The 70,174-nt window shown below is 46.9% G+C and overlaps 3 protein-coding genes across 9 annotated transcripts in view; all 3 read left to right on the top strand.

Annotated features, from left to right (window-relative positions):
- LOC108923800 (SH3 domain-containing kinase-binding protein 1-like) overlaps positions 1-7,298 on the top strand; it is a 19,948-nt gene extending 12,650 nt beyond the window's left edge. For 2 of the 4 annotated variants that reach the window (XM_018734768.2, XM_018734767.2), the window contains exons 8-18: positions 359-453; positions 580-681; positions 766-817; positions 935-1,006; positions 1,106-1,274; positions 3,792-3,850; positions 4,447-4,553; positions 5,439-5,558; positions 5,729-5,892; positions 6,013-6,076; positions 6,451-7,298. In XM_018734768.2, the coding sequence (XP_018590284.2) occupies positions 359-453; positions 580-681; positions 766-817; positions 935-1,006; positions 1,106-1,274; positions 3,792-3,850; positions 4,447-4,553; positions 5,439-5,558; positions 5,729-5,892; positions 6,013-6,076; positions 6,451-6,489 (1,043 nt within the window). In that variant the 3' untranslated portion in view covers positions 6,490-7,298. The remainder of the gene's footprint in view (positions 1-358; positions 454-579; positions 682-765; positions 818-934; positions 1,007-1,105; positions 1,275-3,791; positions 3,851-4,446; positions 4,554-5,438; positions 5,559-5,728; positions 5,893-6,012; positions 6,077-6,450) is intronic. The other 2 variants (XM_018734769.2, XM_018734770.2) reach the window with 2 other exon arrangements.
- A 6,722-nt stretch (positions 7,299-14,020) lies between these two features.
- On the top strand, positions 14,021-52,070 carry LOC108923798 (connector enhancer of kinase suppressor of ras 2-like). 4 transcript variants are annotated; one of them, XM_029250572.1, is made up of 22 exons: positions 14,021-14,390; positions 26,712-26,875; positions 27,352-27,554; positions 29,766-29,853; positions 30,046-30,087; positions 30,203-30,322; positions 30,552-30,611; positions 31,204-31,272; positions 31,377-31,523; positions 33,254-33,387; positions 33,504-33,712; positions 34,393-34,482; positions 35,263-35,465; positions 38,880-38,928; positions 39,063-39,238; positions 39,936-40,009; positions 40,216-40,287; positions 41,026-41,093; positions 41,998-42,098; positions 42,915-43,431; positions 43,540-43,730; positions 50,902-52,070. In XM_029250572.1, exons 1-22 carry the CDS (start codon positions 14,327-14,329, stop codon positions 50,941-50,943), a joined length of 2,883 nt encoding a protein of 960 aa, XP_029106405.1. In that variant the 5' UTR covers positions 14,021-14,326; the 3' UTR covers positions 50,944-52,070. The 4 variants fall into 4 exon arrangements, with proteins under 4 accessions (XP_029106405.1, XP_018590276.1, XP_018590275.1 ...); XM_018734760.2 differs by having other exon boundaries at positions 29,748-29,853; XM_018734759.2 differs by lacking the exon at positions 50,902-52,070 and adding an exon at positions 46,264-47,328.
- A 2,661-nt stretch (positions 52,071-54,731) lies between these two features.
- The window catches only part of LOC108923797 (uncharacterized threonine-rich GPI-anchored glycoprotein PJ4664.02-like), a 20,304-nt gene continuing 4,861 nt past the window's right edge, over positions 54,732-70,174 (top strand). Inside the window, exons 1-24 of the mRNA XM_018734757.2 lie at positions 54,732-54,766; positions 55,330-55,627; positions 59,285-59,388; positions 60,804-61,382; positions 61,654-61,677; positions 62,111-63,544; positions 63,638-63,673; positions 64,388-64,435; positions 64,565-64,635; positions 64,749-64,906; positions 65,011-65,062; positions 65,155-65,192; positions 65,296-65,420; positions 65,588-65,705; positions 66,153-66,229; positions 66,395-66,442; positions 66,742-66,806; positions 66,972-67,030; positions 67,138-67,180; positions 67,289-67,320; positions 67,786-67,907; positions 68,054-68,180; positions 69,281-69,549; positions 69,833-70,055. Coding sequence (XP_018590273.2) covers positions 55,554-55,627; positions 59,285-59,388; positions 60,804-61,382; positions 61,654-61,677; positions 62,111-63,544; positions 63,638-63,673; positions 64,388-64,435; positions 64,565-64,635; positions 64,749-64,906; positions 65,011-65,062; positions 65,155-65,192; positions 65,296-65,420; positions 65,588-65,705; positions 66,153-66,229; positions 66,395-66,442; positions 66,742-66,806; positions 66,972-67,030; positions 67,138-67,180; positions 67,289-67,320; positions 67,786-67,907; positions 68,054-68,180; positions 69,281-69,549; positions 69,833-70,055 — 3,926 coding nt within the window. The 5' untranslated portion in view covers positions 54,732-54,766; positions 55,330-55,553. The remainder of the gene's footprint in view (positions 54,767-55,329; positions 55,628-59,284; positions 59,389-60,803; positions 61,383-61,653; positions 61,678-62,110; positions 63,545-63,637; positions 63,674-64,387; positions 64,436-64,564; positions 64,636-64,748; positions 64,907-65,010; positions 65,063-65,154; positions 65,193-65,295; positions 65,421-65,587; positions 65,706-66,152; positions 66,230-66,394; positions 66,443-66,741; positions 66,807-66,971; positions 67,031-67,137; positions 67,181-67,288; positions 67,321-67,785; positions 67,908-68,053; positions 68,181-69,280; positions 69,550-69,832; positions 70,056-70,174) is intronic.

Below are 70,174 nucleotides of genomic sequence, written 5' to 3'. Positions count from 1 at the left end.
CTTGTATCTTGAACTAACCTGAGGTCAGCATGGCGGCAAAGTGGGTGGCACTCTGGTTTCTTACTGCAGTCCGGCGGATTTGTACAAGATACCTGTCTCACGCCCGATGCTTCTGGGATAGGCTCTAGACCACCATGGCCCTGAACTGCACTAGCCGTTACTGATAATAGATTTAATTCGCAAAGCATGCCTGAAGATCTAGATAAACCCTTGTTTGTGCTCCTCTTCAGTCCCGAATTCTTAGCGATGGTACAGAGCTAGAGCTGGTTTACGGCATGTTGCCGTGGAGACGTGGCGTCGGGTGGGAGAGCTTTGCTGGGGAGGGGTGCGTTGACACGATGACCTCTCTGTCTTTCAGCCAATGAATTCTGCAAAGTCCTGTTTCCATATGAAGCACAAAATGAGGATGAGCTATCGATCAGGGAGGGCGACATCGTCGCTGTCATCAGCAAGGTCAGTGTTTATTCGTAGAGTGTGTGTGTGTGTGTGTGTGTGTGTGTAACTGGTGCTGTACACGTGTGCCCGTGTGTTTGTGCATTTGCCCGGTGGGTTTGTGACCCCCCTCGCACGGTCCTGTAGGAATGCGCGGACACCGGCTGGTGGCTCGGCGAGCTGGATGGTAGGCGGGGGGTCTTCCCTGACAATTTTGTTAAGTTGCTGGTGGCGGAAGGCGAGAAGGAGGTGAGCACCCCCTGCTGGTGGTGATGCGTTTACATGTGGCCGTTTGCTCAAAGTTGAGGTGCTGAAGTTGTGTCGTCTCTGCAGAGGCCTAAGAAGCCACCGCCACCGGGCTCATCAGCTACAAAACCCCTCACAGGTAACTCCGCATTGCCCTGCCTTCTGGTCACACGCTCAGGTATCTTCCGCTGATGCCCCGAGGAGCCAGGTGAACTGCTCCTGTTGACCTACAGCCTGTTCCTGTTCCTGTTCCCAGACTCCAAGGCTGAGGACAAGAAGGTGCCACCAGAGCGGCCAGAGTCACTGCCTCAAAGGGGAGAGGAGAAAGGTGTGTGTGTGTGTGTGTGTGTGTGTGTGTGTGTGTGTGTGTGTGTGTGTGGATAGTCTGCACCTACCCATGATGTCACAGCCATGCTTGTGTCTGTAGTTGCGGGAGACGAGACAAAGACTCGAGGGGACATCCTGAAGCCAGGACCCCCTGCCATTCCTCCGAAGAAACCACTCCCCCCGAAAACAAACAACTCGCATGGCCGGCCATCCTTCCTGCCCACAAAGCCCCCCCAAAGACCTGAGCGCCCCCCCGTCCCCAGAATCCAGTAAGTCCACCCAGCGACTAGTCCACAAAATCTGAACTTGTCTGGACCCACGGTGAGGTTTGTCCTTTAAGTACAAGTGTGATTTCTGTGTTTAAACGTCTAGTGTGTTTTATATTGCCAATAAACATCCAGTGTGTTCTGTGTTGACCATAAACATCGACTCAGTTTTGCATGTTCTCTATAACCAGTATATATGTAGAGACATTTATACACAGTGCCGTGAAAAAGTATTTGCCCCCTCCGTTTTGTTTTTTTTTTTTTTTTTTTTTTTTTTTTTTGCATATTTGTCACAGTTAAATGACTGAGATCATCAAACAAATTTTAATATTATACAAAGATAACCCGAGTAAATACAAGATGCAGTTTTTAAATGATGATTTCATTTATTAAGGGAAAAAAGCTGTCCTAACCTACCTGGCCCCATGTGAAAAAGTATTCCCCCCCCCCCCCCTTTTTTTTTTTTTTTTTTTTTTTTTTTTGTTAAATTATGCATGAACTGTGATTAACCACATTTTTGGGAAAGCTGAGTTAAATTTCACTTGCCACACCCAGGCCTGATTACTGCCAGACCTGTTGAATCAAGAAATCACTTAAACAGAACCTGTCTAAAAAATCTAAAAAGATCTCAAAAAGCAACACATCATACCACGATCTAAAGATATTCAAGAACAGATAAGAAACAAAGTAATTGACATGTATCAGTCTGGAAAGGGTTATAAAGCCATTTCTAAGGCTTTGGAACTCCAGCGAACCACGGTGAGAGCCGTTATCCAAAAATGGAGAAAATTTGGAACAGTGGTGAACCTTCCCAGGAGTGGCCGGCCTACCAAAATTACTCCAAGAGCGCAACAACAACTCATCCAGGAGCTCATAAAAGAACCCAGAACAACATCTAAAGAACTGCAGGCCTCACTTGCCTCAGTTAAGGTCAGTGTTCGTGATTCAACAATAAGAAAGAGACTAGGCAAAAATGGCATCCATGGGAGAGTTCCAAGGCGAAAGCCACTGCTGACCAAAAAGAACACAAAGGCTTGTCTCACATTTGCCAAAAAACATCTTGATTATCCCCAAGGCTTTTGGGCAAATATTCTGTGGACTGATGAGACAAAAGTTGAACTTTTTGGAAGGTGTGTGTCCCGTTACATCTGGCGTAAAACTAACACAGCATTTCATAAAAAGAACATTATACTAACAGTCAAACATGGTGGTGGTAGTGTGATGGTCTGGGGCTGCTTTGCACCTTCAGGACCTGGACGACTTGACTGATAGAACCATGAATTCTGCGCTCTACCAGAAAATCTTTAAGGAGAATGTCCGGCCATCAGGTCATGACCTCAAGCTCAAGCGCACTTGGGTTATGCAGCAGGACAATGATCCGAAACACACCAGCAAGTCCACCTCTGAATGGCTCAAAAAAAGTCAAAATTAAGGTTTTGGAGTGGCCTAGTCTGGACTTAAATCTGATTGAGATGCTGTGGCATGACCTTAAACAGGCCGTTCATGCTCAAAAATCCTCCAATGTGGCTGGATTAAAACAATTCTGCAAAGAAGAGTGGGCCAAAATTCCTCCACAGCGATGTGAAAGACTCATTGCCAGTTATCGCAAACGCTTGATTGCAGTTGTTGACGCCAAGGGTGGCACAACCAGTTTTAGATTTAGGGGGCAAATACTTTTTCACATTCGGCCAGGTAGGTTTGGACAGCTTTTTTCCCTTAATAAATGAAATCATCATTTAAAACCTGCATTTTGTATTTACTCGGGTTATCTTTGTGTAATATTAAAATTAGTTTGATGATCTCAATCATTTAACTGTGACAAATATGCAAAAAAATTTAAAAAAAAATCAGGAAGGGGCAAATACTTTTTCACGGCACTATATTGCTAATAGCAGTCCAGTGAATTCTGTGTTGTATATAGACATCCAGTGAGTTTTACAGTATATGTCCTTAATAAAAATGCAACATCTTTTATATTTTAATTAAAATTCAGATAAACATTCATTGGATGTTTTTTCTGTGTTGTTTCTCAACACCCAAACGCTTTTGTGTCATTTGTCAACACCTGTAACTGAGAACACGGATGTTGGTAATGTGACTGCGTGACACACCGACCCTAACGTTCGTAGCAGCGGTTGCAGCGAATGAAGACGCGTCTCCTGCGATTGGCTGGAGGACCGGCCCGTATAAGGATGGGGACAAAAGGGGGCCGGGTCTGCAGGGGAAAATGACCGGAATTGTCCAGCAGAAATGGGTGGAGCAGCTGGTTGAGCAGTACCAGGCGAGCGGGAGGATAGAGACAGACAGTAATGTCAGCAAACGGAGGGACAGACAGGACTGCAGGGCTGGGGCATAGATAGATGGGCATTCTGTACTGACATGGACGCGTTGACAGCAGTAGACAAACTGAAAAGAACACGGAGGTCGAGCTCCAAATGTTTGCCGTAGTGGTCAGACAAGGACGTGCGGCGTCCCCTCTTCTTCCTCTGACCTCCGCTCTCTGCCCTCTGTCCCCTGCAGGTTGGAAGGTGGCTGTCCCTTGCCAGAACAGGGCGGTGCCGATCGACCCGGTGACATTGGTGAGCCGGGCTGCCCCTCCCCCGGGCCTCGTGCCCACCCTTTGCCTGCGGTGTTGGGTTTCCTGGCTCTGAGTCACGGCTGAGAGCGGAAAATGGGAAACCGGCACGGAGGCGCAAAACCCGTGTCCTTCAGGCGTCCGATGGCGCTGACCGTCTCCTCTCTACTTCTTTTCAGACCTTCCTTTCTTTTCGTGCCTTTCTGCTCGCTTTCGCACCTCGTGACTCCGCGTGGCTCCTAACGTTCTGTCGCTATGGGCAACTACAGCTCCGCCCTCACCGCGGGTACTGTGGCTCCTCCCTCTTGACGTCGCTGCCACGCCCACGTTTCACCCGTATTGTTTGTCATTTTTTGTGTGCGTGTGTTTTGTGTCGGTGTGTTTATGCTTATTGTTGAGGTGTGTGTGTGTGTGTGTGTGTGTGTGTGGGCGCAGTAGAGCCCTTCCTGTAGTTGGTGCCAAAAAATATAAATGCATATTCATGTCATAATTGCCGATCAGTACTGTTTAACACATGGAGGATGTGTTGCAGCTGAAGTCTCCTGGAGGATGGTCCAGGCTGGATTTTTCACTTCTCCGTGTTTCCTGTGGATTCACCAGAGGTAGAAGACTTTGACTCCATCGTGAGCTGTAGCGAGAAGCTGAACCACCCGACTGCTTCGCGGCCACGTGTGACAGATCGCCGACCCCGCTCGCAAACCTCCTCTGTGAGTAGCCTTGACACGGAGCTTGGGCTGGGCCCCAAGCAGGGTCATGTGGCACGGTAGCTTGGGGTGACCATGGGAAGGGGACTGTTCCCCACCAGGCAGGGCCTTGAGATTGTCCTGGTCGCTGCCATCCTCAGCCTGCCTACTGGATAAATTTAACTCCCACCTGGTCTTTGGAAGCCTGGGAATGTTGGCTAAGGGGCTTTGTGTGTGGGGGGGTGAGAAAGAAACGCATTCCTCGGACACAAACGTACACTCACTGGCTCCTCAGGTTATGAACACAGTTGAGATTGAAGGTCTGTTAATAATTGGTTTTGTCCATAACTCCAAAGTCACTTTTACCACCGAGTCACAGTCAAAAAGCAAGAAAAACAATTCACTGGTTAGGTTCTGTAAACATCTCCTTTGTACCTGTGACGGATAAAAGTACTTTGTCAAACTTTAATGTCATGCTCAAAACTAATTTTATAAGACTAAAATAAAAACAATCCTGCGTCTCGACCATCTCCTGTTCGTTGCGGATTGTTGACCCATTCTTCCCATAAGCAATTGCAACATTCCTCATTGTGTTATTGATCGCGGACGCTCGGAAACACCAGACGGGAACTGTGAACACTGTGGAAGTGAGTTGAATTAAGGTGGTTGCGCTCCTGTTTCGTTTGGGTGTTCTTTACTGACATCTGTTGGCTTGGAGGCTAAACGCAGGTCCTGTGTGCTGCTCTGCAGTCCGAAATTTAAAAAGTAGGTGAGGAAAAAGCAAAGATTAATCCGTAAAGTAAATGATATTTGTATCTTCAGAAGTTTGTAGTTTGCATGTTATACGGAGAGCCGCTACGCAGTTTTCACTCATGCCTCCTCCTCTGTAATCCCTGTTGCTTCCTGCAGTCTTCTCTCTCCAACCTGGAAGTCCTGGATTCTGTTGCTTGCGAGGGAGACAAACATGACGCAGAGAGGAGGAATGAGGAACAGGACTCGGTCCCCAAAATCAGTGACGCCGATAAAAAGGTTCACATGGTTTTCCCTGCGCTTCCCTGCAATTCTTCCTCCCGCCTGCAGGGGGAGCCGCAGAAGTTGAAGCTCTGTTGTAGGGAAAAGGCCAGGCTGCTGAAGCTCAGTGTGTGAGGCCTGTGTTACAATAAGGCTGATCGTCCTTAACAGCTGCTTCTTCCTCTTAGACCAGCGAGAGCAAGCTGCCCGTACCTCCCAAACCTGCAGTGCCACCATCCCCCTGGGGTCCCTCGGAACCCCGGTCCCGGAGCGAGCCACCCACGCTGGAGGAACTTAGGACTCAGTTGAGGGACCTGAGGGCCACGCTGGAGCAAATGAAGATGCAGCACAAGTACGATGGCAGGGGTGGGCGGAGATAGTGAACCACACTGTGTTTGTGTGTGTGTGTGTGTGTGTGTGTGTGTTTTGTTTGCATCTCTCCACCAGGGTAACCTCCTTCTGTTTCTTATAGAAAGGAGATAAAGCAGCTCATGAACGAACTGGATGAGGAGAAGAAGATCCGTCTGTCGCTACAGGTACAGCAGTGCGCACAGGATGCCGGTTGGTGCCCCGGTAATCTGTCTTGGAGACCGCCGGCGTAATGCGAGTCTCTCTTAGAGACCTGTGCTGTGTGCGAGTCTCTCTTAGAACCGGTGCTGTGAGTGAATCTCTCATACGTCAAAATGAGAAGCCAAGTTGTTCGGTTTTGTTGCCCCTATGATGGAATGAGCGTCCTCTGTACCTCAGAGCTGCTGAATCCCTCCTATTTAGGAGAAACTTTTGTTTTTGTTTTATAAGGCTACTGCCTGACTTTACTACAAAAACTGGGAAATGTACTCGCAGTATTCTGAAGGGGCATTTTAAACCATTCCGTTCTCTCCCTGATCCTGTCTTTGTGCCTCATGTTCAGGTGGAGGTGGAGCACATAAAGAAGGTCCTGTCTAAGTGAAAGCCTTCCTGTGTACGGAAATACCTCGAACCCGGGCCTCGAACCTGTGCCTCGAACCATACGCCCTCAGAAGTCGATAGGAGTTGTCAGAAGCAGCAGTCACCATCCTCTCATTCTTAAAAATTGTTTTAAAACTCTTTTTTTAAGCGATGCGTGTTGATGTAGCACAAACCAGAATTAAGTAGAAAATAGAGACCAGTCTCTATCTGTTATATTACGACGGTACAACTTTTTTTTTTTTTTTTTTTTTTATTATTATATTTTCCAAAAAAACAAACATAGAAAATGGTTATATTTGACTGAAATATAGTTCACTTGCTACAAATTTTCTTTAGTGGACCTACATGGCTTTTAAGTGTGTGTAGGTGTATGTATGTGTTTTAGTGTGTGTGTGTGTGTGTGTGTGTATAGGTGTGTGTGATAAATGGAAGGTTTGGGTTCGCAGGGAGATTCTGAAAGGACTTGGACAACAAGACACCCACTCTGTCCCCACTCTACTTCAGGAAGCACTGTGCTCTTTTCGGCTGGGGCTTTGAAAAGAGCTCCATGAGCTACTCCTGCAGCTTTTTTGTGTGTCCTGGTTCAGTTCATACAGCTACCAGGTCAACTGAGCTGTTTCGGTGTGTTGATCCCCATGTCATCATCAAATAAGACCGAGAACCAACATCCAGAGCTCTGCCAGGGCCACACCCTCTCTGCTCTCCGAATAACAAGGAAGCTGCGTGGGCTCCTGCACAAACCAAATGTATACATTTTTACTGTAATGTACTGAAGAATGGAGTTATGTATGAACATTAAAGAAAGATGAACACCAGCTGACTTGTTGCAGTTTCAACCTGAAACGTTGGGATGATGCAGCAGAGGATTGTGGGAAAATTACCGTATTTAAACACCATTATTGGTTGTTCGTGAGTGTGCAGTGTGCCATGTTGACCAGCAGGTGGAGTGTTACCACATGTCCTCGGAGAAGATGTTTGTTTATTTTATCCGCTGAAGGGGAAAGTGAACTTGGGGATGCCCTGCAGTCAGAGGTGCAGCGGATCCTTAAATCGCCTAAAACAGCATAGGATGAAGGAGGTGCAGGGTTCACATGGCCTTGTTCGAAAACAGCCACTTAAATTCTGGTTGTCCAGAAAAGCCCATATTTTACATTTAATCATTCAGCTGATGCTTTTCACGAAAGCAATTTACAGTTTTAAGCTACCTCCAATTAGTTACACATTTATGGGTAGATGGAAGTGCTATTGCATCAAGCAACCAAGAGAGGTTTCCAAGGCAACGGATGTGCTGTTTGATCAATCTTTTTTTCTATAGTGACTTTTAAGAAGTCGCAATTGACAGATTCCGTCGTGTCCGTTCCGCGAACAATAAAAAAGCTAAATGAAGGCACGGCGGAGGAGAAATCGGCTCGGAGCAGGTAACCCAGAGGAGTTGCACTGAAAGAAGAAATTGGTGACCTCGCCTCCCGTTCTGTTTCCGAAGCCCAGCTCACAAAGCCGGATGACCTTGATATAAGCGCAGAACTTAGGAAACTTTTGTCCTCCTTTGCAGCTATTGAAACAAAACTTGCCGGTTTAACTGATCGTCGAGGCTGAACACGGGATCTTTGAGGATCTAGACGGATCGCTATCTCAATCAATAGCCGCTCTGAAGTGAAAAGCTGTCCTAAATGATCACGGGTGGACTGTGAATGAGAATTGGCACAATAATTTGAAAATTGTGGGCTTGCCTGAAAATACTGAATGAAATATTCCACCCCAAAGGTTTCTGCCACCCTGGGAAGGTCTGTTGATGATCCATCAATCCATTGTCAGCAACCGCTTGTCCTGAGCGGGGTCACGGCGAGCCGGAGCCTACCCGACGACACGCCACAGGGCCGAGGGGAAACACCCAGGACAGGACGCCAGTCCATTGCAAGGGACCCCAGACCCACCATGCCACCACACCCTCCTCTGTTAGCAATTTCACTCCCAATTGCAATCCATTTTGTTGACCAATACTTTGTCCGCCCACTAGACCCAACCCCCTGCCCAAGGAGGATACTGATTCGCTTTCAGAAACGAAACAGAAAATGAACAGACTTCTGATGAAAATGAATCAGAAATGAAACAGAAAAGCAATATGACTTCTTAAGGCTGTCGTTTCAAAACGTACCGTGGTACATGCTGATGTCTGGGAAAAACGGTGCAAATTCGGCAAAAGTTCAAAAGTTTTTAGCGAGTAAAATATTTACTGAGGCTTTGCTCAACCTGCCTAACAGACGTTTTCGTGAAGGGAGGATTCACCTGTTTGATTGCCTGGTATCAGTGACTGCTTTTCTGGCAACTTTGAAAAACTGAGAATGCTTGATAAAAGTATTTGAAAGAGCTCATTTCTGAAAAATTCTGTATTCTGTTAATTTATTATGGGGCTTTTACACTTTTCTATTTTACTTACAGTGGGTTCTGGGGCAGTTTTGTGGATGGATATGATAATAGGCGCTAATGGGAGTTTGGAATAATCCCTACCCAGTGACTGTAAATAATGCAGTAAATCAACAGGCACTTTGGAGATGGCTATTAGGGTGATACTTGCATTCCTTTCTTTTATTTTTCTTTTTTCTTTCCATTGTTCTGTTTTTAATTTCACTGGGTTTTAATCACTTGTTCCTGTTTATTACGTGTACATTTAAATTTATTCATTCAGCAGATGCTTTTCTCCAAAGAGAGAGAACAATACAAAGAGTGCATCACATCAGGAGGGGGCACAGTGGGTTTGGCCTGTCCCTGCTTTCTGGTGGGTCTGGGGTTCAAGTCCCGCTTGGGATGCCTTGTGATGGACTGGCATCCCGTCCTGGGTGTGTCCCCTCCCCCTCCAACCTTACGTCCTGCGTTGCCAGGTTAGGCTCCGGCTTGCAGCGACCCTGCTTGGAACAAACGGTTTCAGACAGTGTGTGTGTGCCTCACATCAGCAGAAGGAGAGATTTGGATACCGACACATGATTATGGAGTAGAGTCAATTTGTTTCGTTCCACCATATGAACCAGAATACATCACACGAGTGGCTGCGTAAAGGCTGTCCATTATTAAACAAATTATTAAAAATTAACAAAAACACACATTTGTCATGGACTTATGAGATCAGGAGAGAAGCGAATACAGAAGAGGTGAGTTTTGAGACCCTTCTTTAATGTATAGAGATTCAGCAGTTCTGAGTGCCAGGGGGTGGTCATTCTGCCACATCAGAACCAGAATTGAAAAGCTTTGTGTTTTTGATTTTGGACCTTTTTATGCAAGTGGGCAGAGGTAGAGGAGTGTAGTTGTCTGACTGGGGTGTAGGGAATGATCAGGGTGCAGATACCCTGATGGTTTTGTAAGCCGTAGCCAGCTTTGAATTTGATCTGAGCAGCTATAGAAAGTCAGTGCAGACAGATGAGGAGGGGGGATACATGGGAACGCTTTGACAGGTCAAACACGACTTGTGCAGCACCGTTATGCATCAGCTGGAGAGGTCTGATGGCAGTAGTGGGAAGGCCAGACAGGAAAGAATTGCAGTAGTCCAGACAGGATGTCACCATGTCCTGGACAAGTAGTTGGGTAGAGTCTGTTGTTAGATAATGATGGATCCTGGAGATGTTATGAAGGATGTATCTGTAGTATGTATCTCTATCTGATCTGTATGTATCTCATGTATTTATGTTTTTTGATTGTAGAGTGTATTGGTTTCGTTACTTTAAACTTGTTACCTGGTACAGTATGTCACCGTAACGTGTAATTAACATTGGGAGGATGTTAAAACTTCTGAAATAAAAGGAAAAAAGCCTGATCAGTGGGGCATTCGAAACCTAAAGGGGGAGTTTATTTTATTTTTGTTAACTTTAATAATAGGTCTACTGTTATTGTAATGAACAGGAAAATCCTTTGTATTCACTCACATATACACTTTTTGTTTATTTTTGTAATTTTTGTAATTTTTTGGATTTTTTTAGACAAAAAAAAAAACAGATTGGGCTCACAATGATCGCCTTCTGGTGAGTGAGTGCCCTTAACTGCAGTAACATAGCTCTGCTTTTCTCCTGCTTCAGATAGGTGGAGTCGCCTCTACACCTCTGCCCCCTTCCGCTTTCCGTACGACAGCATCATCAGGGCGTTTTATTGTCTCTTCGTTGTTTAAATAATACAAACGCACTAAGCGGTTTCTGCAAGAAGTCCCCGCTGAACCACATGAGGATCCGATCAGGGTAAATGTATGAGTCCTCTGTTTAACACACACAATTAAGAACAAGTGAATGTTTTGTTCAGCAAAGCCAGAGATCGTCTCTGATCTTTGATATGGATATTAATGATTTTCTCCTGTTTACCCGCCCGCAGCTCTGCACATGCATAGCCGGGACTTGCTTTGATGTTGCCGAGGCAATGTTCCCGAGGCAGAAGTTAGTTGACAGCAGGGCTGCAGCTGTCCCTGGATGAGGCCGCTGCGAGGATGGAGGAGTTGGCACGGCTGCGCTTTGGAGCTCAGCAGCCACATTTCCATAGGAGCAGCTCTGCTTCACCATCCAGTTCCCACCAAGCTGTAGATATGAGTCACCGGCAAGTCACAAGCCTCAAGTCGGAGTTTGTTTGTAGACCCACCTATGAGTGTGTACTCTGCGCTGTGCATCTTCCATGTGTCTCTGCAGAAGGTTTTGTTTGCCGCTGTGGTCTCAGTATACAGTCTCACCTGAGTGAAAGACACGCTATAACTCTCCGCGACTCCCCTTCTGTCTCACAACGTCGTGCGTTTTCTTTCCGGTGCGAAAATCTGTTATTGTGGCCAGCTGGGTTTTAGTTAATCTATGCGCTGCTCTTTTTTTCCCTTCCAGATGAATGTTCATGAACCTGTGATGGTTCTCTGCACGAGAGTCAGCGTTGTTCGGCGCGCCGCATGGAAGTCATCAACCAGAGCCCGTTTAATTAGTCTATTGACCTCTTTGTGCTCCATCTGGATCAGCCAACAGCTTCCTGCAGGAGCACGTGGCTCAGAGACCATGGTTTCCATCTCATGGAAATCATGCCCAGCAGAGGAAATCAATAGTACATGGTGCTTGTTATTATGGAAGCAGAACCGCATTTCATTTGCAGCATGGAGGCGTTGTTGTGCTGCTGCATGACTGGCTGGATGATGATTTCCACCGGGTGCTCAGGTTTCCTCCCACAGACCAAAGACTTGTGCTCCAGGTAAACTGGTGGCTCTGAATTGCCCTGTGACGGACTCGGGTCCCATCAGGGACGTACCCTGCCTCGACACCCTGTGATTCCAGGATAGACCGTAGGCCACTATACAGGACGAGTTGTAACTGGATATTAATGAATGGATTAATGAATATATTTCCTCAATAAATAAAAAATAGATGTGAAACTCAATAAGTTTAATTAAAATTATACACACACAAGTACTCCCCCTGTACTCATACACAGTACCAGTCCACCCCCTATATTCAAAAACACACCAGTACTCCCCCTGTACTCATATGCAAACCAGTACTGGCAATACTCACCCAGTACCTGTTCCTCACCCTGAGGCAGAGTGAATCTTTGTGTCAATGAGAAACTGGGACTGCAGCTTGTATCTGCAGTATGCATCTGTATCTGTATGTATCTGATGTATTTGTTTATGTTTTTGATTGCACAATAGACCATATTACCAGGGTTATAATAACCACAAGTGAAACACACACATATAGATACATACAAACAATCACACAACATTCAAACTGATAAACAAACTGATAAAATACACACTTTCTTTCACTGCATTTTTGCACTGGCTTCTCCCATCTGTCCTTTTGCTTGTGAAAACATAAAGCAGAACATTCACTAAGATATCATAAATAGGGTTATGGATACATGGACAGAATTTTCCATTCATTCACTGAATATGCAGAAGCAGGCTGGAACAGACAAGCAGAAGTAATATAGATTATAAGCAAATAGTAAAAGTAACCGAGAAAATACAAGACTGAAAGTAGAGGAAGAAACACTCAGTGCCAATAACTCACGTTGCCAATAAAAACTGCTGAGGTTATTTTTTTTCCACATACTTTTTGTTGTAGAAGTGGATATGATGTCATAGGCTGCAGCTGTAGTTCCCATGTAATAAAAATAAAAATAAAAAAACCCACACTGCAGTCACTTTGATAAGCTCTCATTAAAACACTGATATATACTCATTTGTTTTTGGTTTGCCAGGCAGTTTTTTTTTTTCGAAATTTGATTTACAAATATTTAAATAAAATGTCTGCATTCATTTCTACATCAAGCCAGTGCACGGTGACACTCATAAGCAAAAACACACAGCGATGCACAGCTGGAAAGACAAAATCAGAAATACACTGCTTCTTTGGCAGGAATGTGCTAAGTCTCCTTCTTGGGGATGTGCATCCTCCTACTGCCAAGGAAGCTTTAAATAAAAGGTGATGAGCACATTATAAATTATGCTGGTGTTGTCACTGCCATACTTTAAAATATGTTTTATTTGGGTTTCTAAACGAATATTAATCGACACATTTTTTGTCCGGTAACCCATGGGAAATAATACCAATTTGACCCCTCATAATGGGATTTCCCTGAAAAAGGTGATTTCATGAAAAGAATAAATCCTGTTAGGCAAGGGACAAGAATTACCACACCTGCAGCAAAAGGAGGGGAAAGGAGTCACTGTAAACACACACAAAGCATTATTTCTAGCTCAGCTTTTTGCTTTGCAGAATGGTTAAAGTTTGCGAGTTGGAGGGCCGCGTGGCCATGGCAAGGGCCCGGATTTGTCCCGATTAACAGCGCCCCATTTGCCACCCCTGCCTTAAGAGGATGATGAAGACAAGCTGCTGCAAACTGGAAGAAAACCAACAGAGACTTTTAAGCAGCTGGTCTGAGGACTTGAGGGAAACCTGGGTTGTTTTAGTAAAACCTTTTTGTTCTTGAGACCTACTGTCCTCACGCCTTCGTCCTGCCCATGTGGAGGGCAGACCAGTTTTATTATTGCTATTTGCTATTTGCTGTTATTTATTTATTTATTATAGACAGTTAATTAATATTTAGGGGGTGGTGGTGCAGGGGGGTTTGACCGGGTCCCGCTGTGTGGGGGGTCTGGGGTCCGAGCCCTGCTTGGGGTGCCTTGTGATGGACTGCTGTCCTGTCCTGGGTGTGTCCCCTCCCCCTCCAGCCTTATGCCCTGTGTTGCTGGGTTGGGCTCTGGTTTGCCGCAACCCTGCTCGGGACAAGCAGTTGTGGACATTGTGTGTGTGTGTGTGTGTGTGTGTGTGTGTGTGTGTGTGTGTACTTATTATTATTACTACTGCTATTATTATTGTAAATTTTAATATTGCTTCATTGCAAAATAGTCTTTGGTAGGTATAGGACTGTTCCATCCATGCTGGCAACACCGGCGATGTATGAGAAAAGCGCACTAAACTGTAACTGAACAGAGAGAGAGGGAGAGGGAGGAGGGGAGGGGGTGTGTGGGTGGGGGGCGGCTGTGGGAGGAGCGAGCAGCGCGAGACAAGCGGTGTCCAGCAGCAGAGACACACACACACACACACGCACACACACACGCACACAGGATCGCATCAGGGACACGGGGCCGAGCGGAGGGCCGAAGCCCGTCAATGAGGAGCTGAGATTGAGAGAAGCCACCGGGGCTCCGGAGGAATGCGCCGTTAGGGCGGACCTGAAGGAGCGCACCCGGGACTCGCACCCAGGGCGGCGGGTCCAGAACTAGATACACAGACACAGAGCCACCATCGGCGGCGCAGCCGGAGTCTCCGCGTGTGTGGAGTGGTTTACCGTGGACATTTACCACGTTTACCTCGGTGGGTCCGGCGATGGCGCTCGTGATGGAGCCGGTGAGCAAGTGGAGCCCGGGACAGGTGGTCGACTGGATGAGAGGTATGGTCATATTTAATACTCGCATTATATCAACGTGGTCGTGTAGTAACATTGATGTCATAGACAGTAACAGGTTCGAGCGAAGGGGAGGATGATGGGAAATAGCGGACAGAAAGAGACTGTCGGTGTTCGGGGCGAAACGGAGCGGAGATGCGAGCGTGAGATTTTCTAATACACGCACATACACGTAAAAAACATATACAAGCATATATGAATATAGACACACTCGAATATGTGCGCACACACACATATGTACATATATCTGCACACATACCTACGCATAACTGTACATACACACTTGCAGAAATATCTGTAAGCAGGTGCTTGAGGAACATAGAGACGCATATAAATATGTATGTATGCATGTGTACAGTGTCAGACAGTGTGTGTGTGTGTGTGTGTATATTGGAGAAGCATGCAAAAGTGTGCATCTAAATGCATGCTTTTACACATGCACAAGTATGTTAGTGTGTTTCTGCTACACATACATATAGATACGCACACACGCAGGTAGGGAGTGTCACACAGTTCCTGGCCGAGTGAGCGAGGGCCAGGTGGGCAACTCCAGCCTGGACGGAACCGACCCGTGGAGCTGATTGAGCTGCCCGCTGGGAAGATTTCGGCGAACACCTGGAAACAGCTGGCAGCAAAGCGCACTAAAAGCACCTGGAATGTTGTGTGTTTTATGTATGTTTTGACCTGTTAATGATCAGACTTTACATGCGTGAACTGTGGAGAGAGCAGCTCGTCTTCCTGAGCGGAGGAGAGCAAAGGTGGCAGGGGAACGAGATGTGGCCGTCGGGGGGTGTGGGTGTTGGGGGGGTTCGGGGCCTCTGTCTGCGGGGGCGAGTGTGTGCGCCGCCTTCTTCTGGAGCGTCACATAGATTACACTTTATTAGTCATAGCAGCATGAAATGAACAGAGTGTAAGTGTGTGCGTGCGTGTTCGTGTGGGTGCTGGCCTCGTACTGTATTTGCTTGTGCGTGTTTTCCGCGTGTGTGTTCTGTGTAAGTGTGTCATCCTGTAACTTGTCTGACTGCCTGCAGTGGGGGTGCTGCGGGGAGATGACAGGGGATCTGCAGAGGAACACAGCAGGAACAGCAATTCAGGGTTCTGTTTGTGTGTGTGTGTGTGTGTGTGTGTGTGTGTGTGTGTGTGTGTGTGCGCGCGCGCCAGCAGCGGAGCGGGACGGCTGAGCAAAAGCCAAGCCAACGTACAACACCTCAGAGTCCCGCATGCGAGGGCCTATAAGGGCTCCCGTTTTCCAGCAGCGCAGACTTCCATCAGCCGCTGTCATAGCGCATGAGAGGACTCCCATCGTCATGTCAAAATCAATAGACGTTTAATTATTTTCATTTGGCCAAACATTCCTGCCCGATAAACAGAGATGCTTCCTGACAACCTCGTCTGAATGTAGAGTAGATGGAGAACATTGTTCACAGGCTTTCAGGCTCTCAGTTTTCAGGTACAGTCGTGACACTTTCACAGTAGCAACGCATATCTTTTATGCTCAAACTACTTGCTGCACTAAAATCACATATTGATACTAATGACAAATGACATTTGCATTTGTTCATTTATGAGACACTTTTCTCCAAAGAGACGACACAACAGAGCATCAGCAGCAGACGAAGAGCTCGAGACACAGACGCGGGATTGTCGGAGCCATTTATGTGGCTTTCAAAAAGAATCATTTGAGACCCTTCTTGAATGCTGGGAAGGATTCAGCAGCTCTGAGGAACCGTGTTTAGGCATTGGGGCCTAAAATGAGAATCTACCAGGTTTTGATTCTGGAGTCTGTAGGAAGTGATGACATCCGGCAGGTATCAGGCAGCAGATCAACTGATGCTCTTGTAGGTGGTAACCAGGGTGTTGAAGTTGATATGGGTAGAAACAGGAAGCCAATGGAGAGAGACAAGGAGGGGAGACACATGGGATCATTCTGGCAGGTCAAACACAACTCCTACACCAGCATTCTGGTTGAGCTGTAGGAGCTTGATGGAGAACCTGATGGAGGACCTGACAAGCAGTAGTCCAGGCAGGATGCTCCAACCTAAACCAAGAGCTGTTTGGGGTGTGTTGTGAGATATGGGCATTTCCTGTGGATGTTATGCAGGAGGTATCTACAGGACCTGGTTATGTTCTCAGTGTGTTGGGAGAAGCAGAAACTTCAGAATTGTTACTCTCAGGCTCTTGACTGATGAAGTGGCGGAGATGGGCAAGTTCTCCAGTTTGATCCAGAGCTCTTGAGAGGGGGGAGGACCAGCAGGTAGATGGAGGATCTCTGACTTGGAAAGACTGCGGTCTAGATGGTGATCAGTCATCCAGGTGTAGATATCGGAGGGACACGCTGCAGTGTGAGAGGATATATCACTGCTGGTTGGGGGAGAAGAGAGGATAGTCATAAATTATAGAAAGAGGTTCCAGGAGGACCAAAGTGAAGCATAAGTAATGTTGGTGGTCCGAATTACCTCCAGTATCCACACGACGAGCGGAGCTCTTGTCATCATATCAGACTGCGTAGCTGGAACAGCAAGATGGAAAGTAGATTCCTGGAATAACACCAAGTCCAGACTTCAACCCTGTTAAAAATCTCAAAACTGGTGCACATAAGCGAAGCCGGAGTGACTCCAGGAAGCGAGACCGAGCTGCCAAGAAGGACGAGCGAAGAACACACCACACACAGTGTATGCGCAAATGTGGGGGAGAGTCACCCAGAACATCTCCCAGTAGCTGCTGCCATAGGTGCGTCTAATTCAGTGCATCGGTGGGCTGAATACTTACCGTCGACGCAGTGTTTGCATGCACTCACTGAACTTACTGTATCTAGAAGAGGTTGATTTGAACATTTTGGCTGAAAACTCTATTTTAAATGTAAAAAAAAAAAAACATTCAGTCATATAGTTCTGAGACTCAGGACAATAGGAAAGACCTGAAGGTGCTCGTAGGTGTTTCCCAGAAGTGTTACTTCAGGTATTTATATGTTCTTGCTCTTCCCATCCCTCCCTCCCTCTCTGCTTGCACTCGCAGATGAGCCACTGAGTTGATTTAATCCTCATCCATCGCCTGGCGCTTAAGGGCTCTCGTGTTACTCGCTTATTTGTGCCGCTGCTGTTCAAACACACTCCCCACAGCCAGCCTGTGCCAAGGGGTTCGCGACAGGCTGTAACCGCAAGGGACTAACATCCCAAGCAAAGTGGTTACCTCCACCCCCAGTGTGAGCGTGATCCCAGAAGCGGTCGAGGTGAATTTAGTCTGTTTTTGGTACGTGTGCGGTATCGTGCTTGGCATGGAACATCTGCGCAAGTGATGTCAGGGGACGTGGAGAAAGGAGAGAAGGTAGGATGAGAAAGAGAGAAAGAGAGATGGAGGGCGGTTCTTCTGAGCTGTGGAACTGCTCCTGCGTCTCGCTGCCCTCGGACAGCAGCGTTGGGCGACTGTTAAACGGGGGCCTTTTGTTCAAGCCCTCGTCGCTAATGGAAGTGGAAGTGCAGTCCCCGAAACGTCTCGTCGCGTTTCCAGCGCTGCTCGTTCAAGGGTCTCATTAAAATTCATGGGGATTTCTCCAACAGAATGGCTGTGGCCTTCGCGCAAACCGGCTGGGGGGAGAGAACATCTCCGCCACCCATGCCACATCCCGGAGGTACGGCTTTCCCAGGCGCCCCGCACTTACACACACCAGCCACCCCTGAGCTCTGAGCTCTTCTCCGAGTCCCATTTTCTCCTACTTTTCCACTTGGAAACTGAAGTTCATTGGTTCCATGTGGGATTTCTGAAGCCCAAGTGCGTTAGGGAGATATCGAGGTTATGATCAGGCTTTCCAACCCAGTAGTCAGTGAGCTTTGAAGTTTGTTCACTAGGTGTTGAAGACCTAGTGTTTTACATTTACATTTACTTTTATTCATTTAGCTTTTTGTCCAAAGCAACGTACCTCTCTACGAAAGTACAATTTATACACTATATTAAGAGAAACAGACATAACCTGCAGACATGTGACTCAAGTAAACCTAGTTTGTTACCTACCACTTGCACTGAGGTTCATCGTTCAAGTAGGTGCATAAAACACAGGACAGACAAATCCTGATACCTTCCTACCATTTTTTTTTAAATTACAAGATACATCAGCAAGCAAATACAGTGCTGGAGTAGTGGCTGATTAAAGGCTTTATCTGGTGCTGCTCATGAAGTTACGGTGCATGGTACGGAACATTTGCACCGTACATGAGTTGGAGAGATCTTGGGCGAAACGGGTTTGGAAAAGGTGAGTTTTCAGACCCTTCTTGAATGTAGACAGAAATTCAGCAGTTCTGAGTGAGAGGGGAAGGTCGTTCCACTACAACGGAGCCAGAACCGAGAACCTTCGTGCTTTACCTTTCACGTGCAGTGCCACCAAGTGAGCAGAAGTAGACGAGCGAAGGGGTCTAGCTGGGGTGTAGCGGTTGATCAAGACCTGTAAATAGCTGAGAGCAGTTGTATTGATGCATTTGTAGACGAAAATCAGGGTCTTGAATTTGATTCGGGCAGCTATAGGAAGCCAGTGCAGAGAAATGAGAAGAGGAGATACGTGGGAACGCTTTAGCAAATTAAACACAACTCGTGCAGCAGCATTTTGTAGAAGCTGCAGAGGTTTGATGGCAGCAGCAGGAAGGCCACACAGGAGAGAATTGCAGTAGTCCAGATGGGAAGTCACCATGGCCTGGACAAAGTAGTTGGGCAGGGTCAATTGTGAGATCAATTGTGAGGTCTTCTTCATCCTTGGAGATATTAGAGTGATTACCGAGGAAAGACTGTCAAACAACTGAGAGGCTTCAAATGGAATGTTTCTTTCTGCAGTTGAGACATTCCGCCACCCTGCTAACCCAACCCGGGATGTCCCAACTAGACTCTGCTTGCATCTGGGGCGTTCAGAGATGAAGATCAGAAGGAAACTGCGGCCATGATGTCTATGCAAACCCCTGCAACCGGTCTGTTTGGGCCGAACAGAAACCGGATCGTAAAAGATGCTTTGCCGGCATCTGATCAGGGGGTAGAAAGGAGGTCTTAGAGCTGGAACAGACTGGCACAGAGTATGTTAGTAAATGAGCAGCACCTTGCAGAGCATAACTGGGAGAGGCTGTGGTCTCCAGTTTGCTCTGGTGCTGACTGCCAGTACTCTTTGGAAAAGGCTACCCAACATCATGCTTGCAGTGAAGTTCCCCAAAAGTCCTAGGTGAACCAGCCCTGAAGTACAGACAAGCCTCAAACTGTCCTTTTCCCAGAATCCTTCAGCTGACACACGGACACACTTGCTCACACTCACCACGCCTGTAGAGCTGCTCGCCATGTGGCATTCTGGGTCGAGAGGTATTCCATGCATGAGATGTGGCGCTGTGCAGTCTGCATTCCAGCTCATGGAAGCTGTAGGAGTGGTGCTCGAGCTCCGGGGCACACGGCACGTGACAGCACACTTAATGAGGGACGTGCAACACCCACTGTCCTCCCCCAGCACGGTCAACACACCCAGGCCAGCTGTTCCAACAGTTGGCGCCGGTTCAGATGTTCTTGAGCCGATTCGGGTCTGCAGCCGAGTTTACACTTCCTTCCAAGAGGCCTCCGGTGCTGTGCATTGCACTCCTTCCACCCTACTAACTCTGTCCCTTATGCAACATGTGCCTGAGCTCACAGGACTCGAGGGACGGTGGACACTGTGACCTTTCCTTGGTGGCTTTCTCCTCCCTTCCAGTGTCTGCTGTGACTTACCGTCGTTATTTGCCCAGCAGTGTTCTTGGCTGGGGAGTCACAGTCCAGCATGTCTCTGTGGCAGGGAGGCCTGTTGGAGGGTTGAGTACCTCTAGTCTGCTCAGGTACGTGTAGGACCTGCTGGGCGCTATACTGCAAGGCAGGAGAGAGGGAGGGAGATAAAATGTGGAACTACCAGTCCATGAATCAGCCACACTGGTTCACACTGATGTTCTACACATGGATCCATGAACCCACCACTGAGATCATCTCATGTTCTACACATGGATCCATGAACCCCCCCACTGAGATCATCTCATGTTCTACACCATAGATCCATGAACCCATCACTATGTAGGTATGTGTTGGTTACAGCCCTCATCTCATAGCCTTCAGTTTGTGTCTGTTTTTTGATATATGTTTGTTATGGCTCTCTATTCTCTAAGTTGTCTATCAATACCATCTAAATGATACTTTCTGATGCGACTAGATGATGTCTGTGATGTCATGAAAATGATTACTGACAGTCTACTATAGAAGATAAGCAGTTACACAGAGTAAAATTATCACGGGTGACAGTGCGATTGTGTTTGATGATTATTGTTTACTCAGCGTAATTCATGGCTGGTAACTGTGTTAATGATACTTGTTTACACAGCGAATCTGGTACCGAGTCACAGCATTAACAATACTTGTTTATCCAGCGTAAATGATAACAGGAGCCAGTGCTGAAAACACTTGATTTTACAGTACAATTGATTAGACAATTGATTACCGTTTACAGTGTTTTGGAGACTTTTTACAGTGTATTTGATAGCTAGTTGCAGTTTTCATATTTGTTTATGCATTATAGTTGATAATGCCAATTCCTAATTACAGTGATAATTCATAATATTTTTAAAGAGGTCCCATTAGACTAAAATCATATGTTTTTTATGTTTATCATATATGTAAATGTTCAGATGTATCTCAAAAAAATATTACTAGGAAGGTGATCAGGAATCGTGGATATTCTGATAAAGTTTTATGCAGCTACTCGTGTGATGTACATTGGTTCGTATGGTGGAAAGGAACTAACTGTACTTAAGAATCACACGTCTGTAACCACGTCTCTCTTTCTTCTAATGGGGGCGGCATGGTGTCACAGTGAGTAGTGCTGCTGTCTCACAGCACCTGGGTGGTGCAAGAGGACATGGGTTCGATCCCCACGCAGTATGTGTGGAGTTTCCATGTTCTCCACATGTCTGCGTGGGTTTCCTCCGGCTGCTCTGGTTTCCTCCCACAGTTCAAAGACATGCTGTTCAGGTTCCCCTGTAGCGTCTGAGTGACACACAGAGAGAGTGTGTTCCACTGATGCATGGATGAGTGACCCAGTGTAAGTAGTGTATCTAGGAGTGTAAGTTACCCTGGTGAATAAGGTGTGTGGGCTGGTAACACTACATAGAGTTCATTGGAAGTCGCTTTGGAGAAAAGCATCTGCTTAATACACACACACACATTTTCAGAACCGCTTGTCCCTTACGGGGTCACGGGGAACCGGAGCCTACCCGGTAACACAGGGCGTAAGGCCGGAGGGGGAGGGGACACACCCAGGATGGGACGCCAGTCCATCGCAAGGCACCCCAAGCGGGACTCGAACCGCAGACCCACAGAAGAGCAGAACCCGGTCCAACCCACTGCGCCACCGCGCCCCCTCTATCTGCTTAATAAATAAATGCAAATCATGCCAGTTATTTTAACAAATATGATTTTCCGGAAATAACTAGAAAATTTCCCCGATTAACAGACATAAAAATCTGAAATAATTTTAGTATGCTATTGAATGCTAGTCTTTGAGACATCAAACTGAAATGAACATTATTCTCACTTTAGATAAATATACTGATAAATGTAAAATGCTGCATGCCTATGTGTTACATATCAACACATAATGTTTCTGATCTAATTTGATCTTATCTTTTCATGTTGTGTCTTCATGGTTATAACAAGTTGTTCCTTCTTGGAAAAACAAAATAATTTCAGATGGTAATTCAGCTACGAAAAACTGTTACCAATTAGCGTGGTACTTCAACTGTCAATTAGTGTGGTACTCCAGCCACCAGTTAGTGTAGTAATTCAGCTGTCAATTGGTGTGGTACTCCAGTTACCAATTAGTGTAGTACTCAGGTGTCAATTACTGTAGTAATTGCTGTAGTAATTTGGCTATTAGGTAGTGTGGTACAAATTACTGTAGAAAATTTGGCTATTAGTTAGTGTAGTACTTCAGCTGGGTTAACCTAGTAGTCTTTCTTGTTGGATGTCCAGTGCAATAACAATTTTGCTTCAAAGCAGAAAAATGTAGCTGCACTAATACATTAATATACTTGTGGTCTGAGAAGATAAAAACTCTTTACTGTTCTTAGGACATACTGCTTTCTGGTACAGTAATGGACACTTGTAGCCATAATAATTAATTTGCTAAATTCTGATGCTAAGATCAGTGTTTTTTTTTTGTAATTATTATTATTATTATTATTATTATTATTTAATTTGAGTTTCTGTTATATTTGGACATTTCATTTGAGCTCTTCTAAACGTATTATTCGAAACATATTATCATGTTGTTATTTAATAAACATGAGTTATTATTTTATATACTGTATATTTAATATATACAAACTCCTGCGGAAGAAATGTTTGACGATACCCCTAGATGAAATTAATACTGTGTACATAGTATTGATCATTTTCTTTCTCGGTTGTTATTAAGACATTTCTTGACAATTTCATTCTTCACCGGTGCAAACAAGAGGCCGGTTGAGGGAGCGAAGTCCATGAGCTTGGTGGAGTATAGAGTAGAGTAAACTGATTTGCTGCTCTCAGCTCTCTTTAAGAGACCCTCGTACAATGAGTGCACGGGTGCGTGTGTGTGTGCGCGCGCGCGCGCGTGTGTTTCCCCTGCGATCGGCCTTCTTGGTCGAATGCCCCCGTTTTGCCGTTCTTGCAGGGAACCAGCTTTGCGTCTCTCTCCGCATTGTGCTGTAAAGGGATTATTCCACCGCCATCGGGGTGTCGCCGGCCTCGCACCCTGCTTCTGAAGTGGTCCCCTCCCCCAAATGTCTGCGGCGATGTGGCCCCCTCGCACATGCGTGTCAATATGGTCTGCGGTGTGTCTGCTTCGACCTCCCTCACTGATCCTGGACCGCTTTTGTGCCCCTTTGTCACATCTTAATGCGAGTTATTTGCAGACTCTCCACTTGCGCTGTTCAGTGAGGCCCCGGAGGCTGCCGGGAAATAGACGGAAAGGTAGCCGACGAGACCCGGTGAAGACGTTGGAGGGGTCGGCTCGTGGGCTCTTGCGGTGATTTTCTGTGTTTTTTTTTTTTTTTTTGTTGCTATTATTTGTTTGTCGTTCATTGTTGTTGAGCGGTGCTGAGGCCAAATTCCCATCGTTTCTATGGTGATAAAATCCTTGTGTCTCCCAGTCGGGCCGGAGGCTGGACAGCCTGTGCTGTGTGCTTCACAGGAGGTGGGACTGAGGTTGTGCTTCGGTTTGATGGAGGTGGGCCCGAGTTTGTGTGCTTGTCTGATGGAGAGTGGATGGAATTTACGGTCCGGTGTGAAGGCTGGTGGACTGAGTTTACGGTCCAGTCTGAAGAAGGTTGGAATAAGTTTGCGATCCTCTCCGATGGACGTTGTACTGAGACTGCGGTCCAAGCTGATGAAGGTTATCCCAAGCGGGGCTGGTTTCTCCTGGAAGGAGCGCACTCTTATCACTATGGAGACCAGACCCGGTCAGTATCCGAGCACAGTGATGACTACTCAGCCTGCCCGGTGCGCCACGTCACCTTGAGCAAAGTGCTCAGTGAAATACTCCACTGTCAGAGCGGTTAACACGGTAAGATCTGTAAGCCACTCCAAATTAAAATGATGAAGTGCCGTGTGTGGAGCTGCGGTCTTCGGCCTGCTGTCCTTGCGCTGTGTTCCCACACTGTTCTGGCCTAGCCAAAGGAAAGCGCTTCGGAGGAGGAAGGATCTGTGGCATCACAATGGAAGCGATGAGGAGGAAGTAAGAGCTTTTGAGCGTGCTCATGGTCCCCTACATCCGGTCACCTCCCGAGGAGGGCGGGGAGGGCGAGACGCCCAGCAAACCACACGTCACAAGGCTAAATATTGAGACGATTAAAGAAAAATCTTAACCATGAAGGAAAGCATAAAGGAGAACGTGACACAGGTGCGCGCGCACACACACACACACACACACACACACACACACACTCACACACACACATAAATACACACTCTGACTGCTGAGATTAGGCTCGGCTCCAGATTGGGTGCACGGCCACATTTTGAGCAATTCTGTACCCAACAGACAGTGATAAACCCAAAAACAAATAAAAATGTGAGTTGCTTATTTATTTCTCATTATTAATATTACTGTTATTTAGATGTAAATTGCAATGTTTAACCACTGGGGTGCTTTTGTTTGAAGCTATGGAGTTCCTCATGCGTCCTGAGATATGTTTATTTTGAACGTATCGCTGCACTAATAAACCATGTTTTTTTAAATAAACAATAAGCAGCCGAAACCTTGAAATGAGACTGGCTGAGTGACGCTTTGTTTAGTTTATAAATGTTCATAAGATGCATTAAAATCTTTTATTTTTGTCAGCCAAGGTCATTTACGTTCACGTTGAGAAGTCAGAAGTTGGAATGTAATTGACAGTAACAGGCTTTGGCGGCTTTTACTTCTTTCGCTTCATGACGGAGAAGCTCCTTGGATGAGCAAGGTGAGCCGGGGGGGAGCCACGGGGGGCGGGTGGCGTCGCTTTTTCCACCGAGACACGTGCTCCGGTGGATCGGCCTCCACGTGTGATCATCCCGAGGCACAAATCTCTGCGATGACAGGTCTTTACCGCGGTGCGTCTCTGACGGGCATCCCCATGTCTCCCTCTCTCTGCCTGACTGTGTAACAGACTTATATTATAAAGGAAGCGTGGAGAAAGGGGCATGGAAGGAGTGTGAGTCTGGAGTGCAGAGTTGGTCTGGCTCTGATGGTCAGTCACCCTCACTCTTTGCTCTCTCAGCAGGGGGTCTCCCACACCACCCGCCACTCTGAGCGCCGCGTGATTGCCTTCTCTCGTGGCAAGTGTGTCGCGTGTCTTCATTCCGTTGCCCTCGCTGCCTTCATCTCTCCCTCGTGCAAAATGCCTAAGCGAGACCCCTTTTGCTCAGCGGAGCCAGGTCCGCCTCCGCTGTTTCCACGGCAACACCACACCAGGTCAACGGCTGTGCGTTTCTCCGCGACAATGGCCCTTCCAGCCCTAAGGATCTGCGTATGTGTGCGCGCGCGCGTGTGTGTGTGCGCTTTTCTTCTTCCTCTCCTCGACAGACAGTGACTGATGTTATTTGCGCAGCTGTGCTAAAGAGTGGCCCCCGAGCTGCAGACGCTGGACCGCTTTGTTTGCCATGATGCCCTCCCTGCCCTCAGACACCAGCGACTCCGGCTGCTTTCTCACAGTCTCGGAGGAGCTGCCAAACGCAGCAGAGCCGGTGCTGTCTGTGGACTGGCTACTGACTAGTCGACCAACCAGCTAACTACCTGTGCGGCAGTATCTCCTTGTCACACGTCCCTCATCTGGAAGATCAGTTGGACGTGTCCTCGGAGCTGTGTGCTCCTGCAGTGCTCATCTGCGTGGGTGAGATGTGGGTGTCCTGGCGGGACACGGCAGAGATGCAGACTGTCCAACATCTCACACGGCGTACGATGGCATTGTGTCCGGTGTGGATACATTTAAACGGCGTCCACCCTAACTTCAGTGATGAGCACAGTGGGCACAGCCGTGATTTGTGAAGGTGGTGGAAGATCCAAGCTATTTCATTATGAGTTTAAAGGAGAAATCAATTTAAGATTATGCTTTCTGCCAACAAAAGAAAAAAATCAGGGACACAATATACTGCCCTTATGATGGCATGATTTAGGTTATTAATTTTTTAAGAGAGCAGAAATAAAAACTGATTAGAAATTTTATAAGCCTGTGCAAGATTTGATTTATTTTTGTAATTCATTCCTTGATCAAAGTTCTGTTTTAGACATGCGGAAGATATCATGATGTATTAGACTTGAGAAAATGTAAAAATTGCAAAAGTAATTAATAAAATCAAAGTGAAGCATTAGGTATGAGCTTCACGGTGAAGGTTGTGAAGGTATTCATCATTATTCTGCAAGGCTGCACAAGTCCGTGTAAAAGCAGTCCAGTGTTTTCAGAGTTTATAGAAGTAAAAGTAGGGTTACTATCAAATTTCAGTAAAAGTACTCATCCAGAGTCTGCTTGTAGCGACTGTGTTTGACTGGTTTATGGGAAAACTGACAGCTCACAATGTCCAATGGAATCCACAGAAGGTGGCAGCGGACACTAAGGAGGTGTTGCTATTGGATCACAGTAAAAGTGACTTGATTGGCTTTATGGAAATTTAGACTTATAGCTTATAACTGTAGGAAGTGTCCCGCATCCACTGTCTCTGGTTGGTGTCTCACAGGCTGTAACTCTGGTTGGTGTCCTGCAGGCTCTGTCTCCAGTTGGTGTCCCGCAAGTTGTAACTCCACTTGGTGTCCCACAGGGCTCGATGACTGCCTGCAGCAGTACATTAAGAACTTTGAGCGGGAGAGGATTGGTGGAGAGCAGCTGCTGCGCATCACTCACCAGGAGCTGGAGGACCTGGGCGTGTCTCGTATCGGACACCAAGAACTCATTCTGGAGGCTGTGGACCTCCTGTGTGCGCTGGTGAGTTCTCAAACTGAAATCCAAACCCATCATTCCTGACTGTCAGACCTCCCTGCACTTAGCAGTCTGGGCACTTGCGTGTTTTAGCCATGTCTTTACGGTTGAGGTGTACCTTTCCAAGTGGAGAGGGCACTTTCTGCCACCTCCACCCTCATGAGGGGTCTCCAGCTACAACCTTCCACAGTTCACTCCCAATCTTGCTACTTCTTGGTGTACATCAGGGCTATCCCTCCTCACCACCATCTCAACATCATTTGATAGAACCTCCTTGCCCCATTCCTTACATTCCCTTCAGCCTCCATGCTCTCCTTGACCCTATCTGCTCCATGCCTCCTGCCCCTTTCCCAGTCTTGTCTTATCTTTCCGTTGCTTCAGTAAACACCCATCAGTTTCGGTCAAACCATTGGCTGAACAATTAAAAACGTCTTGAAACAGGAGGGGTTTAATTTGGTCTTCTTCATGTTGGTCTTCTGTAGAATTATGGCCTGGAAACAGAGAACCTGAAGACGCTCTCCCACAAACTCAACGCTTCAGCCAAAAACCTGCAGAACTTTATCACGGGTCGTCGTCGGAGTGGACATTACGACGGCCGCACCACCCGGAAGCTGCCCAACGACTTCCTCACATCTGTAGTAGACCTCATCGCTGCTGCCAAGAGCCTCTTGGCCTGGTTGGATAGGTTAGCACTGCAAAGCGCTGCACTGCAGTTTTGTACCCCTTTGCAATGTAGTGACATCCACTCCGTAACACAGTTACACCCCCACAGTAACACATGAACATCTCAGTAATACAGTAGCACCCATCCGTAACACAATAACATGGCCTCGGTATCTTAATAACATGCCCCCATATAACACCAATGCCCACTCTGTGACACAGTATCATCCCCTTAGTAATACAGTAACACTCTAGCAGCAATGTATGAACATCTCCCTGTAACATAGTAACAGCCCCACAGTAGTGTATGAACATCCCCTCAATAATATAGTAGCATCCCGTTCGTAACTCAGTAACATCCCCCCCGTAACACAGTAACATCCCCTTTGTTACACAGTCACTGGAGGACAGTGACACAAGCCCCCTCTCTATGCTCAGTCTAGGTCAGTGTTGCTTCTTATATTATCTGAGTGGAAGAGGCGATTCTTTTGGACAGGTGTCACAAAATGACAAGATCATTAGAAATGTAGTTCATGCATTTAAAGGTACAGTACACAGGAAATCCTCGCTTTGTGGAGGGCTCTTGGAGGAGCTGGGCACAAATCACTGCTGACCCACAAGCAGTACAGCATGGGGGCTCTGCTGGCAGATGATTTCACCCACTCCACTCTCTCACACTGTCGACTATACACACACACACAATTGTTTTGATATTCTTATGTAACCTTCGTGAGCCACGAGTCGTCAGCCAGCAAACAAAAGATGAGTAAATCCTTACATAACTGTTTTTTTTTTCTGCCCTGGCCGTAAAAGCTGTTAGCATGATTAATCGGACCTTGCGCTCGGCCTTTCGTGGCTCATCCTTTTCTCACGGTCCCCGTAGTGATCTTCCGTTGGCCTTTTAAGTGGCCCTTGGGGTGTCTCTGAGTGGAGGGCACATTTGAGGGGTGGAACTCCATCTCTCGCAAGTGCTTCAGCTGCCACAGACGATCAAAGCATCTCAGCTAAATCTCTCGTGTAGCCAGCCACACAGTCCAGCCTAACCGAACCCACACGCAGACCCACCCACACTCCAGGCTAACCCTAACCCTAACTCTAACCCTACCCTAACACCATCCCTAACCTTAATCCTTAGGCTACTGCCACAGTCTATCATAAACTCCACAGACACAGGCCACTCCCACAATCGAACCTAAACTCCACCCACACACAGACCACACCCACCGTCCAACCCAAACCCCACCCGCATTTAGACCACACCCACACTCCAAGCTGAGCTCCACCCACTATTAAGAAAAACCCACAGTACATTCTGAACTCCGCCCTACACCAAGATGTACCCACAGCACGCAAGCTGGGCATTTGCCGTGCTGTTTAACACGTATAAAACATGCCTTCGCTTCGGCAGCACATATACTAAAATTGGAACGATACAGAGAAGATTAGCATGGTATAAAGATGCCATGTGGGACAGGCCCTGGTTGAGGAAGGTGTTTATCAGTAGTGTTACAGGTGAACTGGGTAGTCACAGGTATGTAACTACCCAGTTACAGATTTATCACACAGTTTTTACTGCTGCTGTCTAACTTGTGCTGGCTGTCATTTGTCCTACCTGTCTGTACACTACGAGTCATCCGTTAATTCTGACACGCGCTTCTCCCTCAGCCGCACATACACATGTACACACTAGTGACGTTATTCTCAGTCTGTGGGGGGTAGCCGAGGGTATTTTTAGCGGCTGCTTGCTGGTGCTAAGCCGACAGGCTGTTGCTGCTGGAGCCCTCAGCTGTTTTTCACCGGGGCAGGGGGTTGGGGGGGGGCTTCCTCTGGGCTCTCGGGGGTCTTCGTCAAATACCAGCACAGCCTCGGATTTGATCCTTCTGTGTTGGGACACGTGGACTCGTCCTGACGTGTCTTTAAACGCCAAAGCTGAAAACCACAGACTCTAGATGGGCTTTCATCTAGATGGGATTTCAGCCAGTCGTTGAGCGGAACGGGGGGGGGGGGGGAGGCTGCAGCCAATCAGTGTGCAGAATAACCTTGCAAGGTGGGCAGATGTTTGCACATCCAGCGGCAGATGTTTACCTTGTTAGTTCCCATGTGCCGTTCGTCACCTGGAGGCAGACACCAGTGCACGCACACCGGTTCCCACACAACCTGCACGGGGTCCCATCTGCAGGGGCGGGACCAGGGATTTACTAACAGTTAATTCCAGGTGCTACTTGTTCTTCAGGTCCCCGTTTGCGGCGGTGGCGGACTACTCTGTGACCCGAAACAACGTGATCCAGCTGTGCCTGGAGCTCACCACCATCGTGCAGCAGGTACACCCTCACACTCCGCACCTTCAGAGCAGCACACCCGAGAAGGTACGCACACGCGCGCACACGTGGGGGCATGAAGGTGCAAGAGCACCCGGTCGCCGTCACTGTGGTACCTTCAGAGAGCGTGCACACCACAGAGAGCAGGGGCTTGTGGGAGGCCTGCGCAGTGAAGGTTCTCGCTGTGTTCCGCAGGACTGCACCGTGTACGAGACGGAGAACAAGATCCTGCATGTGGTGAGTGTGAGCCGCGATGGACGCGAGCTCCCGTCTCCGTCTCTCGGACGCCGCGCAGGACGGGGGGGGGAGCAGCTTCCCTGGATGTGACGCGTGTGTGTCTCTGCCTCTGTAGTGTAAAACGCTGTCGGGGGTGTGCGACCACATCATCTCGCTGTCCTCGGACCCGGTGGTCTCTCAGTCTGCCCACCTGGAGGTGGTCCACCTGACGAACATCAAGCCCTCCGAGGGACTGGTAAGGCCTGCTTCTCCGAAAGCCTGCAGCGAGTTATGGTGCTTTCCAGCATTCAGGATGATGAGTTTCTCGCACACACACATGCACACACACTCGGTGATGATGATCCATGGATGTCCAGTGTCAGGGGAAGGCTTCTTTCTTCTACTCTGTGAAGACTTGAGCATCACCCCGCACCCCACCCCCGCAGTGCATCTGCACGTCTTTTACATGCCTCTCTCGCCCACAGGGCATGTACATCAAATCGACGTATGATGGGCTGCATGTCATCACGGGAACCACAGAGGGGGTGAGCATCCTCCTGCCGCTTCATTGCATCAGTGTGTGGGAAGTCCATGTCGGGAGCGCGTGCGTGTGCGCGCGCGCGTGTGTCGAGGAGCTGAGACGAGTGCTGCAGTGAGTCACTGTCACGATTCACAGTCGAGATTCACAGTGGTGATTCACAGCTGAGATTCGCTGTCGGGTTTTACAGTCGAGAGTCACAGTGAGGAGTCACACTAGAGCTTCGCGGTGAGGAGTCACGGCGGCGATTCGCTGTCGGGTTTTAAAGTCGAGATTCGCGGTCGAGATTTACGGTCAGGATTCACAGTAGAGATTCACAGGCAGGATTTACACTCAAGATTCACAGTCGAGATCCACAGCGACGCCGGCAGATTTTTGTTTGTTATTCTGTGGCTCCTTTTACCCGTCTTTATGCTTCACTCATTCTATTTATCTGCCTCTCTCCTTCTTTCAATTCCATATTATTAATATCGATAAGGGAAAAATGACTAAAAGCAATTAATAAATACTTGTATAATGATGTTAAGATGATAAGATAATTAAGTTAACCTATAAAAATATGACAGTTGCTATAGAAACCACTCCCAACCTCTGTCCAGTCACCAGCTGACCGCTGTAAGAAGATCCATGCGGGTGATGAGGTCATCCAGGTCAACCACCAGACCGTGGTACGTATCTTGTGCGTACGTTACACAGGGCTAACAAGTGTGGCTGCGTGTCCTTTGCTCTAAATGTGTGTACGTGCTGGCCCTGTGTGTGTCGCTCGTCGCAGGTGGGCTGGCAGCTGAGGAACCTGGTGAGCTCTCTGCGTGGAGACCCCGCTGGCGTGGTACTAACCCTGAAGAAACGTCCACAGAGCACCCTGGGCTCTGCCCCGGCCTTGCTGAAGAACATGCGCTGGAAGCCGCTGGCGCTGCAGGTAGGTGCCCTGGCCACTGTGGAGCGCCCTCCAGTGGTGAAGGGTGGTTCGCTGTGTCGGTGTGTGTCGTTGTGCAGGTGATGGCAGGTGGCAGCAGACTGAGCCCCGGGGAGATCTTGTGAGCAGGACTGGAAGTGCCGATGCAGGTGTGTGTGTGTGCGTGCGTGTGTGTGTGTGTGTGTGCGTGTGTGTGTGTGTGTGTGTGTGTGTGTGGGTGGGTGGTGAAAATGCCAGCGCGGGCGGTATAGCTTCACACAGCAGACGTCGGCGAGGCGGGGAGCGCAGTGGAGGCAGGCAGCCGCAGGGATTGCATTGTTTGTGCGGATTAGCTGCTGGATGCCAGCGCAATGAATTTTATCGAAATATGGCACACACACACACGCACGCACGCACGCACGCACGCACGCACGCACGCACCTCTCTGTTGTGAGCGCGTAAGGTGCTTGCGCGCACGGTGACTCGCGGATCGCGCTCCTCCTCCTGTGTGCGGTGCCAGCCTGCCTCGTACCCGAGAGTGCGTCGGGTCCAAGTGACACGCGCGCCACCGCTGGCTCTGCCGGCTGCGGCGTGGCTCTTCGCGCAGCTACTCGAACAAAGCGATGGACAGACAGGTGGCGGAGGAGACAGAGATCGACAGGCAGCCGGGGGGGACAGAAAGGAAGACAAAAGCTGGCGTGACGCTCGGCGAAGGCGCCGCGCTGTCAGTGATTAATGAGTTCCATTGACATGCGTGTGAGGCCTTTGTGCGGGTGCTGTGTGGGAGGGGTGGGGGGTGCACAAATCGAGGTCCCCAAACTCCGCCTCCCTGGGGCGGTCAGCTGCTGAGCATCAGCGATGATGGAGTACGACTCCCACGCTGACTCTGGTGCTGTCCTCTGAGCCGTGCGTGACTCACAGGAAGAGCTGAAAAGCCTCGCTCACGTGAGTCACGCGCACTATTTCTACAATTGCATGCTGCGTGTGCACCCACACGCCCGTGTTTGTGTGTACGCCGGCTCCTCGTGGTGAAATTTCGGAAATGCGGACGTTTTCTGGTTTATTTGCTCGTTTTCATTTTCCTCTCAATCCTTTTGTCAGTTTCTGTCTGCAGCTGAGCGATCGTGACCTGCATTTACTCCCTGATCTGATAGATGGCGGTAAAGAGCATCCAAACAGAACGGAAATGGGGCACCGACTTAATTTAACTCGCTTCCACAGTGTTAACAGCTCGTGTCTGGTGTTCCCAGTGTCAGTGATCAGTGGCAAGATGAGGACTGTCACACATGCTTATGGGAATAATCGGTGCTGAACAGGGGTTTGTTTTTATTTTCCGTCGTCTGAAATTTTTATTAACATGAAAGCGCTTTAAGTATAATAAAATAACTTATTTTATGACCTCATTAGTTGTTAATTGAAGTTAATAAGTCTTGCAAAATGTTTTTAATTGTGAATGTATACAAGAACGTGTAATCTGAAATTTCTGAGTAAACCGAGGGACATCTATGTTGTTACCCTGTTACCGATGGCGACTTGTTGGTAAGAGTGACTTTTTAAGTTATGAACGACTTGAGTTACAAACAGATTTCTGGTCCCATTTTGGCTTGCAAGCTGAGGAACCAGTGTACACCCTCACAGCCAAACTCCTGCATCCTCACACACCCATTCCCGTCTTGCACCTGTGTCCACTCTCTGCTCTCACCCTGACACCTGTGGTCCAGAGCCTCTTTGAACACAAGTATGTGTCCCCGCAGCCCCTCGTTCCATCAAGCCCCACCAGCAGCGTGGCCACACCCACCAGCACCATAAGCACACCGTCCCGGAGAGACAGCTCCGCCCTGCAGGACCTCTTTATCCCGCCTCCCCCGTCGGAGCCCTACACACCCAGGTGCCGAGGGAAGGGTCCGCAAATGGACAGGGAGGGGCCGTGATTACCATGCACGCCATCCTCGGCAACTTCATGCAGCTGTAATTAAACTGCACCAAAATTACTTTTGGCTGCAGAGATGAGCAGGGTAACCTACCTGGAGACGACGTCTCCGGTCTCCATGGCGTCCCCGTTGCCAAGGGCTCCGAATCACCAAACTCCTTTCTGGACCAAGAGTACCGCAAGCGTTTCCCGTTGATGGAGGAGGAGGCCGTACTCTATTGCTACGAGTATGACAAGAACCGGAGCACCCCGCCGGGTCGGAGGGACAGCACACCCACATATGGTATTTCTAGACCCGCCGCTGCTTCGTGAACGCGTGTGCCCGGGTTGGCGGGTTGGTGTGTGTTCACATCCTCACGTGTTCATGTGTGGGTTTGTATCTGTCTCAGTGTGCGTAGGCATGTGTATGTTTATATTGTTTTCTGCACGACGTCCCCCAGCAGACGTGTTGGTGGAGTTAGTAGCGCCCTCTGCTGTCAGGTTGTTTTCATTCCCTCAGTATGAGGAATTGTGTACTTACTCTGTTCGGCTTACGGTGCACTGTGTTCGGATACCCACACATCACTGTTACAGGATTCTTCATCTCTTTTTCATCATGGTCATCATAATTGTCATTATTAACACTGCAAAGATGATGCTTTTGTCGACAGCCACATTGTTTTTTCCACATTCATGCAGCTCAGTATTTTACTGGAGAATGTGACTCAAGCACCATTATTAAGGGTAGAGCGGCAATATTAAAAATGGAACTTGAACAAACAACCTTCTGGTACTCATCCTTGCCTGCTACGTTACCTGGTATTTGTAACATATTGGTCATAACTGCACTCTGTGAAATCTTGCTCCTTCTCAGCAGCTTTACTCAGTCTGTGTGTGTGTGTGTGTGTGTGTGTGTGTGTGTGTGTGTGTGTGGTGTGTGTGTGTGTGTGTGTGTGTGTGTGTGCGCGCGTACCCTCTCCTCAGGCAGGCTGAGGCCCGTCTCCATGCCCGTGGAGTACAGCTGGGTGGGGGATTACGAGGATCCGGGCAAACTGAAGCGAGAGAGCAGGAGAGGTAAGTTGAGGCCCCTTCAGTGACGATACAGAACCTTCACCAGCCAGGTCATGGGTTCACACCCAGAACTGTCCAGGAACTGCCTGGAACATTGTGTGGCTGCAGAATTTCTCTGGGGATGGGCAGCAGCTGTATGCCATGTGGGAGATAAGTCCCACATCCAGATGTTTGGCTTATTCACACTGAGGCTTGTGTTAATTCGGATGCAGACAGGTGATCCCTTCGTTCAGAAGGAAGCAGAGCTTTCTATCGCTCGCTCTCCCGGTCTCTCCCCCCTTTTCTCATTGCCTGCCTCCATCTCTTTTGTCTGATTTCTCTCGTTCCTCCGCTCCCTTTCCTCCTCTCTTCCCACTGAAAAGACGCCTCTCAGATGCTCAGGTTGAGAAGTTCTCCGTTGTCATGGCAACCCCCGCAGCACTCCCCCCCCCCAGCATCTCAATCCCGCTGGTTTGCGCTTCTCCAGAGACTGTCATTGTGTGGACAGGTTTATTTATAGTGGTGAACGTCCGGATATACTGTAATTTGTTTGTGCTGTAGTGGGAGATCGTGTGCTGTCATGACTGTGTTAAACCCTGTGGCTGTATTCGCTGTGGCCGCTGTTGGAGACAACACTGCAGGGGGTCTCCACCAACTGTGCGTGTGTTTAACTGCAAGAAAGAGGCCCAGGACAGCATGTGTGACATAGTCCATGATTTTGGTCTCCCTGGTGGTGCCTCCTGGTTCCTCTGGTTCCTACTGTTGACTGTGCATTTCCTCTGCTGTCTCCATGGTGACGCACAGAGAACTCTCTTCTGCGCTATGTGAGCGAGGACCAGGGCCCCCCGGAGGAGTACCTCACAGGCCGCAGCAGCAGGCGCAGCAGGAGGAAGGGCGAAAAGTCAGGCAGCCCCAGCCGCTACACCCTCGTTCCGTCTTTACAGATGGAAACCATGAGGCAGGAGTCTGTGTCCACGCCAAGCTCTGACTCCACCTCCCTCTACCATGTGAGTCTTCTGTCTCTCGCTGACTCTCTGACTCAGCATGAACGTTACTGTTGATCGCCCCGGACCTTCGGCCGCGTTGTCTCTCATCTGCTGCAGGACTCTGACTGCTAACAGCTGCTAGTGTACGGGTTAGAGCTGCTGTCCTTGAACCCACAGATTGCAGGTTCAAATCCCACCACCATGTGTAGTACCCTTGAATGGGTCCAGTAAAGTTACCCAGCTGAATAAATAGGTATATAACTCTGAAATAGCTTCACATTGTCAGTTACTTAAGTGGGGGGTGTGGTGGTGCAGTAGGTTGGACTGGGTTCTGCTCTCTGGTAGGTGGTTTGAGTTCTGCTTGGGGTGCCTTGCGATGGACTGGCATCCTGTCCTGGGTGTGTCCCCTTTTGTCCTGTGTTGCTGGGTTAGACTCTGGTTCCCTGCAACCCTGAATAGGATGAGTGGTTTATGATGATGATGATGATAGTTTCTTTGGAGAAAAGTGTCAGACAAATGTAAAAGTGGTTGTTTCAGTAACACTATGAGTAGTGCACATTATAACAAACCATACTTTTCATAGTAGTTTCTGATGCTTTTTAATGTTACTCATGTAGATTTGTAAAGAAAGTACATGTATTCCAAAACTGCTCTTTCACCCTCTTCCATCACTTTTCTATTTTTGTCATAGAGCTTTTTCCTCTACAAAACCCATCATGCACTTTTACTGCGAACCAAGAACAAACAGCTCCTCATTGCCATCTGCCTCCTTCCGAGGATTGCATTGGCTACTGTCAGCTGTCAGCTCAAAAATCTCCCTTAAACTGAGAGCCACCTAGAAGCCGCCAACAAGCAGCTCTGTTTAGGGTGAAAATCCTTGGCCTCAAATTCAGCAGTATTAGAGTTTATGAAATAAGAAAGTTATGTAATTAATTTGGGGTTCGCGTGAATGTGTGGTCTGCATACCCTTGAGTACCTAAAATACCTTGAGTAGTTTTAGACCTAGATGCTTTTCCTTGGGCACATCTTTGGAGTACTATTTTGGAGTAATCATTTACAAAAAAATAACAGTCCATTTATTTAACAGTTGGTTCTGGTTACTGTACCCCCCCCCCCCGGTAATAAGTTGTGATTGGTGCAGGAATCCTTTTTGACCTTAAAGCCTGATAACTGCAGGAATCCTGTGACTGATATGAAGTTTTAGGCTCACTGCACACGCGTGTGTGTACACATGTAAAGTTGTAGCCTCTAAACGGTCTACAAGTGTGAACTGTTATGTACGAAAGAAGGTGAGATGGACACTTTGACATTTGTTTCCTCATTATGGGCTGATATTTATTAGTTGATTACAGGCAACCATTTGTTTGTGGAATTAATTCTTTCCTGAAATCGGTGTAGATTTTGAAATTTCAGATACCAAAGGTCCATTTTCCATGATTTCACATGGGGAAAATAATAATAGTGCTTTTCCAGCCCATCCAAAAACCCCAAACCAATTTTCCAATATATGAGTAGAACACAACCCATCATTTCAGCGTGACACAAAACATGTACATTTACACACTTACTGCTATGGGGTAATGTCAACTTTTGGTTTTAATTGCTTGGTTGTCTGCAGGATGAGCAATAAACCAAGAAGAGATATATTGATCATGTTATGTTTATTGTGAACAACTTTGTAAAACTGCACACTGTTGACAGAATGTTCATACATATCCAAAAAACCATCAGCTAAACTATTCCTGCAAACTACTCTGCTGTCTCTGCAGCTCAGCTAAATAACACACCCAATACAGCCGACAGACGCTCCGGTGGAATTCCGTACACTTCCCATAATGCCCCACTTTTATAAAGCAACACCCAGATTCCTAACTCACCAACAGGCGGAGAGATCTGGATGCACATGAGCTAAGAACAATACCTTACTGCATTTCTGCTTCACTTGCATTATGATCAATTTTTTTTTTTTTGACACTGTGGAAAAATTTTACATTTATTCACTTAGCGGACGCTTTTCTCCAAAGCAACTTCCAATGAACTCTATGTAGTGTTATCAGCCCACACACCTAATTCACCGCAGTGACTTACACTGCTAGATACACTACTTACATTGGGTCACTCATCCATACATCAGTGGATCACACGCTCTCTGTCACTCATACACTATGGGTGAACCTAAACAGCATGTCTTTGGACTGTGGGAAGAAACCAGAGCACCCCAAGGAAACCCACACAGACACAGGGAGAACATGCAAACTGCACACAGACTGAGCGGGGATCGAACCCACGTCCTCTCACACCACCCAGGCGGGAGTGGTGCCACCCGTTTTGTTATACTGATACACTAATAAAAGCGAAGAGCTGTTATATTGAAATTTCAGATAAAGCGAGTTTGTAAATTGAGGGATACCTGTATTTGACGCCATTATTTAGTCCTGCACTGCTTGGTTGGCACTGAGATGCGCAATGTGTATCACTGCGACTCAGCATGTTTCTGTGAGTCAGTACACACACCATATCGGAGCAAGAGCCACTTTGTTATCCTTGAAGTGGGGGGACTGCAGGCTAAAAATGCTGACGCACTTTGGGAGGCACACGCTTTGGACGGCACACACATGCTTCGAGTGCCGTGTTCTAGATGATGCAGGGATGTGCTTTTCTCTTTGTTGAGCAGGTGTGTTTTGAAAGCGAAGGTCACTAATATAAAAAGTTATTTGGAAGATTTTAAAATTTTTTTATAATAAACTGCACAAGAAAAGTACAAATATTGCAGACACACATCGGTGGGAAATCAAACAGAGCACACACACACACGCATACACACACACACACACACACACACACACACACACACACACACACACACACAGGCACGGTGAGCGCATAGCTGGCACTCCGAGCTGGTGCCCATGACAGATGGCATTGTTGCAGCTCTTGGCAAGCCCTGTGGTTCTGTTGTCCCAGCGGGCTGATGAGCCCCTAGAGAGAGCGGTGGGGGGCAGGGGTTACAGTGAGACACTCTGTAATTTGTCTCTCGAACCCTCCTGTCCATTATGGGCACCTTACAAAGGGCCCTCTCACACTGCGCTCAATGCGCTCTGTTGTGTGCCGTGTTGTGGCCGCCCCTCCCCCCATGCTTGGCGCTTCCTGCTTGCCATGGGGTCAGAGGTCAAGAACCTCCCAGGCTTGGGACATCACAAAAACCATATTCTGTCCCATCATTGCAGCAGGCTGTAGCCCAGGCCCTTCAAAGCCCTGCTTTTCCACCTCGTTCCAGAATGTTCTTTTGGCATGTGGGGGTGGACTCACTTTAGGGTGCGAACAGAGAGACAGCCAGGCAGTTAAATGGTTAAACTGCGCAGCTCACTATTAATAAATCCACTAATAATACATGCACTGCGAACTGACAGCAGCTGTTTCTCCGCCTGCTTGCAGACGTTTCAACATTCATCGCTGCTCTCCAGGTCCAAGAAGAAGAAGACAGGTGAACGCCGCCCTTCGCCACCTTCTGTTACTGCGGTTCGAGTGCCGCTCTTTTGTCCCGTTCGTTCCTGTGCTCGTCAACTCCGCCACACAGCGTTTCACTCTGTCAGCATATAACTGGTTTGCCCCCATCAGCCGCACAGCCGACTGCCAGCAGCAAGCGACGCATCTCCTGCAAGGAGCTTGGACGTGGCGATTGTGAGGGCTGGCTCTGGAAGAAGAGAGATGCAAAGAGCTACTTCTCCCACAAGTGGAAGAAGTACTGGTTTGTGCTGAAGGACTCCTGCCTCTACTGGTACATGGGCGAGGAGGTGAGAACAAGTGTCTGCTGGTGGGTGGATGAGAAGGTGTGTACTGATGAGTGCATAAGGAGGTGTCTACTGGTGTGTGAATGAGGAGGTGTCTACCGATGGGTACAGGAGGAGGTCTCTGCTGTTGTGTGGATGAGGAGATGTCTAATTGTGGGTGGGTGAGGTGATGTCTCCTGGTGGATGGATGAGGAGACGTTCAGTAATGAGTGGATGAGAAGGTATCTACTGGTGGGTGGATGGGGTAATGTCTGCTATAAGGCTGACACTGTAAATCAGTTTGGAGAAAAGCATCAGCTAAATGAATAACTGTAAGTGTAATAGTGGTGGGTGGATGGGGAAGTGTCCACTTGTACGTGGATGAAGAGGTGTCTATTGACGGGTGGATGAAGAGGTATCTGCTGGGGGTTTAGATCAATTACTGTAATGAAGATGACAGTGATGTTCATGGACAGATCTCCTACATGATCGTTTAACCAAAGTTGTACCAGCATCTAGGTGGGTCCACTTGTGTGTAGCTCATGGATTGTGGAAAAGGTGGTGTTGGGATGGTGATGGTGGAGTCCTGATGAGGAAGTGCTGGGTCAGGTTAGATGGTTGTTGGAACGTTTCACAGTGTTGGAAGTAAAAGATCCTGTGGGGCACAGCTGAGAGAACTCAGAGCTCCATGCGAAGCAAATTCAGTGTGTTCCTCTTCCAGGATGAGAAGGCTGAAGGCTTTGTCAGTCTGCCGGAGTTCCACATCGACCGGGCCAGCGAGTGCCGCAGGAAGTAGTGAGTATCCATGGAAACGCATCTAGCCCTAGCGCACTCTTGGTTGAGTGCAATTTAGGTTGGCCTCTGTGAGGAGCAAGATGGACACACTGCCTGTTTTAATGGTGTGTGTGCCTTGCTTGTGTGTGTGGTTCATGTGCGACTGAAGGTCGTGTGTTACAGCTCCACCGTGCGGCTGTTCACAGAAATGCTTCTTTGTTCCCTAGTGCTTTCAAGGCCTGCCATCCAAAGATCAAAAGTTTCTACTTTGCAGCAGATGGCTTGGACGACATGAACAGGTGAGACTCCAAGAGCAGGTACAGATACAGTGGGCAGAGACTGCAGGACATCTGTCAAGACAAACACTAGCACCCCTGCAGTACCCGCAGTATAACTGGACTGATACTAACTGGCATAACAGGTGGCATTAGAGCACGACCTTGGAATCCGAAGGATCCAGGTTGGAATCCTATCTCCTGTTGTAGTACCTTTGAACGAGGTACACTTACCCTGAATTGATGTAGTAAATTTTACTGTGCTGTGTGGATGTGTACCTGGTTTTGGATGGCATTCTGAGCCTGGTGTTGGACAGTGATGTGGGCGTGCCATTACGCCACTGTTTGGTGGAGGTCGTTAGATGCCGAAGGAGGTGGTGTCTGTTTTGGAATGGGACAACGTGAAACGACTCGCCTGCAGCTGAACGTTTGAAATGCCACTGGGGCCTGAACCTCGCGCTACCTGGTCTTAAGGCGGAGTGGCTCACCAGGCTCAGAAACTTCTTCGTTTCTTGTTATTCAAAGACATTTTCAAAAGGGGTGCTTTCAGATACCTCCTCCTGGAGGGAAATGTCCACACTGACTGGCCGTCCAAATGATCCCCTTTGGGGGTAACTCTCACCTGACCACATAGTCATTAAACACCCATGCTTACTGGCTTATTTGAGACACAAGCGGGACATGAGTGTACGCATGCACCAGTTTTCATTTTGATTGCCTGGTCACTATTCTCTTCCTGATGCTGATTCTGCTTTGCTGTAGGTGGCTGAGCCGTCTCAATATGGCAGCAGCGGGTTACACAGAGCAGGAGAGGATCAGACAGGACCAAGGTGAGGAGTATTCCTGAGGATATCATGAGGTGTACCAAACAAAAAGGCTGCCGGCTCTCAGTTTCATCCCTGATGTTTTGCAATGAGTGTCCTCTGTTCCTCAGAGCTGCTGAATCCTCCCAAGATTAAAGAAAGGTTCTCAAAACTCCTTTTCAGACCCAGTTCTCTCCCGATCTCTTAATAGGTATTTAAGACACAGTACTGCAGAGTTACATTATTTTTCCTTTCTCTGCTCTTGTGGGTTCTGCAATATGTGCAGCCTCTTTCACAAAGGGGGATTTCTTTCTCCAGATTTTTCACATATTGGTGGTGAATCTCTCCCAAGATTCTCATGAAAATTAGTAACATTAGCATTAAGCTGAACGGAAGCGTGTTCCAAAAGTTCTAACTACAGTGGAACCTCATGTTATGAACACTGCTGGGAGCATCTGTTTATAACTCCAAAGTCACATTTATTCCTAACTTTATAAGAATTTTTATTGTAATATTTCTGATTAAAAATATTTTTTGTGTTCACAAAGCGCTGTTCAGTGCTGACTGTTGGTGGATTCATCCCGTAAATATGTCAAACATTCCTCAGCTTGTTACTGGTCACTGAAATCCCAGAAATGAGTTGTAAACAGTGTGGAAGTGAGTTGAATTGAGGTGGTCACACACTCCTGTTCTGTTTGGTTGCTCTTTAGTCCCATGTAAATACAGGTGACATTTGCTGCTCTAAAAAAATCGATTTTTTGGGAAAAAAACACAGATTAAAGTAAATAAATGAACTGGAAAATGTTTGCATGTTTCTGAATTCCTAATTCGAGTCTCCATAACAGGAGGAGCTGGAATGTTGGGTCCTCTGATTCCCCCTGCTGGTGACAGTGTTGTCATATCTGAGCTGTCGGGTGTTTCTGTACCCCAGATTACTGGAGTGAGAGTGATCGCGAAGACACGGACACACCTTCCACGCCCAAACAAGACAGCCCTCCGCCTCCGTACGACACCTATCCCCGGCCTCCCTCGGTGAGTCCCTCTGCCGTGGAGCACCTCTTAGGTGGAACACACACACACACACACACACACACACATAGTTGTGCTTACCAGGGTCTGTTGACCTTTGATTGGTTTTTTCAGGTGCTGCTGTCCAAAGTTGATCAGCATCTATCCTGTCCAGTCCACAAGGTGTCCTCAGTCCCTAAACTGTCATCTCAATTGTTTAATGAGGGCTAACAGTCTGCTGTACCCCAGCTGTCCTCCCCAAGGTTTTGCTTTATTGCATCCTTTGTGTTGCTCTTTTGACAGCTCATTCACACGTCCTCATAGTTCTCATGTTCCTTAGAGTCCAGCTTGGACTTGCGAAAACCACAACTTTATTCCCGACATAAAAAGTGCTAGGAAGTGTCCGTCACTCCTGATTGTGACTGTTCCCATCCAGCTGTGACTGAGGACTGAAGTCTAGGACACTGTTCCATAGGGTCAAAAGTACACACTCCAAGTGAAGCATCAGTGTGGTTCCTTTTAGCTCAACAGCGCCCCCCAGAGGCTATCTCCAACAGCACCACGAGTCCTTTCCCCTCTGCCTGGAGAAGGGTGAAGCGGCTGGGCCACGTCTGGAGTCACAGCTGAGACTGAGAATTAATGATTATTACTATTAACACAGTGATCTGCAGGAGGTCCAATGTGTCCGTTGTCCAGCTTCCACAATTCATCTTCCTTCCAGGGATTCAGATGACTGAATTCATGGCATCACTTCCCAGAATCACATGACACAAAGTGTGGAACAGCCGTGTCGGGTCACATGACCAGCTGGCATCAACTACTCTCTCTCGTCCCATGCAGGTGGGCGGCAGCAGCCCTTACCTGGAGCCCAAACACGGTCGTCTGTCCTCTACAGAGACCTCGCAGTCGCGCTCGTCCCACGAGGAGTTCCGCTCTGAGCCGCTGGGAGGTAGCAGCAGTGGCACCTCTCCGGCGTGCAAATCGGCCAGCCAGCGGCGCTCGTGGCAGGACTTGATTGAGACCCCGCTGACGAGTTCGGGGCTGCACTACCTGCAGACGCTGCCCCTGGATGACGCGGTTTTCAGCAGCGAGCCGGGCACCGCGTTGTCCCCCGAGGGACGCCGCCAGTCCACACTGCCCGCCCAGCGCAGCCTGCTGCAGGAGCACTATGGCCCTCTCACTCCGGCTGGGGGTGGACAGCTACTGAATGTGCCCGGGGGAGGGGGCAAACCTCGCAGCTACACCTTACCGCGTGACGGTGGGCTCCATGCCCTTCTCAGCATGACCGCCAGCACAGATCAAAGTGACGCAACGCGCTACCATAGAGGTCAGGGCCACAGCCATGACAGAGATACAGGTGAGCACACGGGGGAGTATAACATACATAACAAGATGAGTACATGCAAGGTGAATGGAAATTTTTGAGGGCTGTGATCATGACCAAGCAACATCTCTCTGGCTATAGAGCAGGACGGGCAGCAGGTGGACTCCCTTCGTGACCTGTACCGTGCTCTGGAGCGGGCCAGCTTGTCGCCCCTTGGTGAGCACCGACCATCCAGCAGGCTCGAGTACAAACGGTCGTTTGTACGGCGCTGCAACGACCCCCTCCTGAATGAGAAGCTGCACCGTCTGCGCATCCTGCAGAGCACGCTCAAGGTTCGAGACTCTGTATGTATCTGTCTGCCACACTGTCTGTCTGCTGGCTTTATGTTTTGTCTGTAAACACACAGGCTCTACAACTGGGACTGGAGATCAGTTTGTAACTCGTCTTGGTCCTAACCTGAACTCCAAAGTCACTTTTACCACGAAATCACAGTCAGTCATATGTTAATAATACAGACATCACCTGATTTTTTTTTTCAAGGCTGAGGTTCTGTAAAAATCTCACATAGACCTATAACTATAACCTATAATCTGTAACCTTCTCTCTCCATCATACCTACCGCTCAGGGGGGTTTAAACAGACAGGTTGTTTGGGTCATAGCAGAAGTAGTTGTGTTCCTGTCTCGCTCCTCTCTTCACCTTTTCCCAGGCCATGTTTTCCACAACCTTATCGCTGACTAATTAGGAAAGCAACTGCAAAATAGAAGTACCCCACATCACTGCAGCTTTTCTGAGTGGATGTGGAGTTACTAGAATTATTTATTTTTAAATGACACTTTCTCCAAAGCAATTTACAATGTTAAAGTACTTTGAATGATTTACCCGTTTGTACAGTTGGGTCATTTTTAATGTATCAATTCAGGGAAAGGACCTTAATCAAGGTTGGTACAGCAGGAGGTGGGACTCAGATCTGGCAGTTTGTGTACACCAAAACTGACGTCCTTTGGCAGGCAAGGATAATGACTGTGAAGAGCAGGTGGACATGTAGCATGTAGCCAGTAACCTTTTAGATTCAATAAGCCAGACAAAAAGTCTGCTGGTTCACTTGGGAGGTAGTTCCTCCATAAGGAGGAACGGAACTGAAGTGGGAAAAATACCTGAGTAAATCATGCGTGAGAGAAAGGTAAACAACGTACACAAAATATCAAAGTTTGCAAGCGAAACAGCTGAAACGTATGCTCAAGAATGAACTAGGTTGTCAGTCAGTGGAGAATGAAACAATGCTAAATTCCAATTGGTCAGCACTAAGCTCTGATTGGTCCGCTCTAAGCTCTGATTAGTCCGCTCTAAGCTCTGATTGGTCAATACTAAACTCTGATTTGTCTTGCTGCTGGCAAACTCTGACAAATGAAACTAAAAAAAGGTGTCAGGTGACAGTGAAAAAAATTTTAATGGTTCAGTCCAACCTGCAACCTTTGGGTCTAAAGGTTGCAGCTGTACCAGAAAACAAATGTGAAAAATTCAAAAGTAACAAGAAGAGGGTGACAGAAATATAGGGTAAAACTACATTTATTCTTTACAAAATAGTCTCTGAAAAGTACAGTTTCTCTAGGAAGTGACTTAAGTACTTAAAACTTTTTAACGTAGTGTTTTTATCAACTTCAAACTTGAGTAAATCTAAAATTACTGAAAATAAAATCATGATGTTGCCACAAACTCCTACTGAAATGCAAACTGTCAACCAATTCATCCCATAAACATTTGCAACATTCCTTATGTTATTGATCACTCACATTTAGGAACACCACACATGAGCTGCTGTAAACACTGTGCAGGTGAGTTGAAATAAGGTGATCTCAAAGTCCCATTCAATCTGGTGCATTTTACTGCTAACTACCAGCTGGGCAAGGAAGTGAAGTGTGGGTGTTTCTTTCTCTGTGGCAGTCAGAAGTTTTTGAAAATAGAACAATGGCAAAAATGCAGATGAAAAGAAATGAAAAATGTTCATATCTCCGAAAGGTTGTAAATCAAACGTTTGTAACACGGGGAGCCAGCGTACCATGCTTTGCACCTGCCTGTGTACCTGTCCTTCTTCATCATCCGTACATCCCTTTGTTTCTCTTGCGTCTGTCCTTCTCTCCATCTGTCAGTCTGTCTGGGCTTTTCACTCTCCATCTTCAGATCAGTCTGTGTCCCCCAGTCCTGGTGTGATGTAGCTCTATGGTCGCTTGACGCCCTCCGCACCTGCGTTCTGGCCCGTTTGGGGTTTGGCTGTGCATTGGACTTGGCTCCGTTCAGTCTGGCTCGTCCGCACGCTTGCAGCACTGGCGTCGCTGTTCTGGCTTTGGGACCGATGGCTGCTGTACGCTTTAGCGTGTTGCATCAGAGGGGTACTCGCAGTGCATTGTGGGTACTGGCTGTGGCTAACGGGTAGTCAACGGGTGTGTTTCTGCATGCTGCTTCGATATCTCTGCGCTCTGTGTTCCTGGGCACATCTGACCATGCGTTGTGTGGTGTGGTGGAAACTGGGCACTTACAACTACTGTCTGTAGAGAGAGAGAGAGTGTGTGTGTGTGTGTTTTTGTGTGCATTGTATGACTCTTTCTGCCTCTTTGTAGTGTGTATGTGAGCTGCTGCTTCTTTGCTTGTGGTTTTCTGCTCATACTTACACACCTGCACCAAACCAGGTGGGTGTGAGATCCGTGCTCAAAGCGCTCCGCCTCCTCATGCCTCGCCCTGCCCCTTTAAATGGCGCCCCCAGACTCACTGTTCACTTCTGAATTAGACAGAGGGGCGTGGTCCTTCACTGCAGTAAAAGTGTGTAACCACGTCCCCCCCCCCCCCTTTCTGTCTGTGCACCCCCCAGGACAGGGCGGGGCAGGTAGCCCTCATTGACAAGCTGCTGGCCAATCCCGAGCTCACTTCCTCCGCCTTCCTGGAGTGGAAGAGAGTTTACGTCGAGCTGTTTGGGGCGGAGTCACAGAGTGATCGGGAGCCCACCAGCTCCGCCCCGAGCCCCGCCCCAGACCAAAGCCCTGCCTTGAGCCCAGCCCCAGGCCGCACGCCCTTGCTCTCCCACACACACTCTTACATCGAGACGCACGTCTGAGCCCTTGAGCTGCCTGAGCTGGCCATGCTCCTTGCATACACACACGCACACGCACATGCACGCACGCACATGCACACACACTCAGACATACATTGTGTGTTCTTGCACAAATCATGTCCAGTCGAAGTGGATATTTCCACTCTTTCTGTAACAGACCTTCTGTATACCAAACACACAGCGTGTATCACACACCGTGTCTACCCTCCCACAGCATCCATACCAACACTTCTCGTGTGAGTTAAGTAAATTATCAGCTCAGTTAAGTGCTCATGTGGTCTGAGTTGCTGCCGGTCAACAAGAGGATAGTTGACAGCCAGCGGTCAGTATCCATACAGTCTGTGTCCAAACACACGGTCAGCACCTGAACACAAGTGTGTAGAATGGAAACTGCCGGACTGCACCCAGACAGCGTACACCCAAACACCCACTACACCTAGTAACTCTTAGTGGAGACACCATGTGTTAATTCTCTTATTGCACAAGTGCAAACATGACAGCAGAATAAAAAGAGAAGAACATAACAGGATATAAATACATTGATATGGTATGATCACTGAGATGTACCACAGTGAAAACGTGGTGACAGTACCAAAAGTCACCCTGAGACTGGACTGTCAGCAGTAAGAGTACTGTCTATAGATATTAAAACAGCTATTTTTGCCCTTCCTGGAGCTGCTTCTCAGGAAGTAAAAGTGGGTTGAAGTGAGTGGCACAATTACCCAAAATGCACTGCTGTGGATTGGGGCCGGACCCACCACTGCTACACTGGAACACTGGAACACTGGAAGTGCAGCTTGGGCTCACTGTGGGTCCCACAGAATGTGAGGGAGCATGTGCGTGTGTGTGTGTGTGTGAGAGACAGTGAGAGTGTTACAGCATGTGTGCAGTTGTGCAGAAGGGAAAGTGTTTCTGTGTGTGTGTGTGTGTGTGTGTGTGTGTGTGTGTGTGTGAGTGAGACACAGTGTCACGCAGAATGTATTTCCATTGTAATGCGAATGCTTTTCAAGCTTCCCATTTGGGTGTTCCTGTGTTTCTTTGTGTGAGAATATTTAAATTATACATTATTTGCTTCATTTCTTTCAGCAGGGAAAAGCACTGAATCACTTCGGAAGAACTTTCTTGAATGTATCTGTTTTGAAATGAAAATAATAAAGAAAATAAAATTAATAACAATCTTTTTTTTTTTTTAATCACCCCAGGAAGGAGACCTTTTGTTCCTGCCCTTGTCACTGCTGTTACGTAAACGTGCATTATCGCTTTGAGATTCACCCTGTTTTTACCGTGGAGAGGTGGGCGGAGCCTGTGCTGGGTCCTCCTTGTGTAGCAAGGCATGTAAGACACATGTTAGACAGGTGGCCGATTGCGAGCTGGAGGTGACCACACGGGCTGGATGGAGGAGGATAAAGGAGAGCAGTGCGCGAAACAAAAAAGGTTTTATTGAGAAAATGAACAGAAAACAGTGTGGCCATTTATTCATTAAGCTGATGCTTTTCTCCAAAGCAACTTACAATGTTAAGGTATTTACAGTTATTAACCAATTTATACTACACCAGAGGCGGGAATTGAATTGGTAATAGCCATGACCGCCACGTTACCAGCTGTCCCGTTTAAGGGTGTAAGGCAAAACAACCCCCCGGCCCCCCCACATTCTCACAAAAGATAAAATAATGTGTGGCACGCCGGGGATGCTGGGTCTAGAGAGTGACCGAGGGACAGTGGTATGGGCTGGACGTACAAAGTATTTTTTATGAAACATAAAAGTCACAAAATGCACAACACAAAACAGGAGCTTTGGGTATCATGTGTGTCCACACCAGCCTGAGCGCCGCACTTTGACCAACTACTGTCCTCCGATGCTCTTGAAACCTACAGCCGCACCTGATGCTCATCAGCCAATCAGGCGTAGCCGATAATCCCGGAGGTGTGCGTGGCCGTGCTTCTGGATACCATGCCGTGTTAAAACCATGTTAAAGCCAGTAGGAGCGAAACTGATGGTTCTTCAGTATCCCATCAAGGCTGTTTGTCCACGAACATTTGCCTGCAGTCTGGACGTTTGCGCTGCAGAAAAACAAGGTCTAAGACACCGTTGTCTTCATACCGAACAAACGGGGGCTTTTGCACCTCCGATCGTTTAATGCTGGGTCTAGGACTTCATCTGTGGACCGACTCATCTGGTTTCAGACCCTTTGAAAAGGATCAGGAAGAAGAAACAGATCTTTCCAAAATGGGATTGAACCTATTGACCGCATGCAGTGTGTTCCATTTCCGCTCAACTCTTCTCCTATTTCCAAAGAGCTGCTGCTGTTTTGTAACACCTGTGGAAGGCTTACCTGAAGCCTGATCCCAGTCTGCAGCAGAAGGTGTGTCTTTGGTGCTTGACGGGCGGTGCTGTGTTGCTTCTTGGGGCGGTTGTAGGCGTGAGATGCACCGCGAAGGAGATGGGTGCCACCTCTGGAGAAACTGACTCAGTTATGTGCGAATTCTGGGATTTAACGATTTCCTGGCACCGATTTCTCCAGGTGAGCCGGGGCCTGTGGCTGTTGAGGGTTTTAGTACTTGATTCCGTTTGTCGGACCTGGGAAACCTTAAATAAATAAAATGAGCACCGTGTTCAGTATTTTCAACCCCATTTTTTGATTTTCCATTCCAATACATATCAGTCAACTTTGGGATATGCTGACCGATGCCCTCATCACCGCCTGTATGGTCATGTTGTGGTCATCGTTGTAACAGCGTGTTACCGTTCTGTATTAAAATATCAGGTTGTGTTCTGAAAACCGATGTCCGATAATTTAATTGCGGTATTATTTGGTGATCGTGGTCGGACTCCTGCTGTTTGATGTGGGCGGTAAGAGTGTGTACCTCTTTGTTTTTGCGCTGACCATCAGTTGTCATCAGGAAGCTTCTGCTCGATCCATCCTCTTTAAATGTGACACGTAGTTTTCGTTTTCCTCAAGCCAGTCCACGCCACACTATCACAATAAACTCACACACATACATTGGCTGAAGCCGTTTGTCCCAAGGGGGGTCACAGCAAGCCGGACCCTAACTCGGCAACACAGGGTGTAAGGCAGGAGAGGGAGGGGACGCCCAGGACGGGACGCCAATCCACTGCTAGGCACCCCAAGTGGGACTTGAACCCCAGACCCACCAGAGACTGGGATCAATCCAAACCCGCTGCGCCACCACACCCCCCACAGTAAACTTGTTTTCTGAAATTATTTTTTAAAAATCTGTATCCCTTACCCTTCATGAAATTTTCAGTACACCCAGTAAAACTTAAAAATAGTGACTATAAAATTATAAAACTGTAATTTCTGCATTTATTTAGAATTTAGCGTAGAAGAATATAGAAAACAGAATACAACGAAAATTCATAGTTCTTCATTTCAAATGCATACTTAAGGGAAGCTTTTTGGATATAGATCCATATCTGCAACTAGAACTCCACGTGATTAAAAAAATTGAAATAACCTCTGCAGATGAAATCGAATTTTAAAAAAGTTATCACACAGACATGATTCAAACTGAATTTGGGATGAACTCGGGATGGCCTTGGAATCAGTTGAAATTTTTCCCTATAATAAGTAATGGATTAAGTAACTTCATTATCCATTTGAAAAAAAAGGTTTTCATTAAAAATTAGGACAGTTTAACAGAGAGTAAGTGTACCGTGTTGACCTGTTTGACATTGTATGACTTTGAACTGTTCTGAAGGTTTTACAGCATGGTACGATATCGTGGTGTTCATACTTTACGATCTATACAATAATGTGAGGTTTACTTAACTGTTTTTATAGGGTCATTAAGCTTTTCAGCAAAAAACAGTGAACACTGCACAGATGCGCAAAGCACAGATAAAGGCCGTTCCGTTTGCGGTCGTAACTTAAAAATCAAGAATATGGCTTCTGCTCAAGGCTCCGCGATCCTGTGGCTCTTGGGGCCCCTCTAAGGCAAGGGCCCACGGCCACTGCTCTCTCCACCGGTCCACAGTTTGAATGGTGCCAAAGCGGAAGCGTTACTGTAGGCTTCTCCAGTGCAGAGACACAGCCAAATGCATCAGTTTGCAATATTGATTATTGGTAAGTGTGGCAGATATCACACCTGTGCCGTTTCTGTGTTTAATTACGCAAAATATGCAGTTATACCCTGCTAAAACGTTTGAGGGATGTATTGCTATGTGTGTTATGTTTGGGGCTGTGGACTATGCATTGATGGTGCGGATCATGTTTTGTTGGGTTTACAAGTTGCACTGGGTATTATGCGTTGATTATAAGGATTTCGTACAGTGAAGAACAGAACCAAGAACCTCAGGTGTTGGACTGTGGCGTTGGGTGCGAGTGCGTGTTCCTACGTTATTGCCAGTGTCGTTTTTTTTTTTTTTTCCTTCTGCAGGACTCTCAGCTCCATGACACAAAGCCTCCATCAGGGTACTGAGAGCGCCCCTTGGAAGCCAGCTGCCCCCCAGCATAGCCACTCCGAGGACCTCCGGCCACGCTCTTCGCAATGCTCTGTGCCGGATAGGACCGGGTGGACAGCGCTCAGCATCGAAGCCATACCTGCCTCCCTTGTCCTCCTATGGTCACCTACAGGCCACCGAAACACCCAGAATTCTTTTCAGTTTGTTGATGCACTCTATTAGAAGCACAAGCCCATGCGGTTTTCCTGCCCATGTTTACAGTTTTTATTCTGCTGGGGATGATGAAGAATCGATGAAATAAGCACACGGTACCTAAGCAGCTCCTTGCAGCTCCCTGGTGGTGCATGTTGGCGATTTTGACAGCCTGTCAGGGTCCCTGGGTCCCCCAGATTGGCACAGCACCAGGGGCCCATCATTAGAGCAGGAAGTTCACAAGCGTCTCCAGGGATCATGCAGTTGAGAGGAATGAGGTCATCCACAATTGTTATCCATGGACTATCCTTCCAAGGGTCTCACTGGGTCTCGAACCTGTAACCTGGTTGTCCGGCCTCCCGCGCCTTTCCTAGACCTTTGACCTCCGTGTCCTTACCGCTCAAACGCAGCAATGCTGGGAGTGTTGTTCTGTGGATTGCGTATGATTGTTCTGTCTCAACCATGCATGGCTGCTCCTCAAATAACTTTTGTAATATCTCTGTAATATTGAAATATATAAACATGAATATAGATAAACGCATTCGTTCTCCTTCAAGCTCGTGGACTTGTGGAGAGGAGGGCAGGCTGTCCGTGTCACTCCTTCCTCGCTGGCTCTTCCGCTGCGCTTCCGTCACTATGGTCCTCAATCCTTATACCCCCCCGCACCCCCCTTGGCGGTGCACTCACCACGGTGGCCGTCGGCCGGCAATAATCACCCTTCAGCTGTACCGTCCAGAACAGGGTCTATTTTTGTATGCATCATGTTTGCCCGAATGTGTGATGATGGTTCCCGTATAGTGATGTATCTGTGGCTCTGAAGAAGCCATTTCCTCACCATCCTGGGAGTGCGTAAGTTAAAACTTTGTACGAGATATTTTAACATGTTTACGCTGTATTGTAAATACAACTGGAATGTGAATATGAAGTGTTCTCTTCGGTCTCTGCATAAAGGAATCCCAAGACTTTTATGAATAAACCGTTTAATGTTAAAAGTTGTTGTGGTTTAGGTACTTCTTGTACACACTCCTGAATTTAGAGCACAACTAGGAACAGAAGTCTGTTCATATCTTGCTTTGTTCATAACTCCAGACACTTTACCCCTAAATTCCATTCAATAAAAGGTTAATACAACACCACAATTTATTTACAGGTTAGGTTCTGAAAAATTTCTATTATAATGAAAGACACAATCTGCTTCTGGAACTTAGCTGTTCGGTGTCAGCACTTTATAAAATTTTAGTACGTTTGCTGGACCTTCAGTTAATTTTATTCAGACATAAACCAGTGCATTGAAGAATGGTAACTATTTCTCTGAGTATTATAGTTTATAGCATTATATAGATTATTATAGGTTATAGTGCTATATTAAGCAATGTAGGTTATAGACTTACACAGAATATTGTATAAGATTAAATAGAGCCCTACAGGTTTTTGGGACCAACCTGAAAGTCATGATCATGCCTCCAGGTTTACAGATAGCGTTCAGGACATGGATATGAACACAGCTGTGTGACAGAGACGATCAACATTCATGCTGAACACAAAGCGTATTCATAGTGCTCTGCACTCATATTTCTACATTATTGTTCTCAAGGTCATTTCTTCCTCTTCTCCTTCCTCATTTTCGCATCATGTTGCTAGCACCCAAATTGTGACGCCCTTGTCACATGAACACCCTTCCAGCGTGCTGTGTTTCTTGTGGAAATTGACCAACCAGCCCACAGACAGCTCCTATGAACACGACCCCGCATCACACTTCCCGGTTCATGTGTTCACAAGTCAGCGGCAGTCCGTGTCTTTTTCTCGCTCTGTGGGACAGTTGCTGAAACGGTTTTCTTTCGTGCAAATGAAGAAAATTCTCGACCCTGTTGTTTATTATTGCTTTTGGAGAACTCTGATCTTCTGACCTTCTGTGGTGCCACCCATCAGCATCCCGTTCACACTGCAGGTCATCGCGGTAAACAAACTGCAGTCCAAATTTCACCCCCTATCTGAGTCAGATGAGAACCTCTATTTTTTACTTTTAATGTTTTTTTTTTTTAATGAATATAGAACTCCATGGATGGTAACATGTCAATAACATGCAAGCAACAGTAGGACAGGTGAAAGCTGAACTTCACCTCCCCTTTACCCTTCCCCCACAGGAACTATGGAACATGTGATTCACCCATTGATACAGTTCAGAATTCTTACTACAGTAATTCAGGGTAAGTACCTTGTTCAAAGCGCCGCAGCAAGTGGGGGATTTAAACCAAACCTGTTCCATTCGCAAGATGACGTCCCTAACCACTACGCCACCTGCAAGGTTTATCTGTGTTGTGCGGTGCAGGGTGTGTTTATTTACAAAGAAGCCTGTGTCCATGGAGACCAAGTTTTCCCATCTTTGAGATAAAAATACCCTCCCTGCCTCATTCTCGGCATGTCTGCGCTGCTCTTCACAACACAGTACCGACGATCGCGACAGGAGGGAGAAACACTGTGGCGGCAGCTAATTACAGCCTTAGGAGCCCTTCTGTCAGACCATCTCATTATCGCCACGGGAACGCGTGTCACACAGAGCGCACTCGGTCTGTTTCTCACCCTGTGAACAGATAGCGTGATGTAGGATAGAATAGAAAAAGATAAGATGGAATAAAGTAGGGTAGGATAATATTTTATTCATCCCTTCAGGGAAATTCACAGGTCCTTGACAAGCACTAGATGGGAATGATTTTTGGTAAGATGGACCCCCAAAACTGCCTCTCTAACGACTGCCTCATGATTGCCTCATGATCTTTTGTCCATAATAGACTCTAAATTCCACCTCATCCTGGACTTTGCCATTACCTCCTTTGAGTTGGGGGTCAGACCCATGACAACCTGCTTTCTTCACAAGACACCCTCCATATCTATTACCTCAATGGTAACCAGGTGCATGTCAACCATCAGCTCCTTCGTCCTGTTGATGCTGAGCTGGAAACGGTTCACATTTCACCAAAACAAAGTCCTTGGTTAGATGCCTGCTCATGTTCACCTTTCTCTATACATTCAACAACTGCAGAGGGAGAGAACCTCTGCAAGTGACACAGCCCAGACTTATATTCGAAGTCAGAGGTGAACAGGAAGGGACCGAATACTGCTCCCTGGGGCACACCTGTGTTGCTCACCACCACACTGGAGTCAGTCCTGAAGCCTGGCAAGTTTTCCTCATACCCTCCTCACATGCTCCTCACATGTTCACCTTCCTGAGGTTTGCTGCTGATCTTTCAGAACAGGACAGAGCTCCATTGTTCAGTCTGGATAACACTGGACACAGCACATGCCGGGGTCTGATCCTTCACAGGTCAGATACATTGTCACCCCCGTTTCAGACTGTGCTCCAGGTGTGACGATGTGCCTGTGACATAATACTGATTCTATTAACCATGTGGAATGCAATGACGATAGCATCTCCATTTTGTTGTCATTCAGCATGCATTACATTCTAGACAGTCCTTAGACATGTGGATGGAAAGTGTGCGACACATCAAACAACAGGACAAAGATGTGGAACCGTGCTCCAGGTGTGAGACAGGTTTTACAGGTAGGAAGCAGTGGTGCAGCCAAAGGACAGACTGTACCTATATGGAGAAGTCTTCCAGACATGGACCTGAGCTCCTGAGCTCTCAGGTAAAGAGTAGGTTTGAGACCTGTTGTCTCTAGTGAGATGTGAAGATGCTGGTGTGGGAAAGAACTCATTGGTGAGGGACTAGTAAGGATTAGTGATAAAGGTAGTGCCTCAGATGTGGAGAAGTGATCACCAGTTGGGAACAGTGTCTGCAGGCTGTACAGGTGAGGTACAGGTATCCACAGTGTGGTACATGTGTAGTGTGTATTTCAGGTGTGTTACAGGTATCTGAAAAATGGCACTGGTGTGGTGTTGGTGTGGTACAGCCATGTGTACAAGTGAGATATGGGTATCTGCAGTATGGTGCAGGTCTGGTGTCTGGTCAGGTGTGTTCAAGCTATGCTTTGGAAACAGCGGGGAGCTGCTGAACCGGTTTGGGGTGGTTCATTAATAGAAGATCATGAATGCCTGACATGAATGTCTGTCTTGGTATAAGACACAGATAGGGGAACTCCCTTTGTGTGTGTGTGTGTGTGTGTGTGTGTGTGTGTTGCTGTTTTCTGTCCCATGTTGAGATCTCTGACGCAAGACAGGTGTGTCTTTCCCCCTCTCTGCACAATGATAGGTGTGGTACCTGAACGCTCCAGTCAACCTGAAGCAGGGCGCACATTGTCTCACTGAACGCGATCACCTGCAGGTCCACTTTACTTCACTTTACTCCATTTTACCTCGCGCTGTACTCCACTTCGGACAAGTCTGACCCGCTTTCGCACCCGAGGACAGAGGCTGGATCCATCGCAAGGATTCCTGGAGACGGATCGGACCGGGCGCGCCCCCCATGGGAGTCACATGCCGCATCGGGAGAGGGTCTCCTCGGGAGCGCGCAATGGAGCTCGCAGCGCGACCCCGCGCGCTGCCCCCAGGTGAAACTCTCAGGTGTTCATACGCTCACAGCAGGGACTGCGACTCTGGTGCTGAAACACACACTAACACACAAAGACACGCACACCCGTACACTGTTCGCATCTTACGCGCATTTCACGTATGCGGCTCAGTTTAACGTACTTGTGACCACCAGTAAAGAAGAAAAGTTTTTTTTTTTTTTTTTTTTTTTTTTTGCGGGAAAATATGCATGAATTGATTTTTGCCCCTGAGTAAGGACCGACCGTGCTGTCAGCTGAGTCAACTGTGATGCTGCATTAACCCGTGTTCCCCGGAACCACGATACCCCACAGATACGTACAAATTGGCACAAACGAGCCCCAGCGGCTCTGTGACCGAACGTGGAATACAGTGAAAAGGGGGTAAACACGCCACTAACTTCTGTACGGAACTTAATGGAGTATATTGGTGTTTCTTCATTATTATTTTCTTAAATTTACTTTTTACTTATTTCGCGTAATGACTGCATTTTCCGTAAACACGTTCATTACCTAGTGTTTATAATTATGTTCATATCCGATAATTATATTAGTTAACCAGGGTGAACCGGTTCTGCCTTCACGCGCAGTCCACCCCCGCGCTCCGTAAAGTGACACTTCCCGGTAAACACGTGTATATGTTCAGTTTAAGTTTTAGTCTCAGTGATCGTGCGGCTGCTGTATGTATGGTGGCGTGAACAAACACCCGAGATCATGCGTGCAAGAAGAACTAATAACAATTAATGCAGAATGAATACGGAATCCACGCATCTCCCACCCACAAAATTAATTTTTATGCCTTATTTCTAATATGCAGAAGAGAAAATCTTTGGTCTTCGTTATGATGGTATTTTATATGCGCATCAGTATGTATCACGTGCCATATTCATACACAGTGGTGCGAATGTGACACAAGTCTGCCAAGTGGACCATTTGATTTCCAGAAGAATTGCTGCACAGGTAAAACACGTGGGGCCAGGAAGTGCGATGAGACCCTGGGCTGTTGCTCTGGAGAGATGCAACAGCTGAACCGTCGGACGAAACGTGGGAATGAATGGAGGGGATAATGTAAAAGATGATACGCGCACACACACACACACACACACACACACACACACACACACACCTGCCTTTCTGTAATAACAATGATAAGGAACACTGAACTGAACAGTCCAAATAAAGAACTCGGTTTTGTGGTGCTGCGCTTTCTGTTCTGCTTTTTAACCTTTACTTACTGCCCCAATGTCTGTTTTGGACTATTAATTTCTTCCTGTTTAATTCCACTCTTTTGTCACAGTTTTCTTGTATTTAAGCTGCTGGAGCATCATATAATTTTGCCTGGAATTAATTAAATATTATATCTATAATTTCACCTAGAATAGAAAGATAAGATGGGGTCATAAGACGTGCAAACCTGAAACATGTAGCGATGGGTAAGATAGAGTACAAGTGAACTTGTTTAGGTGAGATGGATTGAGGAAACAGTTCACCTTATTCAGGTGATGTAACTGAAGATAGAGTTCATTCCGGTGAGATTATCTGAGGGTACAATTCAACTTGTTCAGGTGAGATGGACTGAGGAAACGAGTACGTGTATTCTGGTGAGATAGCATGAGAGTATACAGTGATGACCAAAAGTATGTGAACCCTATAAGGATGATCATTATTCTTGTATAAAATGTTAAAATGAACTTCTAAAATCTAAATCTTCAGTCGTGAATAAATTATTACTTGCATGACTTCCTCTAAACCAACATATAGAACTGGGAATTGCACACCTTTTATGTCAGATGAGAAAGATTGCTCCTCTTTAGATAACGATTTTGCGGTAAAACCAAGGGATACAAGGGGTTCACATACTTTCAAGCAGCACTGTATGGGAGCTTGTACAGTTGAGATGGACTAAGGGGACAAGTGAGCTTTTTCAGGTGAGGCAGACTGTGGATACAAGTGAGCTTATTCAAGTGATGTGATAGAGGAAACCGATGAGTTTATTCAGTTGAGGTGGAATGAGGAAATAAGTAAGATTGCTCTTGTGAGTTGGACTGTGGGTACAAGTGAACTTGGTCCGTAACAAGAGATGGACCAAAGGCAAAGGTCAGCTTGTTTCACCATGTGAGAACAGAAGTGTGACTCAGCTGTCAAATGTTTGCTGTGGAATTTTATCCTCTTTGTTTTGAGGTCAATCGGGGGTGCGGTGGCGCAGTGGGTTGGACCGGGTCCTTCTCTCCGGTGGGTCTGGGGTTTGAGTCCCGCTTGGGGTGCCTTGCGACGGACTAGCGTCCCGTCCTGGGTGTGTCCCCTCCCCCTCCGGCCTTACGCCCTGTGTTGCCGGGTGGGCTCCGGTTCCCCGCGATCCCGTATGGGACAAGCGGTTCTGAAAGTGTGTGTTTTGAGGTCCTTGAGACCAATCCCAGCACTCATTTCACCTTGGCTATAGTAATAGCTTCCTTGTCTCAAATTTGTTCCAAATTTTTGATCTTCTAATTCTAGATCTCATCTGTCTGGTTTGGCACATTCAGATGGGTTTCTGAGAGATAGTCACAAATTTCATATGAAAGTTGCTGGTAGTAACCAGAAAAAATATTAGCACAGCTATAAAAAAGAGTAAATTAAATCCACATGCTGGCAGGTGAAGGTGTACGGACACACGCACTGTAAAGTTCACACACCGGTCTCCTGTATGCACAGTTGCTACGAGTCACCTGCTCAGGGACATTTACTTTATGGGTCACAAAACATGAAAGCTTTCCATCATAATTTGATTATGTCAGACCTATCTGGCCTGTAAACGCACAGCGATTGATGTGTGATTGCTTCTCTACATGATAGATGATGTTCAATGGCCATCCTGGGCTTGTGGGAAATGTGTGTTACATGTACAGGATCTCAGGATGAATACTGCTGTACAATTACTCAAATCACCACCACTCTGCAATGAAAACTCAGCAAATCTTAAGTACGTAGAATGTTTGCCAATAATATTCCCGTATAGCACAGGTGTCGACTCTTCAAATAATGGTATGCCTGTCCCCTTTGCTCAGCGTCTGAGTCATTTGAACAATATTATTCAGTCAAACAAGACCGCGCCTTCCTTTATATACCATGATTCATCTTTTCAAAGCACTTAGTTCACATGTTGTCAGAGCTCGGGCTATGCTAGCTGTCGACCTGCAGTAGTGACTGTTGTTTCCTGTTGGTTTGGGTGTTACAAGCTTTTCTCGAAAGCAACATACATCTCAGAGAACGATACAAAAAGAGCATTACGTCAAGGGGAGGCGATATTTGGATGCAGACACGTGATTTTTGAGTATAGTCAATTTGTCACATGCCACCATGTAAACCAGTATACATTATACAAGTACCATTACATTGGTGTTAGAGGAATGACCACTGCCCTTTAGAAGTGAATCTTTGAGGAATGGCCACTCAAACAGCTGTCTTGTAGATGTGTTAGAGGAATGACCACTCAAACAACTGCCCTGTATAGGTGAATCTTTGAGGAATGGCCACTCAAACAGCTGTCTTGTAGATGTGTTAGAGGAATGACCACTCAAACAGCTGCCCAGTAAAAGTGAATCTTTGAGGAATTACCACTCAAACAACTGTCCTGCAGACATAAGTGTTAGAGGAATGACCATTGTATCTTTTGGCTTGCAGAATGGTGTCCTTTCCTGGCCAGGATCTCAAGAGCAAAGGACACAACCTACTGCAGAGCAAAGTCTTCCTGTGTCTCTCTATCCTTCTCTGCCATGAAGCCATAGGTACGTGAACAAGAGCAGAGTGTAGCCATCACCTCTCTTACTACAAGGGAAATGTATGTGTTCTAAAATCTTTCATTTGTTAAAATTTGTATTACTTGTTTTATCTTGATCTTATTTAATTAGCTGATGCTTCCATCCATTATGACTTGCGTAACTATTGTGACAAAGCACAGGAAATACAACTAATTATTTACAGGAAAATATGTCTTCATTAGTGTCTATATGCATCACTTTTGAGGTATTCGGGTTCATTAGCATGTATTTTACGTGATGCATGTGTACTAGGGAGGAGTCTTCTGGAAGGAGGCAATGATGATAGAATCAAACTTATACCAAACCTGCCCCTCAGGGCTCTCCAGGCCTAGTTCTGGAGCTTCCTGGTATGGTTTTAAGGTCTGTCACAGATGAGCTCCACCAGGCACTGATGTTTCTGAATAAAGGAAGTGATGGGAAGATGTTCATGCTCTGAATGGAATTTGGTCATGTGACAGTGGAGGAATTTGTTCACCTTGCCAAACTGCTTTCCATATCTACTTCCTCCACTTTTGCAGTTTTTGGCCTCAGCCACAGAGAAATCATAAGATTTATATTGCAAGAATGTCCTGCCATGATAAGGGGGCGCGGTGGTGCAGTGGGTTGGACCGGGTCCTGCTCTCCTGTGGGTCTGGGGTTCGAGTCCCGCTGGGGGTGCCTTGCGGCGGACTGGCGTCCCGTCCTGGGTGTTTCCCCTCCCCCTCCGGCCTTGTGCCCTGTGTTACCGGGTAGGCTCGGGTTCCCCATGACCCCGTATGGGACAAGCGGTTCCGAAAATGTGTGTGTCCTGCCATGATGTGAAAGACATCCATGTTTTTTCGTACTCCCTCCGTTCAGTTATAGATAACATCTGTCCTGTTTGAGGTAGGAGCCACAGAGGCAAGTTGAATAATGTGAGCTACAGAGGTAGATAATGGAGAACCAAGGAAATGAGGTCTTCTCTATACTATAAGAAGAAAGAAATCCTGAGAAAATGAAGAGATGTTGTTTTTTTGCCATCTTTTCATTTTTTTAGAATAGAGCATGAAATTTTATTGTTCTTGACCACCTACCCTCAGCATGTACTAAGTCTAAAATTATTACGGTGAACCCTTGTTCACCACTGATGTGGGACCTGCTATTTTACATCCGTTGTCTCCTGTCATTCTATATGCAATGTGTGGTCGTGCAATCTGATTTTGGGTCTGCACTCATGGTGGTGTGGCATGACGATAGATGATCCTTCACTAGGTGCATTAAGAGACTGACAAAGCATTCCAGAGTATCTTCAAAAACCTCCTTGTTGATCCTGAAGAAATTCTGCAGGGCCGGTCTGAATAGTGGGGTTCTTTGTGTCGTTGGCACGATTTAATTGCTTGTTAAATTATCACTTTTTTCCACAGTGACAGAGGCTGCTTATCTGGGGGGAATGAAGGCTGTGTTTCCTAATGACTGCGGTGACCACTGGACCCTACGAGAGCAGGGGACCCTGGCAAAGCTGGCCAAGATGACCGTGTGCGTGGATGTGCGCGTCCTCTTTCCAGGCACATGGATAGCCTTCTCCTACAGAAGCCCCCACAGTCCACAATCAGAACTGACCCTGCAAGGTGACGGAAGGATTCTGTTAGTGATGCTGGGCTGGCAGAGATACCGCTTCTATGTGCCCCTGGCCCTCAACCAGTGGCATCGCGTGTGTTTATCCCTCAACGCACCCAAATCCTTCCTCACCCTGAGGGTGAACAACGTCAACTACTGGCAGAGTATCGGCACAGCAGTCTCACCCACCTCATCAAGCGGGGAATTAAGGCTGGGTTGCCAGCGCCCATCTGAGAGTGTGGCAAAAGTGGAGCTTTACCTCCTTCGTGTTTGGGATAATGTCCTTCGCCATAGCAACTGTGAGGATGGCAATGTGGTTGGTTGGAACTCAGAGCAGTGGGAGTACCACGCCAGCACAGTGATGGAAGATTCAACACTTCCATGTGGTGAGTGCCGAGGAGTGTCCCCAGCCCAACCGGCACACCCACAGCAAGCAGAGAATGGGATCTGAGTCAATATTGTGCATTTTCTACCAAACTGCAACAATTTACACATATTTTTACTGTATTTTTACAGACTGCCCACTCAGTACTATGCTGAAGCTTGGCTTTGTGCTGGATGCAATGTGTCCATGCTGAGCAGACAAATCATATGTGTGTTTGTGTGTGTGTGTGTGTGAACACGCACTTCATGTCCATGTTGCTTTTAACCTTTCAGGTCATCATCGTATCAAACGTGACGGTAAGTCCAGAGGAGCTGATGCTCCATCTGCACAGGAGTAGGCATCTGTGTGTCAGTGGTCCTTCCTTTCCTTTTGCTCCGCCTTCTCTCCTTTGTCCCACCCTTTCTTCTGCTCTTCCTCTTGTCTGTCCCACAAGCTTTTCTAAGAAGAGAGCAAAACAAACCCCCCATGGTGGGGCTGGTTGCCTTTTTCTCTTTTTACTGGCTGGTCAGTGATTAACATTTCTGAGGATAAAGTTGGTATCTTTTCAAGAACATAGAGTTCATTGGCTCTGCACACGTTCACTGGTGTTGGGTCGCTAAAATTCCTCTATCTGTTCATTGCATGGTGCTCTGTGTCTGAGTGATGTGAGATGAGTGCTTCTCAGTAGTCACTTCTGTGTGTCAGTCACTTTTGCCTGATGAGGAATTGACTCTCTGCATGTTTTGCCAGACAAAAATGGCCAAAGCCCCTTCTCGTCATCTACACAAAGCCCTACACCATCATCTATTCCTCCATCAAGCTCTGCCCCATCATCACAGACATTAACTAGTACACTACCATCTCCACCTCCAGAAACCCTTATATCTAAACCTACCTCAACCTCTACCCCACCAGCTTCAGCTACATCAACCTTTCATGCATCTAATTCATTTACATCTGTCTCCACCCCATTACCTCCACCAACTACAACTTCCACATCAACACCTTCAATTGAAAGAACCCTTACAGCTCCATCTACCTCAAATTCTACCCCAACACCTAGAGCAGCATTTACTGCTCTGTCTTCAACCACCACAACATTTTCAACAACACCCACCCTGTTACTGACAGGCTCACCTAGTACAATACCTTCTACAACATTCAGTACACCACCTTCGACACTCCCAAACACAACACCTTCAGCCACATTTACCCAACCACCTTTAACATCTCCTAACACAACACTTCCAGCTACATCCATCACACCACCTCCAACATCTCCTAACACAACATCTACCAACCCAATGCTTTCAGTCACATCCACCACACCACCTTCAACATCTCTCAGTATAACTTATCCAAACACAAAGATTTTAAGCACTCATACGACAGCACTTTTAGCATCTCCTAACACAACATCTCCCAACACCACATTTTCAACCATGTTCACTTTACCACCTTCAACATCTCCCAACATAAATGTTTCAACCACGTTCACTTCATCACCTTTAACATTTCCCAACACAACATCTCCCAACATAAATGTTTCAACCACGTTCACTTCACCACCTTTAATATTTCCCAACACAACATCTCCCAACATAAATGTTTCAACCACGTTCACTTCACCACCTTTAACATTTCCCAACACAACATCTCCCAACATAAATGTTTCAACCATGTTCACTTCACCACCTTTAATATTTCCCAACACAACATCTCCCAACATAAATGTTTCAACCACGTTCACTTCACCACCTTTAACATTTCCCAACACATCTCCCAACATAAATGTTTCAACCACGTTCACTTCACCACCTTTAACATTTCCCAACACAACATCTCCTAACATAAATGTTTCAACCACATTCACTTCACCACCTTCAACATTTCCCAACACAACATCTCCTAACATAAATGTTTCAACCACGTTCACTTCACCACCTTCAACATTTCCCAACACAACATCTCCTAACATAAATGTTTCAACCACATTCACTTCACCACCTTCAACATTTCCCAACACAACATCTCCTAACATAAATGTTTCAACCACGTTCACTTCGCCACCTTCAACATCTCCCAACACAACATCTCCCAATACAACTATATCCACCACGCTGCTGCCAGCTTCGCCCAACACGCTGCTTCCAGGCATGTCAACAGCAACAACTCCATCAAACAGTAAGAGTAGTACTGAAATGTGGAGACCTGATTTTTGTGCAATACATAGGTGGGTCAATGATTCCTTTGCTCAGCTATAACTTTTCATTTCAGCTTCCACCTCTGAAGGTCCCTATGACAACAGCACAGGTAGGTGTATAAGAGGGGGAAAAGAGCTCTTTCTACAAATTGCATGCATCACAGTCACTGGATAGACTGGAATTTCAACCCAGTAAGATATTCAGAACCATTGAAACTCCTGATGGATTTGAAGTTAACTAGCTTCAGGCATATTCAAGTGGCAGGTCTTTGTTTTTCCGTTCATTACCTAACTTCAAGATTCTATTCATTTTAAACACTTATTATTATTTCTCTGCTTTCCGATTTTGTAACAGTGCACTTTACAGAGAATGTGCTAATTATACTCTGAGAGCATCTCACCATTTGGAGACAATGGGAAAGTAGAGCAGTGACGGCATAGCAACGATAGCAATATGTGGACAGCAGATATGACAGCTGGGACAAACTGTATGTCTCTCTCAACTAACCCATACCCTTATAGCAAAAGCTACAGCTAAAGTGGCACTTTAAAATAAAAACTTTCTCTGAGATGTACGTCGCTTTAGAGAAAAGCATCTGCTAAATGAGTAAATGTAAAATATGAACTCAAAGGCTCAGGTACAGTAATGTACAGTAAAGAATACAGTGAATAATATACCCTGTGCTGTATTATACATAAGGGGTGCAGTAAGTAATGACTCACCTGTCTGGTTACATGAGCTGACAGAAAACCTAGTTCTTTAAACACATTGTGTCCTGTTGTCCAGACTTATTTATGTGTCCTTTCACCCCCCCCACCTGCAGGGGCGCTGGTGTTTCCCTGCTCATTTTCAGAGTCCTGTGCAAATGCGAGTGAGTAGCCTGCCCTTTTAATCAAGCACTGTTGTCCTTGTGCTTTGTGTCACTAGTTGAGATCCTTATTGTAAGGAAATAACCCCAAGTATTTTGATGTGTGCGTGTGTGTGTTTGTGTGTAACATAGCTGCCTTCTACTGGATGGACCTTGAAGTAAATGTAACAGGAGTCCAGAATGAGTCAGACATAACCGTTGAGGTGAGCTCATGTGACCCATTGGGTGTGGGTGGGTTATGTGAACTACTGGGAAAGTGTGGCTGGAAGGGTGTGAGAACATTACCTCCACCTGCATAACCCTTTCTGCTTGACAGCTCACTCAACTCTTCAGCATCTATGATTGCGTAGCATCCAACAGTACGAGCATCACAGTGACGCCGCTTGCCACCCCAGCCAACATAACTGTCACCACGAACAACACAACTGTCTTGCTACTTAGCTCAAGCCAGAGCCAGAACACCACCTCTGGCAGGTGAGGGAACTGCACTGGTCACATGCATGGCTGAATAAATCCTTGTTCTGAGGCCATGTACTGTCCTGCTGTCATGTCTAACAGAAATTTTGTCTGTCGCGCAGTGGTACGAGCATATGCAACAGTGTGAATGAGACCACCCGCCAACTCTTCCAGGTGGGACATAAGATACCATCGCTCTCAGCCTGGCTTCCCGTTCTGATGATTGTGTTCCTGTTCACCAAAATCACTGATTCTCCTTTTTCCAGGCTATCAAGGTCATGTGTGACACTAAGGAGAACATAAGGTTAGTGCATGTGCAATGCCGTGACTCCAAATGATCTAACTGGGCTTCCCATCCAACTATGACCCCTTGTTCTGTCTTCCCCACTCCTCCCTCCACTTGGCAGCCTTACACGGTGCTCGGTGCTTCTCCAGCTCAGCAACGCCGTCAGCACCTGTCGGCTTGTCCAGGTGCTGAAAACCACTGCGGGAAACATCCAGACCAACCTCCTGGGGAGCGTGCAGAGTGTGGGTGAGCGGACGGGGCATGAGACATGGCACAACCTTCTCACATTGAAACTCTCAACAAGCAACAGAGCTGAAACAAAGGGAAAGAAGGATTCTGATCAGCGCATTCTCTTTGGTGCAGTCCTATACTATAGTATAAACCGTACCATATCATTCTTGTCTTCTGCTCAGCCCAGGGCCACTGTCCTAATTCGATGACATCACCTCCTGCTGGAGACATTGTTATGTGTGACACCCCGACTCTGGTGTCCAGTCCATGTCAATACAGTGGACTGGTGAATGTAACATGGTAAGTATGCACGTCAGCACGGTAACTAGGGTGTTCATTACATGCTTCAACACTGCCATGTGGGGGAGTGTGTGTGTGTGCTGCAAGTTCAACTCCTATTTACAGTGGACAGAAATGAAAAATGTTTAGGTGTCAGAGGGGGACTTGTACAAACTGCCACAACATTCCTTTGAACTCTCACACACACACACACACACACACACATACACACGATATCTACAACTGCTTGAGCTGAGCAGGGTCATGGCGAGCTGGAGCCTAACCCGGCAACACATGGCGCAAGGCGGAAGGGATAGGGGACACACTCTGGATGGGATGCCAGTCCGCCACAAGGCACCCTAAGCAGGACTCAAACCCCAGACCCACCACAGAGCAGGCCCTGGCAAAACCTGTTGCTCCACCACACCCCCATTCCTTTGAACTCTGTGTTTTTTGTGTGTCCATCAGTAATAGTTATGCTGAGACTGTGTACGTTCCTCTGATGACTAACACGCCTGGGAATGTGACCTGCCCGTCCCCCAGCTGTAAGTACTCACCATGGCTCTGTTAGCGCACATCTGCCTGTTCACACATCACTACCAGACACAGCATCCCACACATCTTTTCAGATGAGACCTGCTGTTGTACAGTCAGTCATCGTGCTCCACTTGCAGAGCCATGTTTTACATCTGCTTTTTTGTTCTTTGAAGTCACAGAAGAGCAGACCTGCAGCTTCTCAGCTTACTGCAATTCAGCAGGTGAGAGCACAGTGCCATAATTGCATCCAATCAGCAGATGGCATCTGCAGGGCATTCAATCACCATCCCTCCAGTAGGCATCCAATCAACACACACCATCCACAACACATCCAGGGAACACCCGCTATCTACAGGGCATCAAATTAGCACCTGCCATTCACTGTCCATATAGTCAGCACCCATAGAGCATCCAGTCAACACACAAAATCCACAGGGCATCCAGTGAACACCCACCATCCACGGGACATCTAATCAATACACACCAAGACCACTTACTAGCTTCTTGCTGTTTCTCCTAGCTGGTTTCTACACCTTTGATATCCTCATCAATCAACAGTGGAACCAGAAAGACCTTCAGAACATGGTGAGTTCCCATGAGGTTTGGCTTCACCGTGGCGGAGAATGCCAAGCTGTTGATTGAAAAGGTGATACGATCCATGCAGTATGTATTTCTGCTTCAAGTACAGGTGTGTGTGTGTGTGTGTCTGCATGCTGCATGCAGCTGTTCTGAAAATCTCTCCCTACACAGATTGCTTCAAAGCTGAACTCTTCAGTACCATCATGCAACATCTCCACGGTGACCCCAGGGTAAGTTTACCAGCATCTTCACCTTCCATCTCGTAGCCCTTCCTGCCATCTTTATAATCAAGAAGGTACCGGAGATATGACTGTTGATTTGGAATCTTCTTTTCCAGCTCAAACTGTTCTACAAACAACTCGCTGGCAGGACTGGTTCAGGTAAGCATACTACTTATTACATGCGACTATATGGATATTGAGATGAATGATCAGGGTGGGAAGTTATTGGTGCATCAAGCAGAAATGTGATTGTTGTGTGTCCTCCAGGCTGTCAAAGTCAAGTGTCTGAGTGCAATTTTGTGAGTACCTCCATATTTCATCTTAATATGAGCTCTTTAACCTTAACATAAAGTTTGTTTTCGTCCTTACTTGAGGTACCGAAGTACTAGTTGTAGCTTGTTGGATTCAAGTGTAGCTTGTTCTACCTTCTCTGGATTTTTTTTCTCTGAATATTCAAAACATTTTTCATTGATTCATTTTCATAGATTTCATTGATCATTCATTTGCATCATATCACTGTCAAATGCATTCGTTAGTTGACATCACACTGCTTCTTCAGTAAAGTAAGATCACATTAATTTTGAGAAAAGTTAAGATAGAATATTTGTAAATTTTCTTATTTTTCTGGAAAAAAAGGAATAATATCGCTCAAATGTTCACTAATAATTTAAAGAATAAATCAGCCAGAAATGGTTGGTTGACTTAAAAATGCAGAACACACACACACAAAGTGCTGACTGAGTCCCATTCAATCTACCTACCAGGAACTGCAGTGTGTACTTGAAGCTGGTCCAGCGCCTGGCTGTGTGTGACGTCTGGAGTGGGGTTAGTGATGCCTTCTCAGACATGGCAGGAATGAACCTATCCAGTTCTGTCATCATGCTGGGTGAGTGCTGCGGTCAGTGTGGGAAGGTCCACAGTACCGCTCGGTGTGGTCAGTGCGCTTTCTGTATAAAGCGTGCTTGTTCATGTGTTCAGTGTATCTGAGACTACGTGTGTCTAACACACTGGCTGTTCTCTTCTTTTTTTTAGCTATATACAGTTTAGAATCAGGACCCACAGCAGATCTTTGGAATTTAAACTTCTCAATGGAATTCGTTTCCTTGAACCGTTCCCTAATCTGCCACGTGACTACTCCACTCAACAATATGATGCCTTGGTCAGTATCACTGGTCATATGGACCATCCTTAGTGGTCACATGTCCCTCAGTGCTACTCACTGCTCATATGTTCAGCATTGGTCACACTGACCATTCAGAACTGAATGCGCTGATTCCTGGTGAACAGCGTTTGTGTGTGTGTGTGTGTGTGTGTGTGTGCCCAGCCAGTAGATGGCAATAACATGATGAGGAATCTGCACACGTTTATGGAATGAATTGGTCGATCAGAATTCAATTCAAGTTTGTGGTTTTATTTTCTGTAGATTTAAATTATTTTTAATGTAGTTTGAAGTATATACATGTGTTTATTTAGCTCTTTGTCTAAAGTGATTCATAGGAATAAGAAGCAGGAATTTTTATTAGCAAAAAAAAGAGCCATACAAGCTACAGAGAGTTTGGGCGGGAAACGGGTCTACTGTAAATAGTTGGATTCTGGGTAAATGGTAAATAAAGTGTTCAACCACTGGGGGAAATTCCGGGGAATATAATGGTGTGGCTGTGTTTGGGAGGGAGTAGAAAGAAAGGTGGGGGAGCTAAGCAGGGTGGGAGGGCTGCCTTGAAGTGCAGGTTCTTGAGGGGACGGGTTTGTTGGACTGAGAGTGTTATTTCTCTGTGTGCTAGTGTTTCAATGCACTGTTTAAAATGAACGCTGCCTGTGTGTCCTCCTTCACCCTCTCTGAACTCAGAGTGCCGTGTACCACAGTAATTTTAAAAAGATCAAATATATTGATTGTGACGTGGTAGTAAGAATAACTGAAGTTTCAAAACATTGCAAGCAGTTGCAATCATAAGTTACTTTTATGATTATAACTCCATTTGGGGTGATAATTGTTGTTGAACTGAATATGGGCAGTAATTCTTGTTCTTCTTACAAACTCATTAACAAGTAAATGTACTTTATGTGTGTGTCTGTTTAATACTTAACATTTCAAGTGACATCTTTTTATTGAATGTCTACATGCGGGTTTTGTCTCCTTTCTATTGAGTATAATCTGTTTTTTTTTTTTTTTTTTTTTTCCAGTAGTTTTTAAATATCATGCTGTGATGAGGATGACTTTTCATTGTATATCAATGTAAGTGTTCATTCTCTTTTTTTCAGCGGTCCAGAGAAAAATATCTATGCTTTACTGAATGAAAGTTGTTCAGGTCCAAGTTCCTTGCCATCCACAAGCAGCACTTCTGTTCCAGCCACATCAATGACCACTGTATGGGCAAATACCACGGTCGGAGCCTCCAACACAACAGAAAACTCCACATCTGTGGTCTACAATGCTACAACGATTGGAGCAAATGCCACAGATTCTGGCTTTGAACCAGTAGGTGGTGCTACCACAGTCTCGAGCAATACCACAATGATGTCAACAACAGGTAATCATGGCCACCGTAATCTGGTGTTTAGTGCTTAAAGCCATCACCTTGTAATTTGATATAACCCTGCTGCATAAATAGGTAAATCATTGTATGATTACTGTACAAACGTCATGCTTCTCTTCATTACGTATAACATTGAAAGTCACCTTGGAGAAAAGTGTATGAGAAATAAATGATGATAATCATAATAATCAAAAGTCCATGAATGACTATATGGTGATGTCTTGGAGATTAAATTTATGTTAATTTTGTGGCCCACCTCTCCCCACCGTTTCCACAGCCTCTGGAACAACAGTGAGTGTGGAGGAAGAGCTGGCAGGGCTGTTGGCCTCGACGAGCGACGTTTTGGCCCTCAACTCTTCTGAGGTGGAGATGCTCGTCTCAAAGCTACAGCAACTGCTCTCAGGGCCCAACGTCAGCCTGGCTGTTGGCAATACTACCATTGCTATTGTCAGCAACCTGCTCAATGCTTCTGCCAGTGTCTTGGCTGCCTCTTCCACCAGGTCAGATCCCCAGTCCATTGGCCATGGCTGTTTCATGTGATGTTATCGTGCTATAATCTGTCACATTTCAGAGAAATATATTTTCACACTTTCCCTCAACTCTCCTGAGCTTTAAGCAC

The sequence above is a fragment of the Scleropages formosus genome, chromosome 3, assembly GCF_900964775.1.
Source record: "Scleropages formosus chromosome 3, fSclFor1.1, whole genome shotgun sequence".
Classification (NCBI taxonomy): Eukaryota; Metazoa; Chordata; class Actinopteri; order Osteoglossiformes; family Osteoglossidae; genus Scleropages; species Scleropages formosus.
The sequence above is the reverse complement of the archived record's forward strand: the minus strand, read 5'-3'. Positions and strand labels throughout refer to the sequence as shown.

Coding starts and splice junctions, on each gene's coding strand:
- LOC108923798 (XM_018734758.2), top strand. CDS start 14,327: ATGGCGCTCGTGATGGAGCCGGTGAGCAAGTGGAGCCCGGGACAGGTG. Junction 30,323..30,551: donor TCAAGCCCTCCGAGGGACTG/GTAAGGCCTGCT, acceptor TCTCGCCCACAG/GGCATGTACATCAAATCGAC. Junction 43,432..43,539: donor CAGCCATGACAGAGATACAG/GTGAGCACACGG, acceptor CTCTGGCTATAG/AGCAGGACGGGCAGCAGGTG.